At 36.0% G+C, this 60,948-nt stretch overlaps 4 protein-coding genes and 1 non-coding gene across 7 annotated transcripts in view; 3 read left to right on the top strand and 2 right to left on the bottom strand.

Annotated features, from left to right (window-relative positions):
- The first annotated feature begins 8,842 nt into the window (after nt 1-8,842).
- LOC148579259 (zinc finger BED domain-containing protein RICESLEEPER 2-like) lies at nt 8,843-9,400 on the top strand. The gene has a single exon (XM_088489227.1). It carries the CDS (start codon nt 8,843-8,845, stop codon nt 9,398-9,400), a length of 558 nt encoding a protein of 185 aa, XP_088345353.1.
- Nucleotides 9,401-9,519: 119 nt separating this feature from the next.
- Nucleotides 9,520-10,402, top strand: LOC148579258 (zinc finger BED domain-containing protein RICESLEEPER 2-like). The gene is made up of 3 exons (XM_088489226.1): nt 9,520-9,807; nt 9,888-10,206; nt 10,299-10,402. Exons 1-3 carry the CDS (start codon nt 9,520-9,522, stop codon nt 10,400-10,402), a joined length of 711 nt encoding a protein of 236 aa, XP_088345352.1.
- Nucleotides 10,403-16,270: 5,868 nt separating this feature from the next.
- Nucleotides 16,271-20,306, top strand: LOC107623008 (TCP-1/cpn60 chaperonin family protein). Its single transcript, XM_016325118.3, has 9 exons — nt 16,271-16,717; nt 17,411-17,729; nt 17,876-18,224; nt 18,444-18,576; nt 18,790-18,842; nt 19,082-19,184; nt 19,403-19,569; nt 19,755-19,868; nt 19,967-20,306. The coding sequence occupies exons 1-9, from the start codon at nt 16,519-16,521 to the stop codon at nt 20,135-20,137; spliced, it is 1,608 nt and encodes a 535-aa protein (XP_016180604.1). The 5' UTR covers nt 16,271-16,518; the 3' UTR covers nt 20,138-20,306.
- Nucleotides 20,307-41,662: 21,356 nt separating this feature from the next.
- On the bottom strand, nt 41,663-41,769 carry LOC148579257 (small nucleolar RNA R71). The gene has a single exon (XR_015896499.1). It is a non-coding gene; the product is annotated as a small nucleolar RNA R71 (small nucleolar RNA).
- Nucleotides 41,770-56,742: 14,973 nt separating this feature from the next.
- Nucleotides 56,743-60,948, bottom strand: part of LOC107622055 (putative pectate lyase 5) — a 9,602-nt gene continuing 5,396 nt past the window's right edge. For all 3 annotated transcript variants that reach the window (XM_016323985.3, XM_088506803.1, XM_088506828.1), the window contains exon 4: nt 56,743-56,964. In XM_016323985.3, the coding sequence (XP_016179471.1) occupies nt 56,743-56,964 (222 nt within the window). The remainder of the gene's footprint in view (nt 56,965-60,948) is intronic.

Below are 60,948 nucleotides of genomic sequence, written 5' to 3'. Positions count from 1 at the left end.
TTAAATTTATTTGATAAGTAAACCCTTGGACGAATCAATGACAGCGCGATTTAATAGAGTTATAAGTGCTAATAGTCTTCATTTTTAATTTGTTTTACAGTGTGATAAAATTCATTGTTCAATCAAGAATTATTTGGCAAAGATGTTTGAGAATGATTTGATCGAGGGGAAGGTTTATGTCTTCTCAAATTTTCTGATTGAGGAATCAAGCGGAATTTATCTTTCAACTACACATGTGTGTAGAATAACTTTTAAGAAGGAGTCACGTATAGTAAATATGATCGATGATCATAATATTCCTGACAATCATTTTAGTTTTCTCGATCATGCTGATATATTGAGACAAACAAATGAAAAGCTAACTTATTTGGTACGTAGTTAATTTGTATTATTATTATTATTATTATTGTGTTGTTCATTTATTTGTCTTTAATTTCATGCTTTTAATTCGTTTTTTTTAATTAGATGTTATTGGACTCTTGACAGGAAAAGAAGAACTTATATCATGGTCAAAAGTAGGAAAAAATGGCCATTACATTGTGGTTGATCTCCATGATTTGCAGTATGTGAAGATTTAAAATTTTACAATTATAATTTATTTTGTAACAATTATCTATTCATATGTAAAATCTTTTTTTATTATATATTATTACTTATTTCTCTTAATTTTCGCTTTTATTTAGAAATGAGGAAAAAATTAGATGCACATTGTGGGATCAATTTGCAACTCAACTACTCAATTATTTACATGATCACCAAGCAACCGAATATATACTAATTATCCAATTTGCAAAATTCAACAAGGGCATTGGTAAGCATATTGATTTAACATTTTATTTGACATATTTATTTATATTATATTTATAATCATGTTATAATTATTTTTAAAAATACCTTTTTAAAAAATATCATTAATATTAACATATGATGTATTAAATAGATATTTTAAAACTAATAGTAGCCTATGAAAAAATAAAAATTAACGTAAATAAATTTTGCAAAAAATATATCTATACAGCTGATTTGTTTTTTTTTCTTATACGGGACACAATCCAACTAAACTCTATTTACCCCAAAAACTCGCTAACCCACCCAAGCCCAATCACAAACAAAGCAAACACTCTCTAACCTAACCATTCAGTGATTCAACTCCCTCACCTACCCTTATAATTCTACCTTCCCCGCCTTCCTTGAAAAGTCACGTTATTAGGTAGCAATTCCCCTCACTTACTATGAGAAACTTAGCGGCTAATCAATTACTTGAAGAAGAAGCCCGTTGCGTGTGCTTGCCATCGCTGTCCCGTTCTAGAACCACTGTCATTGCGTCTTACTGCTCCATCTCCGTGTGCGCCCTTTCGACATTTCGGAACAGCTATTTGTAACGACCCAACTTCCAGAACGTCATGATCGTACCGAAAGTAAGGCGTTACCAACCTACTTTCCTTTATTAACTATTTACTATTGAGCCTCTAGTTCAATATCGCGATCCAGTTTTAGTAAAAATACCAGAAAATTTTGTTTTTATTTATCAAATCATATATCAAGCATCACCAAATAATAATAATAATATAATTATTGGTAAATATTATACAAACAAATTCAAGTGTAACTTAGATACAACTCCTATCCCTCTTTATAAAATAAAATCTTAAGCAACAAAGGCGAGGGAATTCTATGAAAGTAACTCAATTCAAAAACTTAACTCATAAATAAGGTTTAACAATCGCCCGCAGCTTCAAACTGAGTCTTCGAACCTGTATCACTGAAAGGGTGGAAGATTTTGGGGTGAGAACAAACCACACGTTCTCAGTAGGGAATGGGAATGCTGTAAAAGTAATGATTAATATGCAAATAATTAACATACTCAAGGAAACTATATTTTTATCAAACCTTTTTTAAAATACTATTCTTGGTTTTACTTTAACTAATTATTTACCTCTTTCAAAAATCTAAGCTCAAAACAAATTCTAAAATATAAAACTGGTCACATTAAGCATTTCTCAACCACATAGTTAATTTTCAATCACAACGTCAATTCTTAATCATCATCATACATTCACCAACTAATAGCACTAACAAGAGATTCAATTCAGCACACAAACAAGTCACAGCAAGGCAAACAACACAATCATAGGGAAGTACAACGAGCAAACCCAATCAAATGCAAATGCACACACAAGGATGATGCATGTCTAGCCTTAGTGTAGGTAATGAGCTCATTTGTCGGTTACATACCCGCTCCCGACGTTACCCGGAGTCCTTTGACCAGGTAAGGCTTCCCTATTGGCAACACCCATCGCAAGAGTCCTTTGACTTGCATGGCGGCACTAACAACCCACTGCAAGAGTCCTTTGACTTGCAGGGCGGAGCTAGTCTGCCCAACACACTCATTGTAAGAGTCCTTTGACTTACAGGAGCACACTCACATACACTCACTGTAAGAGTCCTTTGACTTACAGGAGCATATGCTAGTCATGTATTTTCTCGATACCTCTGTAAGAGTCCTCTGACTTACAGAATAGCATTATAGCTAAGTATCCCAGGGAAGCGCTCTTAGTGGTCATACCACCATCTATCTGGCTGCCTTCACGCAGCAGATCATTACATAATCATTCTCATTATCATCATTCATTATCATTCTCATTATTCATCATTACTTTCACATTCTTATGCAGTACCACTTTCTTTCTCTATTCAATCATGCTATACAAACTTTACATCTCTCACTTTTACAACATCTTGGCTCAAACCATTTCTCTTTATCATTCGGATTCAAACCTTATAAATTCACCAAACTTCTGAAAAGTAATCCTTTATTTCAAGCTTAAAACATAATTCTTTTCATATTGAATCAATCTCAAGATATAGCTTCTTTCTTAAATAATTTAATTTTGAAACATAGACCTTTCTTTGGTAAATCAAATTTAAAATAGAGTAATTCCTTTCTTAACTAAATAAAACTTAAATAATATCATTTTCCAAATCCAAGTCTTCTAAAATAACTTCTCAAATAAAACCTCAGATTTTATAAAATTTCGGCAGCACCTCCCCTAAAATTCGGACTTAGCCACCCTTACGGGTTCCTTCTTTCTCAACAAATCACCAGCCCTTTTATCAGTAGTTATCATAACAACAAAATCTCAATAATCATTTCATCATAAATCAGTTTAACAATCGACATTCTAACATCAATTAAAATCAGAGTTTTCATAAACCATTCTTTAAAAGTAAATCAATCCAGCTTCGAAAATTCATAACTAATATTCCAAACACCATCCTTTCACATTTCCAATTATTTTTAAAGTTATTTAGTTATTAGCAAAGTTATCAATTTATTCAAAAGATCATACTTTAAGAAAATACTTTAGTAATCAACCTTCAATCCTTTAACCGTTCTCAAAATCAACTCTGGTTAACCTTAAATTAACAATAACAACCAACTCAACATAATCAACTAAAATCTGAATTTCCAACAACTCTGAAATAATCAGAAGGCAGTCACAATTAAATCATTATCACAACAATTCCAAACCGAGTACAAGCTTGAATCAGTTCAATACTCAGTACAATATTATCCAATCAAATTAACATATCCAGTAACCAATAATTTCTCAAACAAGCTTGCAACAATATCCACCATCATCAATTACATTTCAATTTCACAACTAAATCAAGAAATCAGCATAACCAGGAATTCGAATAATTAGTCACTTTCAAACAATTCAATCATGGCTCACAAATCACAATTCACAGCCTCAAATCAAAATCATTTTTAATACCACACAAATCTTACTCCCACAACCTCATTCCAAACTTAATTCCACCAACCACTTTCTCATAAGAAAACCATACATTCACAGCAACAATCCAAACTCAATTCATTAATTATTCATTCGACAGCTTTTCAATAATTAGCTCAGCATATTTCAATTTAATAAATTACACTAAATTAATCATTATTCACAACAGCATCTAATTTCAGACACAGCTCAGAATAATCATAACAACCAACCAATTTCAAATGTATTTCAAGTCATTCACGTCGATTAAGAAATTCTTAACCATTGTTAACCATTTGCACTTATCCAAATAACTTTGTAGGCATTCTAAATTAAAAACGTTAAATCCCCTACCTCATTATCGCAACTTGCGGGAATCAATAAACAGAGCAGCTCCATCAACGGCGTCTTGTACCGCAGCGACCCAAGCAGCGGCATTAACTGAACAGCAGCTCCGATGGTGGTTCCAGTAGCCACAAAATGGTTCTCAGCGACAACAATAACTACTTGCAGCAGCAGTTTCTTCTGTCAATAGCTCCTTCCCTGGCAAGCTTCAATGGTGACAGTGGCAGCGTCCTCCTCCAAACTTGATGGTGGCAGAACAGAGCAAGAATAGCAACAACGATCTTGAACCCAACAAACAGTAGTGATAGTGGCGTTTTTCCAAATTCCAAAAACTAGAAGCAGAGGCAGAACTGGCGAGCCCTCCTCCTCCAGCAACAGCTTAGTGAGACGCGGCAGCAGCAGCAGAGTGCAACAACGGTGGCAGAAATGTGACACAACTCTTCTCATTGCGTTCTCTTCTCTTCGAAGACCATGCTCACAACCGCGACATTGACTGTTCCCTCGACGGCGACCAGACGCGACGGGACTAGAAACCGCAAGGCAGTTCGATGGTGATGGAGGCGCGACGAAGGCACAACGGTGTTACCTTTCGCGCACGAGCTCTCTCCTCTTCGTGGTGGTTCTCAGGCGACAGAACGGGCTTCACGGAAGACAGAACGGCGACTGGGCAGTGACGAACGACGTGGCCTCGACGACGACGCTCCTCGCTGCTCCACAAACAGCGACAAGGACGGCGGTGGCGGCGACGGCATCTCCCTCATCTCCGTCTCGGGCTTCCCTCAACAACGCGTGGATGACGGCGGCAGCTCCATGGAACGGTGGTGACGGCGCAGCAAGGCGCGACGGTGACTGCGACGGCGGCGAGCCCTAGCCGTAGCGCCGTCCCTTCCTCTCTGATTCTCTTTTCTCTTCTCTGATTCCCATCTTCCCCTGTTTCCATTTCCCCCTTTTCTTGCTATGAGGTTTCCGTGGGTGAGGGATGGGGTCTCTAGGGTTAGGGTTTCCAATTTGGAAAATTAGGGTTTCTGATTCAATTTGGGAATTTAGGTTTAGGAATTAGGGATTTTATAAAAGAATATGGATAAACATGAATAGATATTTTGATAAAATTGGAGGGTAGAGAAATTTTAAAATCAAATGTACTCTATTAAAAATATTTAGGAACATTATTTATCATCATATTGCTAAGTTCAATCAATTATTTCTAATTTAATATATAAAATAAATATATTAATCACATTTTTATAAAATATGGTTTAGCTCAATATTAGTTATTCAAATTAAATGATATAACTTTTCATTATTTTTCTATTACCAAAAATTTAATTTTAATTTATAAGATAACTAATTATAATAAAAATTGTACATACATATTAATTAACTTAAACTTAAGGTATTTATAAATATCAATCTAATCATTTCTAATAAAATAATTTCTAGGAGTTCAAATTAATAACATAATTCATTCAAAATAGAATTTATTTAAATTAAATTATACAATTCTTCTTATTTTTCAATTATCAAAATTATAATTTCAATTATATCAAATATCTAATAAAGATTATATAAAAATTCTAATTAATTTAAACTTCAATTATCATGAAACTACATTTAATTACCTTTAGTAAAATAATTTTTCTTAAAATAAAATTATCAACAAATAAGATAAATCACAAACAACTAATTATTTTAATTTTCAAAAACTAGGGTTGTTACATTCTACCCACCTTAGAAAAATTTTCGCCCTCGAAAATTGATATAATAAAATAAGTTCAAACTGAAATCAATGAAAACAAAATATGTGAACCGAAGTATAGGCATTGTCAAGGATGAATATTCAGAAAGACTCAAGTAAGCAATCAGATTCAAAGGCAGGCAAAAGTATACAAAAATGACAAGGTATGGTTGGGAAACAATCAAATCACATCCTAAGGAGAAAATTCAAACTAGAGAATTCCAATGAAAGCAACTAAGAAAGACATGGCACGAGTTCATGTGGCACGAATAAAGATTATACGTCAAATCGAAGCTAATTTTATAACCTCTTAACGCTCCCAAATCCCGTGAATCGCATTACCTATTACTTCTATTTCGTCTATGATAACCTGTTAGTGTTGCCATGTACATAAATTATAAGTATTAAGTTGGCCAGACCTAATACCATGAGGCATGCAACGGTAGACTAACAGCGTTAATCATCAGACAGTCATGCATATAGAACTCAAACTCTTGTTATCAGAACAAGTCACAAAGCATGACAGACACTCAGAGTATGCAATGAAGCATAATCAGTCCATTCCCAAGGCTCTAACAGGAACGAACTGCTCTGATACCATTTGTAACGATCCAACTTCCAGAACGTCATGATCGTACCGAAAGTAAGGCGTTACCAACCTACTTTCCTTTATTATTTACTATTGAGCCTCTAGTTCGATATCGCGATCCAGTTTTAGTAAAAATACCAGAAAATTTTGTTTTTATTTATCAAATCATATATCAAGCATCACCAAATAATAATAATAATAATAATATAATTATTGGTAAATATTATACAAACAAATTCAAGTGTAACTTAGATACAACTCCTATCCCTCTTTATAAAATAAAATCTTAAGCAACAAAGGCGAGGGAATTCTATGAAAGCAACTCAATTCAAAAACTTAACTCATAAATAAGGTTTAACAATCGCCCGCAGCTTCAAACTAAATTTTTTAATTTCTCATGTCATTTCCTCTCTCAAAATTGAAAGAAAAGATTCGAAGAACCCTAGTGGCGTAGCCCCAACCCCCGCAGCTCCCACAGCCCCGCAGAACCCACAACTAGGGGTGGCAAACGGGCCTAAACCCGCCGGGTCGGTCCGCGTAACCCGCCAAAAAAGGCGGGCCGGGCTGGAAATTTGGGACTGCCGAAAGACAAAAGCCCGCCTAACCCACACCGCTCAAACCGTGGGCTTTGGCGGGGCCTGGGCGGGCTTCCCCGGCGGGCTGAGGCATTTTTTTTGGTTAAAAGGCTGATTTTTCAGCCCAGATTCAGAACCCATGAACCCACTCACCCACCGACCCGACTCGACCCGAATCTCCAACGAAACCCTAATGAATCCCTAATTCCAATTTTGAGATTTGCAGCTTCCTCGTCTCCTCGACCACAATCCTCAGTTCCTCACTGTCACTCTCAGTCTCTCACTCGGTCACTCCCTCGGTCCTCAACAGTCAACACAGAGGACAGAGCTTCAGCCTTCAGCCTTCAGCTTCTCCAGTCTCCAGCGTTCAGCCTTCAGCTTCATCCCCAAGGTCTTCAATCCTCACCGTCGCTCTCAGTCTCTCACACGGTCACACCTCACACCCGCCGTCTCGCACTTCCATCGACCTCAGTCGTCAAGCTCGCACTTCAGAGTTCCGTCCTCACTGAGTCACCGTCGATCTTCGGTCCTCGTGGCCTCGTGGGTTCTAGCCACCGCTGCTGCTCCGTCTAGCCGTCGTCGCTACTAGTCTCGGTCCTAGGCTCCTGGGTTTTGTCCTCTCGCTGCTGGTCTCGCTCTCTGGGACTCTGGGTCTCCTTGTTTATCTTCATCGCTGCGAGTCTGCGACACGGCTGCTCCTCGCCTCCTCTGTCCTGGTCATCGCCTCCTCTGGTTAGTTTTCTGGCTTAGGGTTTGAGATTCATCAATTTAGGTTTGTTTGTTGTATTTTGTGCTGTTTGATATAGGTAAATTAGGGTTTATGGTTGATAATGGTTGATATTTGGTTGAGTTTTGATTATGGTTGATATTTGGTTAAATCTGATTATGGTTGAGTTTTGATTATGGTTGATAATGGTTGATATTTTGTTAAATCTGATGCAGATTCAGAAATTGTTTCCTATTTTTTATGTTGTTTGATAATGGTTGAGTTTTGATTATGGTTGATAATGGTTGATATTTGGTTGAATACTTGAATCTGATGCGGATTCAGAAAATATGAATTCTGAAACTGTGAGTAATGGTTGATATTTGGTTTATATTTGGTTCATATAAACAATCTTTTTATTCATATAAACAATTTACATTTGCTTTTATTTCAGAAAATATGAATTCTGAAACTGTGAGTAACCTTGTTACTACTGGAGTTGGTTCTGAGGCTGCTCCGGTCGAGGTTGATGAACCTAGTTCGAAAAGGCTGAGACCAGCAACATCCGATGTTTGGATTTTTTTCAAAAAGCTCGGTCCAGATAAGGATGTAGTAGAACGTGCTGAGTGTAAAGGATGCAAGAAGGTGTTTAAAGCTGGAGTTAAGCGATATGGCACTTCTACTATAAAACGATATCTTAATAGTTGTACTCAAATTAAGCATGAAGATATTGGTCAAACTATAGCAGAATTGCAACTTAAAATGGGTTCACTTAAGATTGATTCAGGAGTGGCTAGAGATATGTTTGCTTCTTATGTAATTGCTGGGGATAAGCCTTTTAATATGGTTGATGATAGGAGATTTAGAAATTGGGTGAAATATATTAGTCCAACTTTGAAACTTCCTTCTAGGAATACGGTTAAGGCTGACATAGTGATAGTTCACAAGAGAGAAGTTGCGAAACTTAAAAAAATTTTAGTTTCCATTCCAAATAGAATTTGCTTAACATCTGATCTTTGGACTTCCAATACCAATGAGGGGTTTATATGTTTGACTGCACATTTTGTTGATGAGAACTGAAAATTACAGAGTAAAATTCTCAATTTTTGTCATATGCCTCCTCCTCACACAAGATTTGAGTTGTCTTCTAAAATCTTTACGCTTTTGACTGAGTGGAAAATTGATAAAAAGATTTTTTCCGTTACTTTGGATAATGCTTCTTCTAATGATACTTGTGTTGAACACTTGAAAAGTACTTTGGATGTGCATGGTTCATTGTTGTGTGGTGGTGAATTCTTTCATGTTCGTTGCTCTGCTCATATTTTAAATCTTATTGTCCAAGATGGAATGAAAATATGTGGTGATGCAGTGCATAAGATTAGAGATTCTATTAAGTATCTGAGAAAATCTGAAAGTCGAATGGTTAAATTTAAAGAATATTTTGAAGATATTGAGGGACTTGAGTATACGACTGCATTATGTTTAGATGTTCCTACTAGGTGGAATTCACTTTATGTAATGCTTGCAAGTGCTATTCCTTATAAGAAAGCTTTTGAAATGTATAAAGTAAAAGATGCTGGATTTAGGGAGTATTGTCTTCATCAGATGAGTGGAGAAGAACTGAAAAGATATGTGATTTCTTGTTACCATTTTACGAAACTACCAAGTTGATGTCTGGAACTTCTTACCCAACATCCAACTTGTATTTTTTACAAGTTTGGCAAATCCAGCTTATTTTAATGAATAGTTTGAAGAATGATGAAGTTCTTATAAGGAACATGGGAGAAAAAATGACGATTAAGTTCAAGAAATATTGGGAGGAATACAGTGTTGTTCTTGCATTTGGGGCAGTTCTTGATCCTAGATTTAAACTCAACACTTTGGTTCATTGCTATAATGAGATTGATCCTATTAGTGCTATAGACAAAGTGGAGCATGTGAAGAGTAAGTTATACAAGCTCTTTGAGGTTTATAACCACAATTCCTCTACAACTGTAGAGAGTTCTTCCCAACTTTCAAGTAATTTTTCTCAAGCAACATCTTCTGCAATTGGAACTCAACTTATTAAAATTGTTGGTGTAAGTATTTTTATCTACTTGGTTATATGTATTTTTTATTTTTCATGCTTTTTGATTCATATATTGTTTGCAATGCAAAGGATTTGATGTCCCGTAATCAAGAAGCTGAAGTGAAAAGTGGAAAGAACCAACTTGATATTTATTTGAGTGAGGCAATATTATTTTGCAATGATGCAATCATTGATGTTTTGCAATGGTGGAAAGACAACCATCATCGTTTTCCAACACTATCACTAATGGCACGAGATTTGTTGAGCATTCCTATTACTACCGTGGCTTCAGAATCTGCATTTAGCATGGGTTCTCATGTTTTGAATAAGTATAGAAGTCGTTTGTTGCCAGATAATGTTGAAGCGATGATTTGCACCAGAAATTGGATACGTGGATATGATGATTTTGGTATAATTATATTTATGAGATACAACATACTTGAGTGATTTTGAACATTATTATGTACTATTTTTCTAATATATTTATTTACTTTTTTCTAGAGGAAGATAAAGATGAGGAAGATATTGCAAAAGGAGAAGGCTATTCTTCAGGAGTTGGTTCCAATGATGTTATTGACTTACATGAAGATGAAGATGAAAATTAAGTGTTTCGAATTATGTTTAATTTGCTTTGAAGACTATTTATAATTATGTTTTTGGATTTTGGATTATATTTATTTTGTCTATGGGACTATTTATAACTATGTTTTTGTATTTTGGATTATATTTATTTATTTTGGAGACTATTTATATTTAATATTTGTATTTATATTGATTTAAATATAAGATATGTCCTTATAAATATTTAAAAAAAAAAAAGAAATTTAGGCGGGCTTAGCCCGCCAGCCCGCCATTAGGTGGGGCGGGCTAGGATTTTGGGACTGCTTGAATAGGCGGGGAGGGGCGGGCCAGCCCGGGCAGGACGGGCCGGACTTCCCCGCCTGCCACCCCTACCCACAGCCACCGCATCTCCTCTGCTCTGTTCGAGCGCTCTCTCTCTCTCTCTCTGTTTTTGCCGTGTTGTGCTGTCTCCTTTGTCATCGCCGTCATTCTCCTTCCTCTTCGCCGCCGGTAAGTACTGTGATAAATTGATAATAGCTAATTAGTTATGCTGTGTAGTTTTGTTAATAATTTTTGCTGTGTCCCCTTTCTCCTCTGTGGCCCTGTGTCCCTTTACTCCAACTAATAATTGTGTTGCTGGTTTTACTGTGGAGTTTTGTTACTTATAATTGAGCTCCCTCTGAATTATTTTTTTATTTGCTATTTTAGTACTTCATATGTTAGATTCATCGGCTTCTGTCATCTTCGTCGTCTGGCCTTCTATGCTCTCCTGCGGTTTTTGAGTTATTGGATTTTGTTTTTTTCAATTAATTTTTTATTCAGTGAGAAATTTAGGGCAGATTTGAGTTCATAACTTCAGATGCAGAGTTCTTATTTTGAGTTCTTCTGCTTTTCAATTTTTTTTATTTTGTTAATGATATGGATTAATCATTTTGTAATTCTGAATTTTACCGAATATAAGTTTGATAAAAGTTCAATTTTGGGACTCTGGTTTTTGAATTTTGCTATATAAGTTCAATTGTGCTCTATTGAATTCTGCTATATTGAATTTTGGTGAATTAACTGTATGAAATGCTGAATTTAATTATATTGAATGTTGTATGAATTGTATGAATTGATATAATCGTCTGGATTCTGAATTGTTGTCATTCTGAATTTTGCTATAGTTTAATCACTTCATTGTTGTATCATCTGAATTTATCAAGTTTGAATTTTATCTAATTTTGGTGTATTTTATGTGCTTGATTTTTGTTATATTGTGTTGGTGGTGAAAGTATCTGAAAGTGATGCTTCTGAACCCCAGGAGGATGTCCCTCATGCATCTCTACTTGAAGATTATAGAGAGAATGGTAAATGTGAAGACGGGAATGGAATGGCTCTTGATGAACCGTGCAACACAGCAGAGGAGCATGTCAAGAGCAATGAAGAATGCAATAGGGCAGGGGAGTCAATGAGTAATGCAGATGAAAAAGTTCAAAGGGAACTGAAGCCACCAAGAGCTCTAGAGGTTGTAGATTGTTTTTTAAGTTTGTGTTCCATTTACATAATTCATTTTGGTATAGGCATCATCATTGTACATTTAATAGCTATGGGATAATTTCCTCTTCAATGCATTATGGAACTCGTATTGTGTTTAATGTGTTTATATATTAAATTTTTAATAATTTTATTTAATATTTAATTAAACCGGTTGAACTCCGGTTGAACTCTGGTTGAACCAGTAAACTAGTGAATCAGTCACTTCACTGGTTTATTAACCGGTCCGGTTCTCACAACCTTGGTCAACTATATCATGCTCAATTAGGTCTAAAGGAGGTATAGTTTTAAATATTGCTTCAAGTGGGATTGCTGCACTTCTGTTGCCTAACGGAAGAACTGCACATTCAAGGTTTAAAATTTCTTTGACCATAATTGAAGATTCTTTGTGTAGCATTAAACAGGGAAGTCCTCTTGCAAGGTTAATATCCAAGGCCAAATTAATCATATGGGATGAAGCTCCAATGATAAGTAAGTATTGTTACGAAACTTTAGACAAATGCCTCAGAGACATCTTAAGGTGCTCAGATCCGTATAATGCTCATTTGCCATTTGGAGGTAAAGTTGTTGTTCTCGGAGGAGATTTTAGACAAATTTTATCTATGATTCCTAGAGGCTCAAGGCAAGATATAATCCAGTCTTCTATTAATTCTTCATATTTGTGGCATAACTGTATGGTTTTGAAGCTTACAAAAAAATATGAGATTGTCACTAGGTGAAAACAACAACATACAAGAACTCAGAAATTTTGCAGAATGGCTACTCAAAATTGGTGATGGTTTGGCTGGTGATACAACAGATGGTGAATCGATCGTTCATATACCATTTGACATTTTGGTTAAGAACTCTGAGACAACTTTGGATGACCTCATTGATTTTGTGTATCCAGATATATTATCCAATTTATCCGTTGAAAATTATTTCAAGGATAAAGCAATTCTTGCACCAACTCTAGATTGTGTCACTGATGTTAACTACAAGATGACTGCAGGATTACCTGGACAAGAAAGAGTCTACTTAAGTTCAGACTCTGTGTGTGCTGAGGAGGGAAATATGGAATTTGAGTTAGATGCTTTCTCGCCGGAGATTCTAAATGGAATAAATTGTTCAGGTCTACTACCACACAAGTTGGTTGTGAAGGTTGGCGCTCCTGTTATGTTGCTGTGGAATATAGACCAAACTAATAGTTTGTGCAATGGAACGAGAATGCAAGATAGAAGAATGGGAAATCATGTGATAGAATGCAAGACTTTAATCGGTAACAAAGCTGGAAGTATTGTTCTTATCCCAAGACTGAATCTAATTCCAAATAAGGAAACATTACCGGTCAGGTTTTAAAGAAGACAATTTCCAATTATCATGTCATTTGCAATGACAATAAATAAGTCCCAAGGACAAACTCTATCGAAAGTTGGAATTTACCTTCCAAGGCCAGTTTTCACCCATGGTCAATTGTATGTTGCGTTATCAAGGGTAACGAGTAAAGATGGTCTGCGAGTGCTGTTGCAAGATCATGGGCACTTGGAAGATAACTGCACGATAAATGTGGTATATAGAGAAGTTTTTGAGGGTCTATAATGAAAAGGTAATAACAAAATGTCTTACTTAAATTTATTTATTTATTAAAATTTATTACTATCAATTAAAAAAATTTAGCAATTCTAGGAGCTAATGGATAATGCATTCTTATTGTACATCAATAGCTTGAGAATATTAAAATTATCATAAAAATTTGTATTATTTTATTCTCCTGATAAACAATTTTATAATTACGTTAATCATATAATTTTATATACTAACATTGATATAGCGTTGTTTCAGGTATATATTTTGCAGGTATCAAAGGATAACGTTGAATTGTTATTCAGTAGGTTTAAATTATTTATTGTTTATTGCCGAACTTTTTTCATTAGGATTCTCTATTAGTTTATTCTTCATTTTGAGCTGATTTTGATATGTTCTTACTTCACAGTAAACCAACATATAAAATTTTGTTGGTGGATTTAAGTATTACTAGATTATTTATGGTCACATTGAGTATATATGTCTGATTTATTGAAAAAAGTATATTAAATAACTATTTTATAGTTAATACAATTAACACTATATTAAGAAAAAGTTAATTTTTTATTAATTAAATTATTATAATTGAAATTAATGTTAACATAATAGCTTAAAATTATAATTTCAATTTGATCACATATATGGCACAGATTATTATACTTATTTTATAAAAAAATCTGCTTATTTAATGTGAATAAATTTAGTCTCTGTTTTTAAAAACAAAAGTAGAGAGAAAACATAAACTTGACTCTGCTTAAAATTTTTTTTTGTAAAATGTGTGAACTAAAAAAAGGAGATTTGATTTTTAAAATTCTTTCTATAGAAGAACAAGTCATTAAAATTGTTTTAATTACTACTAGAGAGGAGTTTTTTTTTTTTAATTTTAGGTGCATTTTTGTTCTATTTTTATAGAAAAATGTTATTTTATATTTTTACCAAATTATTTATCATTCTGTGTTTAGTATATATTTAGACTAAGGTTGAGAAGTTTTAAGATAATAAAATATTTATTATTAATGACTATCTTATTATTATTATTATTATTATTATTTTGTGAAAAAACGAAAATATCAAACATAAACCTATATAATTTTAGTTGAATTGTTTATCATCATAAATTTATAAAAATTTTAGATTAATAAATTATAAATAAAATGATATAAACGTTAAAACTGGTTAATCTAGTATATGGGAGAGAGGACAGAGTTGTGTGAAAATTTGATAAACAGGGTGTATTTTCTACTAACTCCTTTGTGCAGGTTATGCAGGTGGAAATGTTTCCAGAGAATATAGTGAGCTACAGCTTTACTAGGACAGTTTGGAAAGGTTTAGTCCCACCTAGAGTCGAATTGTTCATATGATTTGTCTTGACTGGAAGGGTTAATACGAAGGATAGGCTGAGTCGGTTGGAAGTGGTTAACCAGGAGGATGTTATCTGTGTGTTGTGTAATGAAAGTGTTGAATCTGGATACCACTTGTTTCTTAGTTGTGGATTTTCTTGACAGGTGTGGTGTGCATGGCTGTTTTTTGTTGGAAGGCCATGGTCGTGCCCGGAACGCTGAAGGAGCATTTTCAAAGTTGGACTGAGTTATCAACTAGTAAACAGGAGCGCAAGCGGTGGATGGTATGTTTCTGTACCATTATCTGGAATATTTGGCTGGAAAGGAATAGGCGAATTTTTCAGAATAAAGGGAAAGGGGTTGAAGATATCATCTACCAGTCCTCCATGAACTATAAGGAGTGGATAGGTGTGGATCCCTTCTGTTGTTGATGACAATGCCGAAGATGACAGCGGGCATCATTTAGTATTCTTATAATGTACTCTTTTATAATTGTAGTTTTGTTTGTTATTTCTATGCTCCACTTGTTGTGTTGAGCTCTTCCTTTCAAAAAAAAAAAAGTTGTGTGAAATAATACAATATAAAATAAAATTCACAAAAACAAAGAACAACATGAATGATTTTGCCTCTAAATATCAACAATATCAGGATGCAATTGTCCATGAAAGAGAGTATGAAGATGAAGAAGAGGATCTTGATAATCAAATGTGATATGAAGTGTTTATATGAAGTACTAAGCTGATATCTCTCTACTTATTGCATTATGCTATATGGTACATAAGTGTGTTCTCCTACATTGAAGACTGTAATTAGTAATATCTTTTGAGGAAAGCTGATGATAAAAATATTTATTAACCTTATTTTCTTGCTTTGGTCTTGGGATATAGAGGTTAAGTGGTAGTGGGAGTTTGGATACATGTTTTGTAGTAGTGATGCATCACTTATCTTTCTATTCTATATTAAAGTTTGTTTCTTCTTTATATCTGGCAAATTAGATTGTGTTTCTGTAATATTTTGTTATTCATATACATGATCTTTTCTCTAAAAAAAATATGATAATTTTATCAGAAGAAAAATTTATCTTTTTTAAGGAGAATTTTCTGATACCATGTTAAACAAATATAAGAGAGAACACTAAAGAAATAGTTTGTAGGTATAAAATAATATAATATAAAAAATATTTATAAATGTTAAGAGAATCGAAATAATAAAAATATAATATCTTATAATAAATATTCAGATATGTTAAATAATGTTAATCGACCTTAATTATACTCTAACATGCAACGCTAGTATAATATATATAAATCTTATGATTTTTTGATCGGCTAGTATATTAAAACATAATCACATGGATAAATACCGGTCGTAAGCCCATTGGGCTTTTACGTCTCTCTATTCATGGGGCTCACACGTCCCTCATTTGCTGTATCCATTCCACACCAAAAACATAAGTAAAAAAATGAAAAACATACAACGTAGAGAAATAATTGAAAATTTAGAAATGGGAAGCATACATATAACATCTGCAGCAGCAACGAGTCAAGAGAGGGTTAGGGCTTTTTTTCCTCCAAAAACGGAGAGAGAAACACAAGAACCACCAAAAGCAACTTCACACACACACACACAGAGTAACCTTCTGCACTGTTTGCGTCTCTTCACTCTCTCCGCCAAATCTCGAAGATTCAAAGAAGATCGTGAGAGAGAGAGATAGTTGAGAAATGGCGCTGGCTTTCGACGAGTTCGGGAGGCCGTTCATTATACTGAAGGAGCAAGAACAGAAGAGCAGACTGAGAGGACTCGATGCACAGAAGGCCAACATCTCCGCCGGCAAAGCCGTCGCCCGCATCCTTCGCACCTCCCTTGGCCCTAAAGGCATGGACAAGATGCTCCAGAGCCCCGACGGCGACGTCATCATCAGTCAGTTCTAACAACCATAACCACCTTTTTTCTTTTCTGTTTATTTCTTTCAGATTTTTTACCTTTTTTTTTTCAAAAATAATTAATCGTGCCGCCTTTTCTTTTTCCTGCTCTGATTTGTTTTTTTTTCGAGTTTCTGTTTTAGACACTTTTGCTTTCCATTTTTGCTCTCTGTTTTTTTTTTCTTGTTTTGATAGTGATCCATGAGCTCTAGGAACTAGGAAGCGAAAATTTAACCATTTTGTACTTTAGGTTAGGCATGAAGTGTTAAATATATGGAAAGTTATTTTTGGTTTTACTTTGAACTGTGCAGTGTTTTTGATTGAGCGAAATGCAATTAATTCTTGTAGATTTGGGTGCAGTTTGTGTTGGATGACTTTAAATTTTGAAGTAAAAGGCATGTTGTGTGTACTGTGTAGTAACTTCCCGGAGCCGGTGAAGTTTTGAGTAGAAAATTTTGGATTTTGTAAATGTGGTTGCTTTTTAAGGTTTTACGAACTAAGTGTAGGTGTGATTGAAGTGCCTTGAGACCTGAAATCGACACTTGTTTTGTTAATTTGAAACTCAGATTGGGAAATAGACACTTTTTTGCAATTTTATCTTTAGAAGCTTTGTGATGTTTTGTTGAGATATGGTTATTGGTAGAATTTTTATTTGTTGCTTCCACTAACTAGTGACATTTCTTGTTTGCAGCGAATGATGGAGCAACAATCTTGGAGCAGATGGACGTTGACAACCAGATTGCTAAACTGATGGTTGAGCTGTCCCGGAGTCAGGATTATGAAATTGGGGATGGAACTACTGGAGTTGTTGTTATGGCTGGAGCTCTTCTGGAGCAAGCTGAGCGGCTCTTGGAACGTGGAATTCATCCAATTAGGGTTGCCGAGGGCTATGAAATGGCATCCAGGATTGCTGTTGATCACCTGGAGAATATTGCTAAAAAGTTTGAATTTGGGCCTACGGATTTGGAGCCTTTGATTCAAACTTGTATGACTACTTTGTCCTCTAAAATGTGAGTGTAATATAATCCAGGTTCTAATAATTTGTCTTGTTATGATGGATGTCACACCTTGGGATTTTGAATTGTGTTCAATTCAGAATTTCAAAATTTAAGATAATTCTTGGCATTATAATGTCCTTTTTTGTTTAATTTTCCAGTGTGAATCGGTGCAAGCGCAGCTTGGCTGAGATTGCTGTCAAAGCAGTTCTTGCTGTTGCTGATCTAGAAAGGAAAGATGTTAACTTAGATCTAATTAAAGTAGAAGGGAAAGTTGGTGGTAAATTGGAGGATACTGAGTTAATATATGGAATTGTTGTTGACAAGGATATGAGCCATCCACAAATGCCAAAGCGAATTGAAGATGCTAAAATTGCAATCTTGACTTGCCCCTTTGAGCCTCCAAAGCCAAAGACTAAGCATAAGGTGGACATTGATACCGTTGAGAAGTTCCAGACATTAAGGAAACAAGAGCAACAGTATTTTGATGACATGGTTCAAAAATGCAAGGTATGATTTTATTTGAGCATAATCAAATTTCTATTACTAATGTCCAGCCTACCGTTGGTCTTTTCCTATAAGGGAACTAGAATGCTTGGCCATCTTATATTTTGGCAGATGATATTATTGGGATTTAAATTTTAAAATGGGCTAGTTATATAACCCTTGTGTTCTTGCCAAAGTGAATTTTGGATTTAATTGAAAGGAAATTTTTATTTTGATTTGCAGGATGTTGGTGCAACCCTGGTTATCTGCCAGTGGGGCTTTGACGATGAAGCAAATCATCTCTTAATGCACAGGAACTTGCCTGCTGTCAGATGGGTTGGTGGTGTAGAGTTGGAATTGATCGCAATTGCAACAGGTATGTCTTTAGTAATACATTCTCTTTTTTTGTCTAAAAAATCTCTTCCTTTCCTATGAAGAGTAAAATGATAGGCTTCAAATTGATCAACTCTAATAACCAGGCTTTAGTAATATATATGAATATATGAATTACAACTTCTCGCTTTTGTCACTACTCTCCAACATGCTTTTTATTCTTATTAACAGTGTAAATATCTACTTGTAAATACAGGTGGAAGAATTGTGCCTAGGTTCCAAGAGTTGAGTCCTGAAAAGCTGGGAAAGGTATGATGCTACTCTTTTTAGTGGTTTTCAAAACCTTCTTATTTTTATTATTACAATTGAGTTTGATTTAGGACACTTGGCTACTCTTTATTATTGCAATCGTGTTTGATTTAAGGCATTTGGATGTGGTTCCATGCTTGTTGTATTCGTTGATAGGGTGGCATTCCATATGCTATGGACTCATGTGCTCTCTTTATTGTACATTTGGAATTAGTGACGTAATTATATTTTTTATTAAGGCTGGTTTGGTTCGAGAAAAATCCTTTGGTACAACAAAAGACCGGATGCTGTACATTGAGCATTGTGCAAACTCGAGGGCTGTGACAATATTCACTCGTGGAGGTGAGATCATGTACTCTTTGACCCTCTTTTGATTGGTTTGCATCGCATTTTCTCGAATTAGTTATCTTTTTATGAAGATTATCTCCTAAGCTGGTCTTGATTGAATCTGGATCTGAATAATAAACTATTTTAATTATTGCCTGTATCAATGATTTTACATGTGTTAACCCGTGGATATAGTATAGGGCTTAATTAAATGGTGTTGTCTCTTTTGTTAGGTAACAAAATGATCATAGAGGAGACAAAGCGCAGTCTTCATGATGCCTTGTGTGTGGCTAGGAATCTCATCCGCAACAATTCTATAGTATATGGTGGTGGTTCTGCTGAAATTTCCTGCTCTATTGCTGTGGAAGCTGCTGCTGATAGATACCCTGGAGTAGAGCAGGTATGAATATTATTCGAATCATGTAGGTATTGTATTTTTTTATGCATGGCCAATGTACAGATATTCTCAGTGTATGGTAATGATGCCAGAGCACTTTAGAAACTGTATTAAACAGTCACTTTCAGTACTTATAGTGGATCAAATGTAATAATTTTATTGATGGCTGGTTTTTCTTTACCATGCAGTATGCTATCAGAGCATTTGGAGATGCGTTGGAGGCCATTCCGATGGCCCTTGCTGAAAATAGCGGCCTTCAACCTATTGAAACGTTATCTGCTGTGAAGTCCCAGCAAATAAAGGTAGATTGAACTAAACTGGCTGCTGTTTTATATCTGTACTTAATTTCAAAAAATTATACTCCCAAATATAATGGCAATAACCTTAAATTTGCTTTCAGGACAATAATCCTAACTTTGGCATCGACTGCAATGATGTTGGCACCAATGACATGCGTGAGCAAAACGTATTTGAAACTTTGATTGGAAAGCAGCAACAGATCTTGCTTGCTACTCAAGTTGTCAAGATGATTTTGAAAATTGATGATGTTATTTCCCCATCAGAGTTCTGAAACTAAAGTTTTCAACTGATGTTTTCCACATCAAGATCATGGATTGCTGATAGTTTTGTTTTTTATTTGGTATTAGTCAGAGTTGGTATGTTCACAGTTTACCGTTAAGAATTTAAGAATTTGACATGATTTTATATTCTGAGTTGAGTGACTTATTTTGTTTGATGCATTTATGTCATATTAACTAGCGGTTCAACAGGATTACCGAGTCTGTTCAGTTCAGCTGCTTTTCATGTTTTTACAAAATTAATTTCAAATTTTTATTTTTATAATTGTTAATTTAATATAAATAATTTAAAAAAATTAAAAATAATTATTTAAAATACAAATTTCATTAGATGTTTAATATGTAGAAGGTATAAAATAAAAGTTGATAGCTCCACAATAAATCCAATTATGGATAAGGCTGTAATTGAGAAAATTGGACCAAGTGAATTAGGCACACAGCAGAGTTTAAACCAATGAGAACCAGAGAAGTAAGATTTTGTTAGCAAGTGAGAAATAGGGTGCAAAACAGAGGATTATTTCTCAAGGTCGAGCTAGGATTATTTCTCAAGGTCCGAGTTGGAGAATTAGTTAGAGGGGTTTTATAGAAAAGAAGAATTAATGTTGTTAGAGAGGAATGTATTGTGATATGGACTCTCGAGGTATTTTAGGAGTTCATCCTTGACTCTGAAAAGGAAATTATTTTTGACACTTTCTCTTTCATCTATTTCCATTTTCATTCAGTACTAATAATAATCTATACATTTTTCTTCTACAGTTTAATCGTTACATTTTCATATTATTCTGCATTTTCTTTTATCATTTGGTGCTCTTGTTGAGAGGAAGTATGGCTTCCATGAACTTTGGTCGTCGCTTTGCAACGGAATCACGTGGAGGTTGCAAGTCACGGACTGACGGCATTGCGTATGGAAGGACTGGAGGACTCAGTGAGAGAAATCCGAAGCATGCTGTCTGAAGCACTAAAATTGAAGCAAGTAACACCGATCGGTGATGGCTCTTCACATCCTCGACATCAGCAACAATTCTACCAATCTAGAGGTAAAAAAGTTGATTTTACCCGTTTTTGATGGTGATAGTAATATGGATGAATGGGTTTCTAAAGTGAAAGAGTATTTTGAATGGTTTGTGGTACCTGAGGAGATGAGACTAAGAATGATTTCCTTCCATTTGTCTGGAACTGCTTATGCCTGGTATCGTTGGGGGTCTATAATAACATTGCATATACTTGAGAGTCTTTTTTGGATACCTTACTTATCAGGTTTGGATAGAACTAGTACTATGACCCTAAGGCCGCCCTCAAAGAGTTGAAGCAAACTAGTATCGTAGCAGAATATCAAGAACAGTTTGAAGATCTTACCAATCATGTTACTGGACTTTGTGAGGACTGGGTGGTGTCATTATTCATGGCTGGCCTTCAAGAGTACCTGAAATGCGAATTATTGTTAGGTAAACCGACATCGTATATTCATGCCGTTTTATTAGCAAAGATATATGAGCAGAAGTATGCAACCAATTCAAATATGAAATCTATCAATCACATTGCACCAAACCTCACCAAACCTATCCAAACTAGCCCCAATAATCCCTCCCTAATTGATACTCGACAAACAAACCATCCAACCTTAGTCCCATTTCTTTCTCCCACACACAGCCAAACACTAATACTAGAAACTCCACATCAAACCCCCTTTTTAAGAAATTGTTGGTAGCTGAAATTAAGATGAAGAGAGACAAGGGGGTCTGTTACTATTACGAGAAAAGTGGTCACCATGACATAAATGTAAAACTTCTTGTTACTTGTTGATTGGAGAGGAAGAAATGCACGAGATCCTGAAGGAACCCGAGCCTGAATTGATTCAACCTCTGGGTGCTTAGGCGCCGATTGTAGTGGATGTTGTACAACTAGAAATTAGTTTGAATGCCATGGTAGGTCAATACCAGCCCACCACCTTTCGCGTGAAGGGCACGTATAATGGGCAGCCGGTTATGGTGTTGATTGACAGGGAAGTTTCCATAATTTTGTGAAGGCAAGTGTGGCGGAGAAACTCCACTTTCCGATTCAGCAGACCACACACTTCAGGTACTCCTAGGCAATGGAGATGTGATTGGTTGCAAGGCGTACTGCGAGAATATTCCCTTGGTAACACAGGGGTACCAATTCTCCATTAACATTTTTGTGTTGGATCTTCAAGGGGCTGATGTAGTTCTCGGAGTTCAGTGGCTGATGTGCCTCGGCTATGTTACCACATGGGCAGCCGGTTATGGTGTTGATTGACGGGGAAGTTTCCATAATTTTGTGAAGGCAAGTGTGGCGGAGAGACTCCACTTTCCGATTCAGCAGACCACGCACTTTCAGGTACTCCTAGGCAATGGAGATGTGATTGGTTGCAAGGCGTACTGCGAGAATATTCCCTTGGTAACATAGGGGTACCAATTCTCCATTAACACTTTTATGTTGGATCTTCAAGGGGCTGATGTAGTTCTCGGAGTTCAGTGGCTGATGTGCCTCGGCTATGTTACCACACATTATGGATTCCTTACTATGAATTTGTGGTGAATGATGTTGCGGTAAAGCTACAGGGTGAACGGTTGCTTCAAGCTGACGTTATGAGTAACAAAATATTTCAAAAGATGCTCTCATCGGAGGTTGTCACCACTCTCTACCATCTTAAGGTGCTAACAGAGGACGAGAAGGGAGACACTTTGGTGCAGCCAGAATTATGAGTTTTAGAAGAATTTGGAGATGTTTTCAACGAACCAACTCAGCTGCCACCCAACCGAGACATAGACCATGCTATCACCATACTACCAGGTTCACAACTAGTGTGTGTTCGACCATATCGGTACCCTCATTTTCAGAAGGAGGAAATTGAACGTTTGGTAGCAGAGATGCTCGAGACAGGAGTAATCCAGGAGAGTCAAAGTGCATTTTCAGCCCTGTTTTACTAGTCAAGAAGAAGGACGGGAGCTGGAGATTCTGTGTCGATTATAGAGAATTAAACGCTATTACTATTTGGGATAAGTTTTTCATTCCGACCATTGATGAGATACTTGATGAACTCTTTGGTGCGGAATACTTCTCTAAGATTGATTTGAAATCGGGTTACACCAAACTCGAATGAATGAGGATTCGGTTCACATGACGGCTTTTTGCACCCACCAAGGGCATTATGAGTTTGTAGTCATGCCTTTCGGTCTCACTAATGCCCCTTCAACTTTTCATGCTACTATAAATAAGGTTTTTCAGCCTTATTTGAGAAGGTTTGTTGCTGTTTTCTTCGATGATATTCTTCTCTATAGCAAGATTTGGGAGGATCACTTGCACCACCTCAGGCTTACCCTCACTGTCCTATCCTAGCACCAGCTGTTCGCTAAGAGATCAAAGTGCCTCTTTGGTCAAAGGCCAGTGGAGTATTTGGGCCAATATTGTTGGGGCAGATGGAGTGAAAGTTGACCCGTCTAAAATAGAAGCAATTCAAGTATGGCCAAAGCCAAGTTCTCTCAAACAACTTAGGGGCTTTCTTGGGTTAACAGGGTATTATCGCAAGTTTGTCGCTAAGTATGCCCAAATTGCTCATCCCTTGATTGAGTTACTCAAGAAAAATATTTTTCATTCGGGTGAAGAAGCAAATAGAGCCTTCGAGCAGTTGAAGGTTGCAATGATTCATACCCCAGTCTTAGCGTTACCAGATTTTTTTATGCCTTTTACGGTAGAGACAAATGCATCCCATAAGGGTATTGGTGCAGTATTAATGCAGAACGGACATCCCCTAGCCTTTTTTAGTAAGAAACTGACACAGAAAATGAGTCTTGCTTTAGCTTATATCAGGGAGCTTTATGCAATTACACAATCTATGGCTAATTGGCACCACTATTTATTGGGAAAGAAGTTTATTATTAAAACTGACCACCAGGGGTTAAAGGAACTCATGTTGCAGGTGGTTTTAACACAAGAGCAACAATACTATTTGGCAAAGTTGTTGGGCTATGAGTTCGATATTGAATACAGAGCTGGCAGAATGAATCAGGTTGCCGATGCCCTCTCTCGTCACCCTAATTCAGACTCTGAATTTGTATTCCGCAGCCTCACTACGGTTCAAACAGATCTATGGGATTCTCTCAGGAGGGCTAATGCTCACTGCCCCATCATGGTACAATTACATCAGCAACTTAAAGAGGGCAAGCTTAGCGCGGATTATGGAGAACGGGATGGACTGCTCCTATATCGGGAAAAGCTTTGGGTTCCTGATTATAATGGGTTACAAGAATTACTCTTACATGAGCTTCACAAGTCAGTACGTGGGAGTCATGGCGGACTACTAAAAATGTATAAATCCATGGCAGAATTATTCTTTCGGCTTAGAATGTGGACTGCTGTCCATAAATTTGTTGAACAATGCTGGGATTATCAAGTTACCAAGTATGTTCTGCACGTCCTCAGGGACTATTGCAACCACTCCCAGTGCCAGAACAACCGTGGGTGGAGATCTCTCTCGATTTCATTGTGCAATTACCGAAATTTGCTGGGTATACTGCGATATTAGTGGTGGTGGACAGATTTACTAAAGTGGGATATTTTACTGCTCTTAAACCAGGATATACAGTGAAGGATGCAGCCAAGGCATTCATCAATTCTGTGGTCAAGTTACATAGATTTTCGATCACTGTGGTTTCGGATAGAGACCCTATTTTCCTAAGCAAGTTTTGGAAAACTTTGTTCTAATTTAGTGGTACCAAGCTCAGCTATAACACTGCCTATCATCCACAGAGTGACGGTCAAACCGAGGTAGTGAATCGAACATTGGAGCAATATCTTAAAGTCTTCACGCACTCTTACCCGAATCAGTGGTCCTTTTTTCTCGTGTGGGCTGAACTCTGTTACAATAGCTCTCACCACTCCTCTCTTAATATGTCACCACATGAGGCACTCTATGAATTTCCGATGAGAACCCTACCCGGATACCACCCGGGGCCACCACGGTCCTTACCGTGGATGAATTTTTGAGAGTACATGAAGCATTGCATCGGGAACTGCGTTATTCTCTTCAACGTGCACAAGAAAAAATGAAGAAACAAGTAGATCAACACTGCCGGGAGAAAAGCTTCGAGATTGGCGATTGGGTTTTGTTGAAAGTTCGTCCTTATCGTCAGAAATCCTTAACCCACAATACCCACAACAAATCACAGAAGCGTTTCTATGGTCTATTCCATGTTAGTCAGAAGATTGGGAAAGTCGCATACCGTTTGGCCTTGCTAGCTGGCTGTGCCTTGCACCCAGTGTTCCATGTTGCGGTGTTGAAGCAGTTCCACGGGGAGCCTCCAGTTGAGCCAGTGACGGTGTCGGATCTCCCATCCTCGCTGCAATCGCGTCTGGTCGCCATACTCAGTAGTCGTTCCATAGCTTCTGATGAGGGTGTGCGAACTCAAGCCTTGGTGGATTGGGAAGGGGCTTCCAGGGACGAGACCACGTGAGAAGACTTGGAGGAGTTGACGAGGTTGTTTCCTGAGATCAACCTTGAGGACAAGGTTGTGTTGGAGGGTGGGTTAGTTGATAGCTCCACAATAAGCCTAATTATTGATGAGGCTGTAATTGAAAAAATTGGGCCAACTCATGAAAGTGAACTAGTGCACACAGCAGAGTCCAAACTAATAAGAACCAGAAAAGCCCTAACTTGGATGAAAAATTTTGTTAGTAAGTGAGAAATAGGGTGCAAAACAGAGGATTATATCTCAAGGCTGAGCTGGAGAATTAGTTAGAGGGATTTTATAGAGAAGAAGAATCAATTCTGTTAAAGAGAAAAGTATTGTGATATGTACTCTCGAGATACTTCAGGAGTTCATCACTAACTCGAAAAGGGAATTATCTTTGACACTCTCTCTTCCATCTATTTCCATTTTCATTCAGTAATAATAATAATCTATACACTTCTCTTCTACAACTTAATCGTTACATTTTCATATTATTCTACATTTTCTTCTATCAAAAGAGTAAGCCTTTTTCGGTCGTTAATTATTTATTCAATAGACAGTGTTTATTCTAACAATTATAAAAACACAAAATCGGTTTCTATCTAATTTTTATATTTGTTCAATTTAGTCCCTGAAACAGATTGACAACAAGTAATATATTTATGTGGCTTTGTTTCTTTCATAATGGTGATAAATTGCCCCTTGAGCCTCTCAACCATCTCCCTTCTCTGCTTCTGCCGCTCCCTCTCTACCGCCGCCTCCTCTCTCTCTTTCTGAAACTCTCTCTCCCTCCTCTTCTCCCTCTTCTCTATTGCCTCCCTTAACTCCAAAATCCTAATCCCAACACCCCCAATCCGTCTCACCTCCTTCTCGGAATCATTAAAATTATCACCACCACAACTATCATCAAAATCACCGCACTCACTCCTCCTCATTTTTATCACAATCATCATCGCCATCAATAATGTTATCATTAGAATTCAAAAATTTAAAAACTAAAAATATAATCACACCACATGGGTTATTTGGGGGAAAATCTATTTATTTTTTTAAAAAAATTACCTGAAAAATAAAGACTAAAAAAGAAAAAAAAAAGTTTGAATGTTAAAATAAATAAAACTCATGATGTTGTGGTGGTGGTAGTAGTGATGAGAAGTAAAGAGAAATGAGAAAGTGAAAAAAGTGAAAAAAATGCAGAGGGAAGAGAGGAAGGAAAGGAGAGAGAAAGAGTTTAGAAAAATATAAAATTTTCATTAATCATCATGCATAAGCGGTGGTGATGATATTATTAATGATGGTGCTGATTGTGAGTACGGTGGCGGTAGCAAAGAGGAAGGATCGGAGGGAAAGGAATGAGTGTGAGTGTGGTGGCGGTAGGAAAGGAGAGGAGGAAGAAAGAGTTTCGAAGGAGGGAGATGGTTGAAGGGCTCAAGGGGCGATTTGTTCTATTACGAAGGGGACGTTATCTGACACATATAGGTAAGAATTTGACTGTGTTCCTTCTGTTCTTTTATTATTTGTTCCATAGCTTCCCGTATCTTGGTAACAGACGTCTCAAGATACTCCCAGTATTCAGATTGAGGGATTTCTGGGAGAAATTCCTGTCTTTTATTATCTGACACGTCAGTGTTGACCTGCTGTCAATCAATTCCAAAGACTGGATTAAACAAATACAAAAGTAGATGAAGACCAATTGTACTTTTATAGTTGTTAGGGGGCACAATGTCTATTGGATAAATGGTTAAGGATCGAAAAAGACTTTTTTCTAAAATAAATAAATACATTTATGTTATATTAATTAACGGCTCAACAGAAATTACTAAATTTGTTCAGTTCAATTGCTTTTCTTGTTTTTACAAAATTAATTTTAAGTTTATATTTCTATAATTGTTAATTTGATATAAATAATTTAAAAAATTAAAAATAATAAATTATCTAAAATACAAATTTCATCAGATGTTTAATACGTAGAAGGTATAAAATAAAAAATTTTGTAGTAAATAACATGTTTAAATATCATTAAGTTAGTATGTGTAATAATTAATATAAAGATTTATAAACATTATTTACAATCTTTGTTATTAAATTTTGTATACTCTAGATGGAATGTAAAATATATTTTATTGATAGAACAGTTCACAGGATCATATTTTTGGATATTAAGTAATTGTTGGTGTAATGCTTTGTTATTGGATGTTGTGGTATTTTGCAAGGTTTTGGAGACTAACAATTCACAGGAGACGAATTTATTTTCGGTAGATTTTTTTTAATACAAAAACACAATACAAAAAAAATGTATTACCACGTATCGACCACACAAACATTTTATGGAGAGCGAATTGTCAAAAATAATACAAAAGAGACAAATTCTTATTCTAACGAAACAGTACTTCTAGTCTCTTGTTAAACATTGTTTATAAAAATTTTTAAGTAAAATTTTATCTTCTCACCAATAATAAAATAAAAAATTTCAGTTCACAAGCATGAAACATGCTAGATAAGAAAGTATATACTATATAGAAACAATCAAGAATATAAGATATTCACAATTTTTTTATAACATTAAATATATTAAAAAAAGGTTTACATGTAAATTTATTATTTGAAGACTCATTACATTATTTCTTTGGATTTTATTTTTATTTTTATTTTTTTATATCTGGATAAATTATGCTTTCAAGTTATTTTTTTTATTTTATAATTAATCACAATCATTTGTGTAACTTTTTACTTATGCATTTTTATTATTTTTTCCACTGTCTATTTGTCTATCATTTTTTATTTAAGATGTCTAAATATTCTAATATATAACGTAATTTATTTTATTATTTTCTTTTTCAACAAATTTTTTTAAACGAACAATCTATTATATTTATATTTATATTATATCTCTAATTTTACAATCAAAATGTGCCACATATCATTTTCTCATTGCAATCGGAATCAAATTTTTCCCTCCAAAATTAAGAAATTCTCTTTTCTTCCTTACTAATTTTACAACCAAAATGTACCACATGTCACTCTCTCATTGTACCACATGTCACTTTCTCATTATAATTGAAATTAAATCTTTTCCTCCAAAATTAAAGAATTATTCCCTTTTTTTTACTAATTTTTTACAACCAAAATATGCCACATGTTACTCTCTCATTGTAATTGAAATCAAATTTTTTTCTCTAAAATTAAATAGTTCTCCCCTCCTCCCTCTTCCTTTCTCTATTTCTCTCATTACTTAAACCACTCTATCTATTTTATATATCATTAATATCAATGACTAATTACTAATTTGACAATCAAAATGTGCAATATGACATTCTTTAATTGTATTAAAATTAAAATTGAAATATTAAAATTAAAATTAAAATATACATATATTATGTATCATATATTACTATCTAATTTAATAATCAAATGTGTCACATGACACTCTCTTATTAAAATTGGGAGAAAATATTTTTTTTTTCAAAATTAATAAACTCCCTTCCTAAATTCTCTCATCTACCTCTCTCCAATTTTCTATTTCTCTCTACTATTTTTACTCTATATATAATTTATATTTTATATTAGTAATTTGACAAATCAAAATATGTCATCCGATATTTTTTTACAATTAAAATAAATTTTTTCTTCTAAAATTAACAAACTCCCCCTCTCACTCTCACTCTCACTCTCACTCTCATTGTTCGTCTTTATCTTTCTCTCTCTTTTCTCTTATTCTCTATTTTTTCCATCTTTCTCTTCTACAGAAAATAAAATTAACAAAATAATATGAATTAAATAAAAATATTATTATTATTATTATATACATAATTTTTTAGTTTTTTATTTAGTTTTAAATTTTCACCACTTATATTTCTAATTTATATTTTCATTTCTCTTCTTTCAAATATTTATTACATATAATTTGGAGAGAATGCTAATGTCATAAATAAAATTTAGAATCAAGATTCAATTATTTTAAAAAAAATAATTTTGATTTAATTTTATAACTATCAATATAATTTTTTTATGCTAATATCCAATTATATTTTTATATACATTGAGAGAAAAAATATATTATTTTTAAATAGTAAATATAAAAATTATTTATTTTTATTTTTGTAATAGACTTAACAGTTAACACCTAATTAAATGTAAAGGTATACACGTTAAATTATTTTAAATTTTAAATAACGAATGTTAAAATTAATTATTAATAAAAAATTAGACTTTTTCATATAAAAATAATAACTAAAAATCTTATTATTTGATTTTTTTTTATTTACAGATACCTTGATCTTCTTAGCCAGAGACTTTTGTCAATCTACGAATTTTTTGTAAAAATAGTTTGATTTTATAAATCTTTTGTATCATGCATAATTTATGCTGTCAAAACAAAGTTAACTGTAATTTTAAAAAATTTATATTTCTATAATATTATTACGGGTAAAATTACTAATAATAAAATAAAACTAAAAATGAGAACATAAACTAAATGTACTTTAATATTCACTTCATAACATCTCTGCATCTCTACTATTATATTCAGTCTTTGAGAGTGTACCAAGTTTCTTTCCTCTATTTTGTCATCAAATTTATCAAAAACGGTCATTATCAAATTATTTTTCACTACTTAAAAAGATTATTAAAATCCTTAAACGTTATTGTTTAATATTATGAAATGTTTATTTATCCGGATTGTTGTCAAAGATATGCAATAGAAGTTTGGAATGTATTAGTGTATTACATATAAACTTAAATCCAATTTTTTTGTTTTGTTTTAATTCTCGTTAAAAAAGTGAAATAAAAAGAAATATGAGAAGGTAAAATAAGATAGAGAAGATAAAAAAAAAATGATAAAGAAGAAGAAGAGAAAAAGAGAAAGTTTTAAATTGTGCAAAATTTATTAAATTTTTTAATCATAACACAAAATTTGTAAATTTTGACAGAGAAATTTGTTAATTGTGACATAGGCTTTTGTTAAACGGGTGAAACAAAAAAAAAAGATAATAATAAAAAAAAAAAAGAAAAAAAAGGAGAAATAAGAGAAAAAAGAGTATTAAATTATACAAAATTTATAAAAAAAAATTAGCAGCTAAAGGTTTTAATCGTGTGTTACTTGCATATACGTAAATAAGAGGCATACATTCAGTAAAGTAGAGTTTGGGTTAGTTAGCTTCTATGATGTACGGACATGGGATACGACATGATACGGGACACGTCGATACGCGAATTTTAAAATCTTATAAGATACGAAGACATGCATACATATAAAATATATAGTATTTTTTAGATAAATCGTAATGATATTTTGATATTTTATTGATACTAAAATATAAATTAAATTTTTAATTATTTTTAATATCTTATTTTAATTATATCAGGTATTTAAAATATTTTTTATTTTAATAAATAATAATATATACTATATCTAAATTTATTTCAAGAATATATATTTAGAATAAGACTAGACATGCTAACACGTGATGGTATTTAGGTGTGTCTAAGCATGTTTGAAAAATTTTTTTATTTTTTATTAAAACACGGTTGGACACAATAGACACGCGTGTCGATGAGTGTCGTGTCCAAAATGTGTTCGACATGTGGACATGACAGCTCAATAAAGTATCCATGCTTCATAGGTTAGCTTTAGTTGCAGTATATATAACTAACTTTCCGCTATTTTAGAGTTTTGTAAGAGTCAGAACTATTGTGCAAGGTTCTACTCATTTTTGGAGTTCTCTTTCTCTGATTCATGCACAATGCATGCAGAGGTTTTATTCAAACTCTTTCTCAAAGCTTTCATGGTTTCTGATCCAAGTTTCATTATGGTGCGGTGATCGATTGCTACTTGCAATCCATTTGAACACCATCTCTTAGTCCAATTTTCAGTTTAGCAACTTCAATTTCTCTTTCTTCTTTTAATAAATTTGTCAATTTTTCATCTCATCTTCTTCAATTTGTTCTTGAATCTGCTCATCTTCTTAATCTCCTTTCTTTCTTCTCTTTCTTTGGACTCAAACAATAGAGATTGATGAAATTTGTTTTGTTTCACACTTTCTTCAATTAAAATACAATATTTTCGAGCAACTAAATCAAGAAAAGAAGGTTTGGATCTACATTCTTCAAGATCCATTAATTTTCATTCTGCAGTTGTCAAAGATTTTCCAAGATCATGGAACCTACACCAATCAATACACAAATAGCAATGAACAACATTGACCTCAACACTCTTGCTTATTTGGTTGCTCAGATCAATATGTTTCAAGCTGTATCTCCGCGCCCTCCCACAAACCCTATAATGGGCCCTTCAAGTCTGTTCTTCCTTCACCCTGGAGAAAGTCCAAGCAATCCTCTAATATCTGAAGTTCTCAACCATAAGAACTATAATTCTTAGTCTCAGCTTATGCAATTGGCTTTGGTATCAAAAAATAAACTTGCATGCATTGATGGTTCTCTTCCAAAACCAATGGAGAATGATCCCATGTATAGTGCATGGGTAAGGTGCAACACAATGGTTGTTTCCTGGATCAACTCGTCCCTTAGCCCAGAAATTCGAAATAGTATGCTATGGAATGGTATAGCTCAAAACTTGTGGAAAGATTTAAAGAAACGATTTTATCAGGGAGATGTTTTTAGAATTGCTGAATTAGAAGAAGACTTATTCTCAATCAAACAAGGTGATTTTGCAACACCTTACTTCACAAAACTTAAAGGAATTTTGGGAGGAACTTGAGGACTATAAACCACTGCTAGTGTGTATTTGTGCCTCAGATTGTGCGTGCACATCAATGGTTCGAAGCTACAGGAAAGATACATTTGTTGTGAGATTCTTGCGTGGCCTAAATGAACAATATTCTGCAGTTAGATCAAACATAATGTTGATGAAACCTCTTCCTTCAATTGACACCACGTTTTCATTACTCATGCAACAAGAGAGGCAATTAACCAGGCCAGAGGCGGCTGATCTAAACATGCTGATCACTGCAGTCAATCATCAAACTACATTCACATCTTTTAGAGGTAGAGGTCGTGAAAGAGACAACCGAAGTAGCAGAGGCAGAGGCTATGGCGGTATAACTCCTCATAGACAATGTTCCTTTTGTGGCAAAGAAGGACATTTGGTGGACAATTGCTATAGAAAACACGGGCTGCCTCCACACCTCAAAGCCATCAACTCACAACATCAACAACATCATGATTGAAATTCAAGATGACAAATTCAATACACCTATTGACCTTTACAAAGAGGCTAATGGTGACTCTCAAGTCTTATTTACACGAGAAAAAGCAGGCTTTGTTATCACTACTTCAACATCATGGAGTTATTACTTCCCATAATGCACATGTGTAAAATCCGGTTAATTAACGGCTAATTAACTCATAAATGAAAATTTATTCTAGAAAGCCAAAAATGTGATTTTTATGGCTAAATATGATAGAAGAGATTGAGACGAGAATGTCGATACCAATTTTGTAGAAATCGGACCAAGATTGGACCGAACGGGCCAAACCGGGCCAACCGGACCCATAGTGGGCCCTTGGCCCAACTAAACTAAACCTAATACACTCATTTCAGCACTCTCTCTCCCCTCTCTAAGACACTAAACACGCTGAAATGGAGGCACAAGAGGAAAGAACACTCTCTCAAGTTCTTTCTCTCATTTGATCTTCAAACCCCCATAACTTTTGATCTAGAGCTCCGATTACCGCACCGTTTATGGCCACACGTTCACCGCGGAGAGCTCTACAAAACCCACTATTTTATTCTTGAGGTAAGCCACGAAATAATTTCAGTTCTTCATCTCTAATTTTCGAATTTTATGGGTGAAAATGTTGAGATTTTGGGCTCTTTGATGTTATAGGACCCAACTCTCTTGAAGGAGAAGATTAGTCTTGTCTCTTTGGACCTTGAGTGTGGTACGATTCTCAATCCTAGTGTAATTTATTGTTCTATGATGTTTGGATATTGAAATGTTGTGTATGGGTATGATGATTGTGGCTTAGGTTGTGTATATGTGAATATTGAAGCTCAATTTGGGATTTTGGAAAGCTTAAAAATGGATTTGATGACAAAAATCTGTTCTTGAAGGTGTAGAGACCTTGAGAGCTTGTGAAAAAGTAGTTTGGAAGTGCTCCGGTTGAGTGGGAGAAATCGGCCAAGGTATGGTCTCAGTTTCCTGTATCTAAAATGTAATGTGGTGTGAAAACTTAGGCTAGAGGCCCTAAGATAGGCATTGAATTGTTGATGTTATTGAATGGTTGAGATATATGATGTGGTCATATACGTGATTATGAATATTGATGCCTTGATGGTGTGATATATGATGAAAATGCATGTTGTGATATATGCTTGATGAATGTTTGAGGTTGAATTATGGATGGAACCATGTGAGAGTGAGCATGGTAGTGATTAAGTGTAATGTTGGTTAATTGGTAATGATGTGATTGAAAATTGTGATGAGGAAGGGTATATGCCATGTTAATGTATTTAATATTTGGCTAATTGATTGAGATGGAATGAAATGGTGAGATGTTGGCTTGTAATATGTTAAAAATGCTAATGTATAAGTTGAAGAGGCTTGAGTTGATTTTGGTGCACTTTCCCTGATTTTGAAAAGGGTTGGAATTGAGATATTTTGAAAATGGCACCTTGTGGTTTTGAATGAAAATGTAGTTTTTGGGCATACTTTGACGGGACATAACTTGAACTCTGGATCCCCATTTTATGCCAAATCTGTTTAAAACTAAAATTGGATCTGGGGTGGTTATACCGTTCGAAGAACGGGTGAAAAATGATTTAAAATAGAGGAGTTATGTCCCTTGGAAGATTGGGGGTTTAATCTGTGAATTCTGCAGCTTTTAACTTAGAAAAATTTTTGGCAGAATGACCCCCACGCGTAGGCGTGCTTGACGCGTATGCGTCAATTTTCAGAAAAACGCCATCCACGCGTGCGCGTGGCTCACGCGTACACGTCGGTGTGCTAAAATGGTTGCCCAGCCAAAATTTCCGAGAGTTGTGCGAGCACTGTGCTAGTTCTGTGCGTGGGGACACAAACGCACCCACGCATGCGCGTGGCTGACGCGTAGGCGTCCCTTGACTGTTTTCCCATCCACGTGTGCGCGTGGGCGACGCATACGCGTCGATGAACTTTTTGGCCATCCACGCATGCGCGTGGAGGACGCGTACGCGTGGCTCTGTTTTTATCCCAAAATTGATATTTGAGTTTTTTAAAGTCAAATCTCATACTTTTAAGCCTCCGATCTCACCCCTTATGTCTTAAATCATTATGATATGCCTAGCCATGAGGAAGAAGCTAGGGGATCTGGTAACTTGTGAATGAAGTATGGGGAAAGTTTATGATCAATGATGATCAAAGATGATTATATGAGATGCGGAGGATGGCGATCGAAGTGCTTTATCTGCCATGAGTCGAAAGGCTGTAATTATTGATAAATTGGCTGGTTCTGGATTGAACCGTGAGCCGGATGGCTGAGTTATAGCTGGATTTCAGTGGAGCCATTATTGATTATGGCCGAGTATAAATGCATATATGCTATTGAATGAAAATGTGAATGTTGCACTTCCACTATCTGAGATACGAGTTTCCCTGGGTGAAAGCAGTGGCTAGCCACCACGTGCTCCATGTGGAGACTCGATACTCTACTGACCCTATGTCGTAAGTGTGGCCGGACACTGTGAAAGTTCCGGATGAGCTCACCCCATGAATATACACCAGTGAGGGTGTTGAATATGGATCATGATTATGATCATGATTATGTTGAGTATAACTCGAGTTGGGGATGTGCGACAGAGGGACAGTCCAATGGTTAGCTACCAGGACTTGTCGGGTTGGCTATATAACCGACAGATGATATCATCAGCTATTAGGGACAGGCATTCAAAATATTGCATACTACGTGATTTGTTTAAGATTGCCTAATTAACTGCATATTACTTGCTAATTGTCTAAATTTCTTATCTGTTCCTATTTGTATATCTCTTGTCTGATATAACTGTGTTTACCATATTATACTCCTGCTGGTGGTTGCGAGGTTTGAAGGATTTGGAAAGGGAATATGTAGCTAGACTGAAGAATCTTTAGTCAGTTGCCATTTATGGTTTAGCCTGTTTATAATCTTTGATTTTATCTGGTGGAAGTTCTAGGATTGCCTTTGGCTTTTCCAGGACATTACATGTTAGATATATGGGTACTATTACCATACTGAGAACCCCCGATTCTCACCCATGTGGATTTTGTGGTTTTCAGATGCAGGACGTGAGGCTTCTCGCTGAAGCATGCTGGAGACTTCTGGATTAGCGAAGATCCTTGTTCTCGGATTCTATTTTGGTTTATATGTTTTACTTAGATACTTTTATCTCCATTAAATAATACAAACTGTGATGACTCCTCTTTGAGGAGATTTTGGAGAATAGGTTTTCTTGTATTTATGTCCCTTTGGGTTTCCTTTGGGGTTTCCTATTTTATTTACTTGTATATATTGCTATGCTCGGACCAGTTATCTTCGCAACCGGATTATGAGTTTTGATATTCATGTTTTTGACACTCCTTTGTATATATATAATCTCGCGTTGGTTTATCCTTTGTTTGTCACGTTTTCGATTGGAGTCTTGCGCTTTCGAGTTGCGATTTTATTTTACCCCTTTTTCTTCAAAGGCTCCTAGTTATAATCTTTATTCACACTACTATATGTACTAAATTTTAATTTTTAGAGGTCGTAATACCTTGCCATCTCTGAATTATGATTTAAGCATAAGACTCTGTATGATAGGGTGTTACAACATGATCCTTCCATTACCATAGACAGCAAGTCTTCTAATGAAGGTAATTCTGTGATCATGTCAATTTCTTTATCACAGGACTGTAACTCATGGGTCATTGACACCGGAGCCACCATTCATGTCACTCATAACTTTGCTGCATTTCATTCACACCAAACCATTAATCTAGTTAGAGTTAAGCTGCCAAACAAGTGCATAGTTACTGCTTCAGTGTCAGGTATTGTCAAAATTTCTAACACTTTGTATCTCACCAATGTGCTTCACATTTCATCATTTGCATTAAATCTAATTTTAGTATCAAAATTAATAGAGTCTATTGATTGTCAATTTGTGTTTAGTAAATTTGGGTGTGAGATATATGATTACTATACAATGAAGACGATTGGAGCAGCTGAACTCAATAATGGTTTGTATGCAATCAGCACTAGAAATGGAAAATGCACCACATACAAGCCTATGCACACTACTGCATCAGCCTCACTACACACTCAACATACTACACAAGAGCTATGGCACAATAGATTAGGTCACATACCACTCAAAAAATTGTATTTCATGGAACAATCATATCCATCTATTTTGAATTTCAATATGAATACAAGTGCAGTGGCTCTTCCTTATGACTCTTGTCATTTTTCTAGACATAAAATGAAGAACTTTTCAATTAGTCTATCTAAAACCGAGTCTTTCTTTGATCTCATTCATGTTAATATTTGGGTACATATTAACAGCCCATCTATCAAAGGATATAAGTATTTTCTAATAATAGTTGATTATCACAGTAGATACTGATAGGACCAGCAATAGCAGAATGATCAAGCTTTATTGATACACAGAAATGGCCAATTAGCTCTCCCTAAAAAGTTCTACATAGTTGGAACTACCAACTCAGAGAGAGAGATTCTCTCCAACTTCTAATAGAATTCAAAAACAGAAAAATATCCATCATTAACTAACTATAACCTAGCTATTTATAGGCAGTGAGTAATAGGGTCTAACAACCTATCAGCCAGCTGGGCATGCCAACGGCTCCTAAAATAACTCCTACTTGACCTTTACTTACCTCTCCTTTTGTAACACAACCCAAACCTGTTAGTAGTAGGCGCCTCTCTATCAATACTCCCCCCTCGGACAACCACCTTATCCTTATGGTGGAACTTCAGAAGGATGACCCGTAATGTCGCCGCTCGTTCCCAGCTGTCCTCACAAGGAGATAGGCCCACCCAGCACACCAAATACTCCAAAGCCGCATCCTCTGTGGTTCGTGATGCCACGATCTGAGATGGAAGCATCACCAGCTCACTATTCTCAGCCAGCCCTGGTGGAAACATCTGTACTTGCTGCTACGGCGGAATGGCCTTTTTCAACTTGCTAATGTGAAAGACCGGGTGGAGCCTCCCTTGGGGCATGGCTAACCTGTATGCCACTGCCCCTATCCTCTCAACCACCTCAAATGGTCCATAGTAACGAGGGCTTAGCTTCTCATTAACCCTCCGCGCTAGTGTCCGCATCTGATAAGGTTGAATTTTCAAATAAACCCACTCACCTTACTTGAACTCGACATCCCTTCGATGCCTATTTGCTGCTTGTTTCATCCGCTGTTGCGCCTGTACTAAGTGCATCTTCAGCTCTGCCAACACCGCATCCCTGGCTGCGGTCAATACTGCCACCTCCTCAACATGCGATGGAAATATCTTTCCACGGAAAAGAACAGGTGCTGGAATGCCATAAAGTGCTTGAAATGGAGTAGTTTGGACTGAGGCATTGTAGGAAGTGTTAAATCAAAACTCCGCCCATGGTAGCCACTCCAACCATTTCTTCGGGTAGCCCTCCACAAGGCATCGTAAATAAGTCTCCAAACAGCTATTCACCACTTTGGTTTGGCCATCGATTTGCAGATGAAATGCCGTGTTGTACTTCAATTTTGTCTCTGCGGCTTGGAATAGTTTGGACCAAAACTTACTCATGAACACCCTATCCCTATCTGATATGATTGACTTGGAAAACCCGTGTAGTTTAACCACCTCCTCAATAAAGGCTAGTGCCACCTCCTTGGCTGAAAATGGATGAGCTAGGGGGATGAAGTGAGCATATTTGGTTAACCGATCAAACACCACCAGGATAGTATCCATGCCTTTGGATTTTGGCAATACTGCCATAAAATCCATCGTAACGTGCTCCCAAACTCTCTCCGAGACTGGTAGGGGTTGCAACAGCCCCACCGGTTTCATCGTTGCATGCTTGTTTTGCTGGCAAGTGTGGCAGCCCGCAACATAATTCCTGACTCATTGCCTCATTTCGTGCCAATGGACCGCTACTGCTAGCCTCTTATAGGTTCGAAAGAAGCCTGAATGTCCACCCGCCCCACTATCATGGGATTCATCCAACAAAAGTGGGATCTGAGAAGAATTTGCGGGTAACACTGCTCTCCCTTGATAAAACAGCCGACCCTTGTGTAGGGAATACCCCGGATAGTCATCCAGCCCCTGCTGCAGGGAGACCATAGGTCGTGAGCGACCTCTTCTTCCACTATTTCCCAGAAGTTCATGTGCACCACTGAGATTGCCCTTGCCATCATTTGTCGTGACAACGCATCTGCTGCCTTATTCTCAAGGCCTGGCCAGTTCCGGATCTCAAAATCTAAGCCTACTAATTTAGTGGTCTACTTCAAGTAAGCTGCGTCCATGAGTCGCTAGTCCATGAGGAACTTCAGACTTCGCTGATTTGTGAGAACAATAAAATGGCAACCCAACAAGTAATGCCGCCACTTTTGGACAGCAAAGTGATGCGTGAGCATCTTTCCTATCTTTTTCTAGTGAATTTGTATTTAATTTGTTGAGTTTAATCAGGAATTTATTATCTTTTAGCCACTATGGATGCTACTTTGAGTCGTGTGAAATTCTGTTTATTTTAGGTAGCATTCGAATGGATTTAATGGAGTTTCTGTAGAAAAAGAGAAGAAAGCGATTGATGCTGTCAACCCTGACCTCTCTACACTCAAACCTAAATAACTCAAGCTCAAGAGTCCAATGGACGTGATTTCAGTGGCATTGAAAAGCTAACTTCTAGAACTTTCCAACGATGTATAATAGTCCATACTTCTTCTCCACCAAGTTTGTAAGGGTGGTGCCTAACTTGAGGATTCTCAAGTTAGGCGCCAAGATCACTTAACTTCACTCATCCAATGCAGCCAAGGTGGCGCCTAACTTGAGAAATCTCAAGTTAGGTGTAAGGCACAACAACATGCAACATTAGCCTTGACTCTTCAACTAAGGCGCAACATATCTTCAAGCAAGGCATAGCGCTCAAGCCCAGCACGCCATTTCTCACTGTACCATTCAAGTTAGGCGCAGCCCATTCTCAAGTTAGGCGTGGATTATTATGAAATCAAGTGGTCCCCAACACTCCAAGAAGCCAGCACACAATCTCCTATTTATTCTGATTAAGCTTTAATTTTTATTTTAAAATAGGAAAAGATATTATTTAGTTTTAGAAATTATAATTTACATTAATTAGGATTAGATATAAAAGGAAAAAAGAACCAGTCCTTTGGGCTCTTCTCTTCTACCTCATTTCACAATTTACAGTTTGACAGAATCCTAGTTTTCTCTCTGAACCATGATCAACTAAACCTCCACTATTAAGGTTAGGAGTTCTGTCTATTGTATGGATTGATACTATTATTTTTCTATTTTAATTCATGTACTGATTTCTATTTCAAGAATTGTTTTCGTTCTTTATCTTATGAATCTGGGTGGAACGGAAGTATGACCCTTGTTCTAATTGAGTTCTTGTATAACTTGGAAAAGCTCTTTACCTGAACAACAGCTTGAAAACAATTTCTCCTAAACTTCTAATTATCTGGACTTAACGGGATACATGACATATAATCCTCTTATATTTAGGTAATTAGGGTTTCTGTGGCATACAACTAGAATTGAATTTCACCCTCTAATTGGAATTAAGTGACCAAGGAATTGGCGGTTGATGAAGGTTAGAGGAGACTAAAAAGGTCTAAAGAATTAGGGTTTAGTCACATTGAGTTTGCCATGAATAGAATCTTGTATGATTAAAGTAGTTAATAATAAAAGTCAATCCGAAAGATAGATATCTTTGAAGCCTTAACTGTTTCTCCATATATATTTCACAACTTGTTTACTGTTTGCTTTCTGATTCTCTGATTTACTGATAATGCAATTGAGACCCAAACACTACTTTCTGTTTGTCTGACTAAGCAAATCACTTGACCATTGTTGCTTGATCCATCAATCTTCGTGGGATCGACCCTCACTCACCTGAGGTATTACTTGGAATGATTCGGTACACTTGCCGGTTAGTTTGTGGGTTATAAATTCCGCACCAAGTTTTTGGCGCCGTTATCGGGGATTGACTGTGATTGACAATTATTAGTTGTTTGATTGCTTAGATTAGGTGTTTTAGCTTTAAATTTATTTAATTTTACACCTTAATTTTTCAAATTTTTCTAGCTTTATTTTTTCTTAATTTCTGAAATTAAGTTTGGTGTTACCTAGTTAATTTTATTTTAATTTTTCTGTTTAATTTTCCTTAAAAATTTTGAAATTCTTGTCCTAATTTTTCTAGTAATTTTTGAATTTTACTGTTTATTTTATTTAGTATTTTTTTTACTTTGTTACACAGGTTACCTTACTGGGAATTCTCTACACTCTGACGTAGAGAGTCCCATCTTTTATTGTCTTCTGTCTGTTTATGAGTAGGAACATGGACAAGGAACCTCTGTTAGACTTTGATCCTGAACCTGAAAGGACTTTAAGGCGGCGTTTGCAACACGTAAGACTTTACAAGGCTGCAGAGTCCACTATGGATCATAATCATGCTGCTAATGCCAATGTGGAAAATCCAATTGAGAATGAGCAACCTAGAAGAGTGCTTGGCTCATACACTGCTCTAATACAGATCTTTATGGAAAAAGCATCGTGGTGCCTCCTATAGCTGCAAACAACTTTGAACTGAAGTCACAGCTAGTTACTCTTGTACAACAAAATTGTCAGTTTTATGGACTTCCTCAGGAAAATCCCAATCAATTTATTTCTGATTTCCTGTAGATTTGTAATAATGTGAAGACCAATGGAGTGAATCCTGAGATATATAAACTCATGCTCTTCCCATTTGCTGTGAGGGATAGAGCAAAGCTGTGGTTAGACTCTCAACCCAAGGAGAGTCTGGATACTTGAGAAAAGGTTGTCACTGGATTTTTGACTAAATTTTTCCCACCTCAAAAGCTGACTAAGCTAAGGGTGGAGGTTTAGACTTTCAAACAGAAATATGGTGAGACTCTCTATGAAGCTTAGGAGAGATTCAAGCTACTGACTAGGCAATGCCCTCCAGACATGTTCTCTAGATAGACTCAGCTGGATATCTTTTATGAGGGCTTATGTAAAATATCCAAGATGCGCTTAGATAATTCTGCAGGTGGTTCTTGGCACATGAGGAAGACACCAGAGGAGACCGCTGAACTTATTGAGTTGGTTGCTAATAACCAATACTTATATTCCTCCAACAGGAATCCTGTGGCCTCTGTAACCCCTCATAAGAAAGGTGTTTTAGAAGTGGAAGCTATTGATGCTCTTCTTGCTCAGAACAAACTTTTGTCTCAACAAATAAGTCTAATTACTCAACAGTTGAGTGGAATACAAGTTTCAGCTGTCAACAACCAGAATACACCTCAAGAGGTCCCTTATGACATGACGGGTAATTTTATGCAAAATGAGAATTATGATTATGCTCAATCTTCTTTTGAACAGGTCAATTACATGGGAAATGCTCCTAGACACCCCAATAATGATCCATACTCAATGACTTACAATCAGGAGTGGAGAAATCACCCAAATTTTGGATGGAGAGACCAACCTCAGAAATCTCAGAATTTTAACAATAATTCTCAGGGCGGTTTTCAGCAGAATAATCAAAATAACTGCTAGTTTCAGTCTCATCAACAACAACCACCTCAGCAAGCATGCTCTCAACCCCCACAGAACATTAACTGGGAGACAATGATGAACAATTTTATGCAGGAAACCAGAGCTTCCATTAGAAACTTAGAGGTGTAAATGGGCCAATTGAGCAAGCACATACCTAAGAAGTCTTCAAGTACATTTCCTGGTGATACAGTGGTAAACCCAAGAGAAGATTGTAAGGTTATTCAATTGAGAAGTGGTAAAGTAGCTGGTTCTGAGATGAGGAGCTAGTTGAAAAAGAAGCTCCAGAGGAGAAGAAGGAAGAAGTGGAGCACGTCCCTCCAAAGCGTGCAGACAACTCATTCCCATATTTTCTTGACACTTATCCTACATTGCACAAGGCTCCTGAGTATAAGACAAAAATGCCTTACCCTCAAAGGCTTCAGAAGGCTTCCAAGGACAAGCAATTTTCTAGGTTTTTAGAAGTCTTCAAGAAGCTGCAGATCAACATTCCTTGTTCAGAGGCTCTTGAGCAAATACATCTCTATGCTAAATTCATGAAAGAATTGTTGACTAACAAGAGGAGTTGGAAGGAACAAGAGACAGTGGTGCTTACTAAGGAATGCAGTGCTATTATTCAACACAACCTTCCTGAGAAGATGTGAGATTCAGAAAGCTTTGTCATTCCTTTTACCATTGGAGATGTAACTATTCAGAGAGCTTTATGTGATCTTGGAGCTAGCATCAATCTCATGCCACTTTCATTGATGAAAAAGCTCCAAATTGAGGAGGTAAAACCCACTCGTATTTCTCTTCAACTTGCTGATCTTTCTATTAAATTTCCTGTGGGTGTTGTTGAGGATTTACTTGTGAAAGTAGGACCATTTATTTTTTCTGATGATTTTGTTATATTGAATATGGAAGAGGATACAAAGTCTTCTATTATTCTTGGTAGACCCTTTTTAGCTACAGGTAGAGCTTTAATTGATGTGCAAAAGGGTGATTTAACCCTTAGGGTCAATGAAGAACAGATGGTCCTTAATGTATTTCAAGCTCTCAAACACCCTGATGATTCTGAAGGGTGTATGAGAGTTGGTGTCGTTGAACCACTTGTTCAAGAGGTACTAAAAGCTGAGATACTTGATGATGTTCTGGATCCTATTTCTGAGAATAAATTTGTTGAAGTTGATGATTCACCACCCCAGAAAGAAGTGATGAGGACGCCTAAAAGGGAGGAGGAAGTTCCCAAGCTTGAGCTCAAACCCTTGCATCCTTCTCTGAAATATGTGTTCTTGGGTGAAAATGATTCATATCCAGTGATCATTAGTTCTTCCTTGAAGCCTGGAGAGGAAGAGGCGCTTATTACAGTGCTCAGGAGCCATAAAACCGCTCTTGGGTGGACCATTGATGATATAAAGGGGATTAGTCCAATCCAGTGTATGCATAAGATTCTTCTTGAAGATGATGCTAAACCGGTTGTGCAACCACAGAGGAGACTCAATCCAAGAGGTGGTCCAAAAAGAGGTAATGAAACTATGGGAAGCCGATATTATATACCCTATTTCTGATAGCCCTTGGGTGAGTCCTGTGCAGGTAGTTCCCAAGAAAGGAGGGATGACAGTGATCAAGAATAAAAAGAATGAGCTAATTTCTACAAGGACAGTCACAAGATGGAGAATGTGCATAGACTACAGGAGGCTCAACACTGCTACAAGAAATGATCACTTTCTCTTGCCTTTCATTGATCAGATGCTTGAGATGTTAGCTGGTCATGCTTTTTATTATTTTCTAGATGGATATTCTGGATATAATCAAATTACAGTGGACCCTCAAGATCAAGAGAAGACAACATTCACATGTCCTTTTGGAGTATTTGCTTACAGGAGAATGCCATTTGGACTCTGTAATGCTCCAGCAACTTTTCAGAGGTGCATGCTTTCAATTTTTTCTGATATGGTTAAAAAGTTCATTGAGGTATTTATGGATGATTTCTCTGTTTTTGGTAATTCTTTTGAATCCTGCCTTAAGCATTTATCTCTGGTCTTGAAACAGTGTCAAGAATCAAACCTTGTTTTGAATTAGAAAAAATGTCATTTTATGGTTACAGAAGGTATTATTCTTGGACACCGGATTTCAAGTAAAGGGATTGAGGTTGATAGATCCAAGGTGGAGGTAATTGACAAATTACCACCACCAACTAATTTTAAGGTAGTCAGGAGTTTCTCGGGCCATGTAGGATTTTGTAGAAGATTTATAAAGGATTTTTCAAAAATTGCTAAACCATTAAGCAACCTATTAGTTGCTGATGTTCCTTATGTATTTGATGCTGAATGCCTGCATGCTTTTGAAACCCTGAAAGCAAGCCTTACCTCTGCTCCCATTATAGCTCCCCCTGACTGGGATTTGCCATTTGAATTGATGTGTGATGCTAGTGATTTTACTATAGGAGCTGTTTTAGGACAGAGGCATGCCAAGCTTGTATATGTTATTTACTATGCTATCCGTGTGTTAAATGATGCTCAAAAGAATTACACAACTACAGAGAAAGAATTATTAGCTATTGTGTATGTTGTTGATAAGTTTAGGTCCTATTTAATTGGTTCTAAGGTTATTGTTTATACTGATCATGCTGCTTTGAAGTACCTTCTAACCAAACAGGATTCTAAAGCAAGATTAATCAGATGGGTGTTACTCCTTCAGGAGTTTGATATTGAGATAAAAGACAGGAAAGGGTCAGAAAATCAAGTAGCTGACCCACCTGTCCAGAATTAAGCCTGAAGAAGGAGTACAACCACCCATAGCTGTGACTGAGACATTCTCGGATGAGCAATTATTCCTCATTCAGTAGGCTCCATGGTTTGCAGACATTGCAAATTACAAAGCCATGAATTTCATTCCAAAGGAGTATAGTAAACAACAGGTGAAGAAGTTGCTGACTGATGCAAAGTACTACTTTTGGGAGGAACCATACCTTTTTAGAAGATGCTCAGATGGTATAATCTAGAGATGTGTTCCAGATGAGGAGACACAGCAGATTCTTTGGCACTGTCATGGCTCTGATTATGGAGGCCACTTTGGTGTGAAAGGACAGCTACAAAGGTCCTTCAGAGCGAGTTTTACTGGTCGACTCTCTTTAGGGATTCAAGAGCATTTGTGAAGAATTGTGACAGATGTGAAAGAGCTAAAAATCTCCCTGCCAACCATGAGATGCCACAGCAGGGGATCCTTGAGATTGAGTTGTTTGATGTGTGGGGTATTGACTTCATGGGACTTTTTCCACCCTCATATTCCAACAACTATATTCTGGTGACAGTTGATTACGTGTCCAAGTGGGTAGAAGCTGTGGCTCTACCCACCAATGATGCCAAAGTGGTGATGAGTTTTCTTCAGAGATATATTTTCAGCCAGTTTGTTGTTCCAAGGACACTCATTAGTGATGGTGGAAGCCACTTTTGTAACAGATAGTTGGACTCACTCTTGTAGAGATATGGAGTCCGTAATAAAGTGGCAACCCCTTATCACCCTCAGACAAGTGGACAGGTTGAGGTTTCTAACAGGGAACTCAAGAGGATTCTAGAGAAGACCGTTAGTGTCTCAAGGAAGGACTGGTCTAGGAAGCTTGATGATATTCTCTGGGCATACCGGACAGCTTACAAGACTCCTATTGGCATGTCCCCTTATCAGTTGGTCTATGGTAAAGCCTGTCACTTGCCAGTGGAGCTGGAGCATAAAGCTTACTGGGCAATCAAGTATCTGAACTTTGATGCTCAGGCTACAGAAATTAAGAGAATGCTTGAGTTGAATGAGCTTGATGAATTTAGATATTCAGCCTATGAGAATTCCAAGCTCTATAAGGACAGAACCAAGATATGGCATGACAAGAAGATTACCATCAGAGTCTTTGAGCCAGGTCAGAGGGTGCTTCTGTTGAATTCAAGGCTCAAACTCTTTCCCGGGAAGCTGAAATCCTGGTGGTCAGGACCGTTTGTGGTTACCAGAGCTTTACCATATGGTCATGTGGAAATTCAGAAAGAGAATTCTGACAGGAAGTTTACAGTGAATGGCCATGGATTGAAGCACTATTTTGGAGGTAATATTGATCGCCAAAGTTCCACCCATATGCTAAACTAGCAGAACTAACCGTCAAGCTAGTGACGTTAAAGAAGCGCTTGTCGGGAGGCAACCTGATATTTTCGTATCCTTTAGTTTGATTTCTGTTGGTTTAATTTTGTTATTTATTTAGTCTTAGTTGAGTTTTTACTATTTTTCCTTTGTTTTACGTGTGTTTAGATCATGCAGAGTTATTGAAACAGAAACAGGTTCCTGAATACAGCGTTTTGGACACCCGAGAGTATATTGATTCGGATGAGGTGATGCCTAACTTGAAAATCTCAAGTTAGGCACCAAATGCGACGTGCAAAGAGGCATTCTTCTCGGGAGGGTTGGCGTCTAACTTGAAGTTTCTCAAGTTAGGCGCCACAATGATGCACACCAAGGAAAATTTTTACTGCCTAGTCCACGCCTAACTTGAGAATTCTCAAGTTAGGCGCAAGGTTTGAAGGCCAAGGGAACAAGTTAGGCGCAAGGAATTTCAAGTTAGGCGCCTGGGTCGTTGATTCACTCGGGAGGCTCCAAGTTAGGCGCGGTCCCCCTCAAGTTAAGCGCAGGGCTTAGCAATCCACTCCAAGTTAGGCTCCCCGTGCATCAAGTTAGATGCAGCCTAACTCCCAAGGTCCCCACCCCACCTTATTGCCCCCTGCAATTCGAAACCATATCCCCCCAAATCCTGCCTGATTCGTCCCCACCCGTCCAATCAATCAATGACACCCCCTTTTTTTCCTAGCCTTAGCCCTACTAACTTCACCCGTGACCTTGTCCCCTCCCTTTTTTTAGCCCTCACCCGTGCCAACCTCCACCCCCTCCCAAGCAGGTCCTGTTACTCTCCCTTTTTCCCAAGACCAAACCAACCCCCCGTGACCACACCTCTCTCCCTATATATAGCCACAACCTTCCCCCTTCAGGTCACACACAACAGCCCACTACTATCCTTCATACCACAACTTCACTTCCTTCCAACACTCCTTCTTCCTCACACAATACCCTACATCCCTTCCCAACCCAACATGCTTCTTCCCTCTTTGAAGTACGCACAGCCCCTTCCTCTTTCACCACAACCCCTCCTTCTATAAACACATTCCCCCCACTTCCACCAAGACCCCAACTCCAAATACCCCTCTTCTGTCCAGCCCTTCCCCTTCCTTAACCCCCTGTATTTTCTTTCGTTCTGATAAAAAAAAGAGCAGAAAATAAAACCTTTAGCATCAATTTTTTTATTATCTTTTGTTTTTTTTCTGTTTCAATTTCTACTTTTCCTTTTTCTTTTCCTTTGTATTTCTTTAATTTGCTCGGGGACGAGCAAAAATTTTAAGTTTGATGTTGTCACTTTGCTGTCTGTTTTTTCTGTATTCTCTATTTTCTGTAATGGCACCCAAGACTAGCACACCTTCAAAGAAAAGGAAAGAAAAAGAATCGGCCACCAATTCTCATGATACACATAGATTCAGATCCAAGCTCCATGAAGAACATTTTTTTAGCATACTTTAAAAAGGGGAGTGATTCCAGAAGTGATATTTGCACTGAAACCGCACACGGGGGGGGGGGGGGGGGATGGAGTTTTCTGTGCAACCCGCACACAGAGGTTGGACAATTAATGGTCCAAGAGTTTTATGGGAACCTCTAGGTCACATACAAGGACGTCGAGGGAATCAATGAGAAGAGCTACCAGAGCTATGTAAGAGGCAAGGTCATTGACTTCAGCCCAAGAAGCGTCAGACAAGCCCTCCACCTGCTGTATCCACCTCAGCCAACTCCCAGTTACAGTAGGCGAATGGATAATGACCAGGAACTGGATCTAGTTATTGAAGAATTATGCATTCCAGATTCTCAGTGGAAGCTAGGTGCTGAAGAAAAGTCGAACCACTTAAAGAGCACTGAGCTAGAGGATGGTTGGACTTCATCCAAAGGTCCATGATGTCTACTAATAACCGGTCCGAATGCACTGTGGACCAGGCTGTCATGATTTACAGCATCATTAAGGGAGAAGTGGTGGAGGTGGAGAATATTATTCCAGAGTAGATATACAGCATTGCCTCCAGCCCCTATAAGAATGCTAGGCTCGGATTCCCATATCTGATTTACCGCCTGTGTGAAGCAGCATGGGTAAAGGTGGAGAATGATTTTCCCATTCCTGTTGAGAGACCAATCACAAAGAAGAGAATGGAGACTCATAGGAAACAGCACAGGGTCCACAGAGAAGAATAGTCACCACTGCCTCAGGGACAGCATTTCCCGCCTCAGGAATACTGGCAGCAACTCACCTCCCCCATTGAGCAGATGAGGATCATGCAGGACAGCCGCTGGCAGCAGTACACTGCATCTGTAGAGGAGATGAGGGCCACACAGAACAGCCGTTGGGAGCATCTCTGTACCACCCTTGATGAAATGCGAGCTGCTCAGGAATTTCAGCGGCAGGAGATTTCTCAGCTAAGACAAGATTACAGCCGCCTGAGAGGACCATACGGAGCACAGCTTGAGGAGAGAGATCCCTAGCATGGAGATTGAGGTGCTCTAGTTTCTTTCACTTTCTATAGTAGTTTGCCATTGCTTTGATATGTTCCTGTTTTCTGCTATTTTGTTTTAGTTATTGCATGATCCTTTGTCATTCAAATTCCTAGGTTCTAGTTTAATTCTGTTATTTTGAAATTTCAGTTATTTATCTTTTAATTGAATAGATGTCTCATGTACTGCTCGCTGAGCTTGAATCTAAAAAGAAAAACACAAAGAAGTGATATATTGCATGAGAAATCGAGTTATAACTAAGAGTAGTCTTATTTACTTAAATGTGGTGGTATTTTCTGTGATTCTGAATGTATGACATGAACAATGCATATCTAAATTTGAATCAAAGGATATTGATGTATAAGGAACAGGAATTTAGAGAACTATTTTGAATTCTCTGAAGTTAGTGAAAGCTTAGTCCTTGAAGCAAAAGAAACAACAAAAGAAAAATAAAAGTAAGGTCCAAGGCTCTGAGCATCAATGACTAGGGAGGTCAGGCATGATTAAAAGCTCAAAGAGTTGTTTTCCTAGTCATATGCTTGTGGTGTGAATGTGTCAAGTAATCCTTGAGACAGAGCACTAAGAGTCGAGATCAAATGCATTTAACAGAGTATGCCAAAGGCTTTGAGCACCACTGTCTGGGAGTAACTAAAAGAAAAATTAGAACTTAAAGAGAGTTTCCCAGTTAAGTACTTGTGGTGTTTTTGTATCAAGTGAAGCTTGAGACAAAACATTTAAAGTCATGGCTAGGCTCAAGGTGCAAAGCACCAAAAAAAAGAGAATTAAAGGGTATTTGCTGTATTCAAGGATTAAATTGAAGTATAAAAGATTAGAGAATTCATAATATTATCCAGATTCTAATTCCGAATGACAGTGACATCCTTCTGATTCAAAGTAGGGTGAGATGCCAAAACTATTCAGGATTGCAGTTGTAAGTCCCACTTCAAGAAGAGACATGAGCTAATTGAACCCTCACTCTCATGCAAATTCACATCCTAAGCCTATGCTAGTTTTGGTTGCTTGAGGACAAGCAACAATTCAAGTTTGGTGTTGTGATGCGTGAGCATCTTTCCTATCTTTTCCTAGTGAATTTGCATTTAATTTCTTGAGTTTAATAAGGAATTTATTATCTTTTAGCCACTATGGATGCTACTTTGAGTCGTGTGAAATTTTATTTATTTTAGGTAGCATTCAAATGGATTTAATGGAGTTTCTGTAGAAAAAGAGAAGAAAGCAATTGATGCTGTCAACCCTGACCTATCTGCACTCAAACCTGAATAACTCAAGCTACAGAGGTCCAATAGACATGATTCCAGTGGCGTTGAAAAGCTAACTTCTAGAGCTTTCCAATGATGGTAATAGTTCATACTTCTTCTCCACCAAGTTTGCAAGGGTGGCTCCTAACTTGAGGATTCTCAAGTTAGGCGCCAAGATCACTTAACTTCACTCATCCAATGCAGCCAAGGTGGCGCCTAACTTGAGAAATCTCAAGTTAGGCACAGCCTTGGCAGAGTCTTAGACGCCTCTCTTTCTCATCCTGGCGCGTGCCTAACTTGAGATTTCTCAATTTAGGCGCAAGGCACAACAACAACACGCAACATTAGCCTTGACTCTTCAAGTAAGGCGCAACATATCTTCAAGTAAGGCGCAGTGCTCAGGCCCCACATGCCATTCCACACTGCACCATTTAAGTTAGGCGCAGCCCATTCTCAAGTTAGGCATGGATTATTAAGGAATCAAGTGGTCCCCAACACTCCAAGAAGCCAGCACACAATCTCCTATTTATTCTGATTAAGCTTTAATTTTTATTTTAAAATAGGAAAAAATATTATTTAGTTTTAGAAATTATAATTTACATTAATTAGTATTTGATATAAAAGGGAAAAAGAATCAACACTTCGGGCTCTTCTCTTCTACCTCATTTCGCAATTTACAGTTTGACAGAATCCTAGTTTTCTCTCTGAACCATGATCAACTAAACCTCCACTGTTAAGGTTATGAGCTCTGTCTATTGTATGGATTGATACTATTATTTTTCTATTTTAATTCATGTACTGATTTCTATTTTAAGAATTGTTTTCGTTCTTTATCTTATGAATCTGGGTGGAACGGAAGTATGACCCTTGTTCTAATTGAGTTCTTGTATAACTTGGAAAATCTCTTTACCTGAACAACAGGTTGAAAACAATTTTTCCTAAACTTCTAATTATTTGGACTTAACGGATACGTGACATATAATCCTCTTATATTTGGGTAATTAGGGTTTCTGTGGCATATAACTAAAATTGAACTTCACCCTCTAATTGGAATTAAGTGACCAAGGAATTAGCAGTTGATGAAGATTAGAGGAGACTAAAAAAGTCTAAAGAATTAGGGTTTAGTCACATATAGTTTGCCATGAATATAATCTTGTATGATTAAAGTAGTTAATAATAAAAGTCAATCCGGAAGATAGATATCTCTGAAGTCTTAAACTGTTTCTCCATATATATTTCACAACTTGTTTACTATTTGCTTTCTGATTCTCTGATTTACTATTAATGCAATTGAGACCCAAACACTACTTTCTGTTTGCCTGACTAAGCAAATCACTTGACCATTGTTACTTGATCCATCAATCCTCGTGGGATTGACCCTCACTCACCTGAGGTATTACCTGGAACGACCTAGATACTTGCCGGTTAGTTTTTGGGTTATAAATTCTGCACCATGAAGACGATGGCCATCAACTCCTTCTCATATGCATATTTTTGCTGGGCCCTTGGGGACAGTGCTTGGCTTAGGAATGCTATTGGTCTGCCTTGCTGGGATAGAACCGCACCCAACCCCTCACTCAATGCATCAGTTTCCAACACAAAGTCTTGATTGAAATCCGGAACTGCTAGAGTCGGTAGGTCTGCCATCAGCCTCTTCAATCTCTCAAAAGCCTCTTGGGCCTTGTCATTCCATTCAAATGTATTTCGCTTTGTCAACTCCGTCAACGGCTTGGCGATCACCCCATAGCCTTGCACAAAATGCCTATAATAGCCGGTAAGGCCCAAGAATCCCCGTAAAGCCCGTTGGTCTGTAGGCACCGGCCACTCTGGCATCGCTGTGTTAGGATCCACCGAGACCCCTTGAGCCAAGACAACATGACCCAAGTATTCCACCGAGCTCACAGCAAATGTACATTTCTTCTCATTGAACATCAGCTGGTTCTCCATTAAAATTTGGAAAACATGTTGGAGGTGAAGGGCATGGCTCGCCATATCCTGACTATAGATGAGGATATCATAAAAAAAAACCAAGATGAATTTCTGCAATAGAGGCTTAAGAATGTCATTCATCAAGACTTGGAAGGAGCTAGGGGCGTTCGTCAAGCTGAAGGGCATGACTAAAATATCATAATGGCCCTCATGAGTGCGGAAGGCGGTCTTGTGGATGTCTTGATCCCTCATCCGAATTTGGTGGTACCCCGATTATAAATCCAACTTAGAAAAAATTGCAGCTCCCGCCAATTCATCGAGTAGCTCATCAATGACAGGGATAGGAAATTTATCCGGCACCGTAATACCATTTAACGCCTTATAATCGATACAAAATCTCCAGCTGCCGTCCTTTTTCTTCACCAACAATATCGGGCTAGCGTAGGGGTTGGAGCTTGGCCGAATTATCCCTGAGGCCAGCATTTCTCGCACCATTTGTTCAATCACTGATTTTTGATGGTGCAGGTAACGATACGGTCTTATATTTGGGACTGAAGCTTCTTCACTCAATGAAATGGCATGATCATGGCGACGAGGCGATGGCAGCCCTGGTAGTGTCTAAAACACCTTAGCATGAGAAGCTAACACTGATTCGATCACTGGTGGCACCTGCGATAGAGTAGTTGTTTACAAAGACATGGGCCACATCTGGACCATAAATCCCTCTCCCCCTTCTTGAATGGACAAAACTGCAGACTGAAGGTGCATGCTTCCATAGCACAACTCCTGATCCCCCTGCAAAGTAACCATGTTGTCCCCATTCCGAAATCGAAGGCATGACTTTTTGAAGTTTACGATGATGTCTCCCACCACTTGAACCACGTGAACGCCCTTCCTTCCATTGCTCCGGCACGCCACGGCTTCCGACCGACGAGCCTGTGTCCAGGTGCGATCTCGGTGAACCACACTCGTTCCGATTAGGCACACGATTTTCGAACGATTTCATTCTGGAATCAAAGCGCTGCAGCGTCTCCTGCATCGATAGGAACATCTCCATACGTGACTCGATTGTGTCAAATCGTGTCTCCATTTTTCTCGATCTCGATTGCACCATTCACCAACGGGATCCTCAAGCTCAGATACCAGTTCCCTCGGATACACATGGACTTTTCCTATGACACAAAAATTTGAAATGGCTGATTTGTTGCAGTAATTCACAAAATTTGTTTTGACCTAATTTAAAAAACAAATCAAATGCATAAGATCCGATAATAACAAAGAATTTCAACTCCAAAATTTTTTTAAAACCCAAGGCATCCTACACCAAACTTTATGTGTAGACTCTTCAACAAAAGAGAATTGTGCAAAGAAAGCATCAACATCTTCTCCAAGTCACAAGGGCTATCTTAATTATTTCAATCTTATGTCCCTCATTGTTATTGGGATTTAGCAGTAGCTCATGCTACTCATATCATTAACAAAATTCCTAGCAATTTGATAAATAACAAAAGTCCATTTGAAGTTATATATCACAAGGTTTCAGATTTTGAAAATTTCAAAGTTTTTGGTTGCTTAACATTCACTTCCACTTTGATAACACATAGGTCAAAGCTTGATGCAAGAGCTAGAAAATGTGTCTTTCTTGGATTCAAAGAAGGCGCAAAAGGGTATCTTTTACTTGACATTCTTACCAACAAAATAATTGTCTCAAGAGATACATTTTATGAAAATATATTTTCCTTTAAAGAAATTACATTTGCAGTTTCACATTCATCCCCATCTACACACATCACTCAACATTGTAATGCACCATACATATTTAATAACATTTTCACACACTACAATACCCTATCACAGAATCACACTCATAATGTACCTAACTTTCAACCCTCACATACTTTCCTAGATCCTCACTCTAACACTAAAATTACACCCTCACACACCACTACACCACACAATATCAACACCTCAGAAGATCAGAAAGGATCAAGAGAAAACCAGCTTACTTAGACAATTTCTATTGCATGCAAACCTCTAATGAGACAACAACATCACCCAATTGTAGGTATCCTATTTCAAAACATTTGTCATATCATAGTCTGTCAACTGCACATAAAGCATTATCTGTGAGTATTGCATCATCAATTGAGCCACATCATTATGAAGAAGCAGTGACCGAATCTTGTTGGAGATATGCTATCTCAACTAAGCTCGAAGCCTTAAATGCAAATAAGAGCTGGATAGTCACTGACTTACCTCTTGGAAAGAAACCAATAGGCTGTAAATGGATTTTCAAATTGAAGCTCAAGCTTGATGGTAGTGTTGAAAGACATAAGGCAAGGTTGGTAGCAAAGGGATACAACCAGAGACAAAGGATTTGACTTCTTCGACACATACAGCACAGTGGCAAAAATGGCCACACTTCGAATCCTTCTTGCCTTGGCAGCATCGAAAGGATGGTTCCTTAAACAACTTGATGCAAACACTATATTTCTTCATGGTGATTTGGATTTGGACGAGGAAGTGTACATGACTTTACCTAAGGGCCTTAGCTTCTCAAACGAGCGAGCAACCAATGGAATGTCAAACTTACCTCTATATTTTTGAATTTGGGATCGTGTCAATCAAGGCACGACTATTCTTTGTTCACCAAATCTAATCATGGAAAGTTCCCAGCTATTCTTGTGTATGTCGATGATCTTATTCTCACTAGAGATTATGTATCCAAAATCAATTCCACCAAACAACAACTACATGATGCATTCAAAATAAAAGATATTGGGGACTTGAAATAGCCAGAGCTAGTCATGGCATCTCAGCTCATCAGCGCAAATATGTCTTAGATTTGCTCACTGAGTTCAAGATGTTAGAGTGTAAACCAGCCACGACCCCAATGGACTATGCAGCAAAGTTGGCTAAGGATTCAGCACCAGCTTTCGCAGATATTTCAACCTACAGAAGACTCATTGGGAGATTAGTATACTTAAAGGGATTTCTTTTCTTTCTTTGTAAATAATAGAAAGTTGTTAATTAGAATAATATAAATTCATGTGTCAGTATCGTTTGTAAGATGAATGCATGCTTAGGGATTGGAAGTCTCCAGGTTGATCAATGTAAGTTGCTAATTTTATTCCGAACTAACAACTTAAAGGGGGAATGTTACTTGTATATATGTAAATAGGAGGCATACATTCAATAAAACAGAGTTTGGGTTAGTTAGCTTTAGTTGCAGTATATATAACTAACTTTTCACTATTTTGGAGTTTTGTAAGAGTCAGAACTATTGTGCAAGATTTTGCTCATTCTTGTAGCTCTCTTCTTCTGATTCATGCACAATGCATACAGAAGTATTATTCAAGCTCTTTCTCAAGGCTTTCATAGTTTCTGATCCAAGTTTCATCATCGTGACACATGAACCTTCTTAATTTTGACACATGAACTTCTTAAACATGACACAAGGAATTTCTTAACTAATTAGAAGTTATCAAAAATAAAAATAGCATCAAAATTTCTTGAATGTGACACAAAAAAAATTTAACTATGACATATTAAATTTTTTAACTAATTAAAAGTTATCAGAATATTTCTTAACTTGTGGTCTTTTAATTTGACGACTTTTGTATCATTCACCAAAAATTCATGTTTCATTTCCTACTAAATGATGTGTTTTTTCTTATCATTAAATTAATTGAATGATATCGAAGTCACATATAAGAGGTAGTCTAGTATTCTTGTGTCATTTGTAATAAATTGATTTATTTTTCTGTTCCAAAAGACGTTTGAATGTATTTTGTTCGTTGAGTGAGTTAAGATTTTAGACTTGTGGTTCTTTAGAGACTTCTTATGTTATTTATAAAAAATTCTTGTGTCATTCCTAACAAAATGATATGTTTTTGTTATCATTGAATTGATGGCATGATATTGAACTATATATGAGAGATCTAGCTATTCTTGTATCATTTGTAATAATTTGATGTGTCTTTTGAATCTAAAATATATTTCAATGTATTTTGTTGGTTGAGTGAGTCAAGATTCTAGATTTGTAGTACTTCGAAGATTTTTTCTGTCATTCAAACAAAATTCATGTATCATTTATAATTAAATGATGTACTTTTGTTATCGTTAAACTAATTGTGTGATATTCAATTAAGAAAAGGAAGAAAAAGAAGATGATGGTGATGTTGATAATGAAGAATGAGGAGAAAGAAAAAGAAAAAAGAAAAAAAATCAAATGAAAAAAAAAAGAAGGAGGAAGAGAAGAAAATAAAAGAAGGGAATGATAATGACGACGATAATAATGATGATAAAGAAAGTAGAAGAAGAGGGAGAACATACCAAGGGACATAAATTTGATTTAATTGAACTTAATTAAAAAAATTAATTGTATAGCATTTTTGTTAAATTTTTTTAATGGGATCAGATAAGTTTTTTTTTTTTTTTAAACCGAATCAAACCGCACTACACTGCGAATACTCTAATAGGAAGTAGTTGAATTACCTAAGTGCCCAAAATTAACTATTTTAGATGTTCCTTAGTATTCATTTTACAGTTACTGTTCTTAATTTCACAACAGTTCCTAAGTGCCCAAAAAAGCAACAACATAGCAATCTAGCAGAGTTGTCCATTTTTGCAAGCAAGTGCTCCAGCTCCTGCTGTCATTAAAGTCACTAACATGGCTGGTCTTCCTTCCATGCTTGATGCCTTCTCATAAAAGAAAGGTGCTCCATCTCCAGATTCTGTGAAGAAGGCACCATTCAACATTAAATCCCCTTCAGATCTCCAATTCCATCTCTTCCACTCATCTTTTGATGAACCAAAGTGTTTCGTAACCTGAAATCATTCATATATGCACATTCAGTTCTTTTATCAATGCGTTAATTGCACTCTAGTCCCCAAATTTTACCATGTGAACAAAATCCTTTTAAAAAATGTTTCAATCTATCATTTGAATATTCATGATGGTGATTTTTTTTTTCAAAACTAGCACAATTTATCATTAAACTTCGGCTTATATGCAAACGAGTAATGTTATTATATACACCACTTTTGTAGACACATCATATCTTGTACCTTTAGTATTAAAAGTGATAATAAGAATGGAGAAAAGATAAAAAAAAAATTATCTTTTATACCATAAAAAAATTTTATTAAAGAAACGCATAAAAAATATTCAAAAAGATAATTTCTTTAATACAATTTTTGGGAAGACACATGACTTGGTGGTTCTAGACAAGTTGAACACTATGAAGAGATTTGTCAGTATAAATATTTTGGCTGGAAATCAAATAACCTTACGTTGTGTGGCTTAGAGGAGGAGGACGGGAATCATTTGTTTTTACATTGTGATTATGTTTCTATCTTGTGGTTTAAAACTTTTTAAGTGGGTGAATCCGAGGGGAGTGAGAGTTCTTTGAATTTTGGTGTGACCATGAAAATGTCAAATGTGGTAAAAGAAAATGGCAATCATTTGAATATATAACTTAAAAAGTTAGAAATCAAAAGATTATTATTCAAAATTAGATAACCTTAGTGGATGAGGCTTGGAAGGAGATTTTATTTCCCTGAAAAGAATGGGAGTGCCTCAACAACAAAGGATTTTGTATGACAGTTGGGATATATTTTAAATTCTGAAAATATTCTATTGGCGCTGCATGTGAATTTCATGATACATGTTAAAGAGTTAAAGGCTCTTGTCAATGAACCGGAGATGCTTATACAAATTGTGCTTGAAGAATCTTTGACATCTTTAGACCAACTGGTGATTAAAACTAAATTGGTATAAGAAGTGTGGGGACAACTTATGGAGATTGAACTTCCAGAGAAATAAATTGACAAATTTGCTTCAGCAAGTGGGTCCTATAAGACTTCAACTAGTGACACAAAGAGAGTTTTGCTACCTTTACAGATGGAGACTTTTTGCTGCTGACTCAAATTGTATTAGTTTCCCTTTCCCTTTGTGTTTCTGAGGTTTTACTTGCGATTGGTCTGGTTTTAAGCTTAGCTTTTTGTTTTTATGTTGTTAATACTTTTGGATTTTATACTTGTCTTGAGTTTTTGTTTTGTATTAGTTGAAAGGCTGTAAACTCTTTTCTCTCGCCTTTTTTAAGTGGTCAAGAGTCTTACAAACAATAAAAAAGAAAAAAATTATGCTACGTGTATACTAAAATCAGCCACTAAAATCAGCTATCAGCATAAAATACATGTTAGAATACAAATACACATTGAAAATAAATTAAACTACACATATATTTATACGCAAATATATATTGGTGACTGATTTTAGTGGTTAATTTTAGTGTACAAATAGTATTTTTGTAAAAAAAAAAATCATTTTTCTAAAAAAATTACCTGCTAATAAAATTGTCTCCACAAGTTCTTTAAATATGAACTGTAATATCTTAAATTTTGTGAAGCAGGTGTGGTTTTTCATCACAATTGATGAAATGTTACGAGTATGATCGATCTTTATATTTGAGAAAGATAAAGTAATCAATTTACACGCTTTAAAAATTAAAAAAAAATATTATGTGTATATAAAAAATATAAGATATATTTTTATTTATTTTTAATGTGTATTTAATATTTTAATGTATATTTTATATGACTAATAATTTTATTGAAAAATTAATTAATAGCTAAAATATAATAATGACAAATGCAATTAATTGTTATTAATCAGATAAAGATACTATATCAAGTAAATAGTCATTTTTTATTATAAAAAATTTAAATATTAACAAAATTGACTAAAATACTTTAAATAAATATTATATACATGAATAATTATATCCATTTAACCATTCTAACCAAACCTTAATATGTGAGATATGCTGTTAGCTTTTAATCCTACGTGACAGTAAACTCTCATATGTGACCATAACACTCACAGATAAGAGTGTATCCAATATTCCTACGGAGACAAAGTATAATATGCACGGGCGGAGCTAGAGTAATTTTTAGGAGGGAGCCAACATAAAAGTATAATTTTAAAAGAAGAAAAAATTAAAATTAAAAGGAGATTAATATAAAAATTAATAATCTTTATACATTAAAATTTTTAATTTGAGGAGCCATTGCCCCCTTGCCCAACACTTACTTTCGCCCCTGATAATATGAGTAGTTGCCATCTACACATAAATAACAATTTTTAGTTTTTAATTGGTACAATCTCATCTAATCCTAATAAGCCTAACTGTGACAACACAAACCCCCCATATAGTCTCAACGCAGCAATGACAAAATTGTTAGCTTTTAATCTCTCAAACAGTGACAACACAAATAGAAAAATAAAATAGTTTCAATGCAAAAAACGTTGACAAAGCGAAAAAAAAAAAAGAACATAGTGACAACACAAGAAAAAATAGAAATGCTAGTTGTACAATATTAATCAGCCTTTAATCAGTCTTTAATCAGATTTAAATAATATTTAATTATTTTTTAGTGTAATATATTCCTATTTTGTAGATACATATCTATAATTAGATTTTAATTTAAATTTAAATTTTAAAACCCACCCACTTCATTGGTAGTTACGGTGACTTTACTTTACTTTCGTAACTTCACGTAACAGATACAGTTTTTTAAATTCCTTATTCTACGGGATATTCACACGCATTAGTGAATCCCAAACCAAAAAGGACGCTGCCAGCTGAATTCTCCATCTCGTCTTCATTGGTGAAGACCATCACCACCTTCTAGCTGAAGCACTCTTTCATTTTGCATTGGTGAAAGGTATCATTATTTTCCACACATGTGTTTATGTAATTTGTTAAGAAATATCATGTTCAATATTTTTAATTATATTTTAATTTAAATATAAAAACACTCTGCTGATTTAATTGGAACAAGGTTGATCTTATTTAATTTTATTAATAAAGTTGTGCAAATAAAGTATATAATCAACAATTAATTTAAAATTGTGTTGTTATTTTTCGATTATAATACATCTGATAGTATGATATTTTATACAAAATATTTTTAAAACACATCTAAAATCAGTCAACTTTAATAATACAATATAAATGTTAATAATACAATTATGAATGGTCGAATATAATTATATACATAAACTAAAATATTTTCAATTGTAGTTTCTTTTTCAATTGTAACACATCTAAAATATTAAGTTATACAAAAAATATTTTTAAAACACATCCAAAATCATAAATCTAAAATTTAAATTTAAACATTAAAAAATAATTATAACACATCTAAAATTATGAAGTTATACAGAAAATATAAAATCATAAATCTAAAATCTAAATTTAAACATTAAAAAATAATTGTAACACATCTAAAATTATGAAGTTATACAGAAAATATTTTTGAAACACATCCAAAATCATAAATCTAAAATCTAAATTTAAACATTAAAAAATAATTGTAACACATCTACTTCTCTACTTCTTTGAGTGTTTTGTACGAGTTTAATTAATAATTTGATAGTTTAAGGTTTATTTTATATTTTTAAAATCAAAATTTTGAATTTTGAATAATTTGATTTTTAGATATGTATTTAAATTATAATATATTAATAATTAAATATATTAAATCTGAAACAAAAATTTAAAATTTAAATTTTAAATTTTAGTTTTTTTAGATTGTATTTTGAATGTGTATTTAATTTTAAAAAGACAATAAATCTATTCATAATTTTTAGTTGTGTTTGTTTTAATTTTTTTAATTATTGTAATAAAAGGCTGAATATTGTACGATTTTTAAAGGATACCTAGTTGAACCGAAAAAGGGAAAAGAAAAAAAAAAATAGTTTAAAAACTATCAAAAGAATTGTAAAAAGTGACAACACAAACCTTA

Source organism: Arachis ipaensis, chromosome B10 (genome assembly GCF_059453495.1).
Source record: "Arachis ipaensis isolate K30076 ecotype BB chromosome B10, ASM5945349v1, whole genome shotgun sequence".
Classification (NCBI taxonomy): Eukaryota; Viridiplantae; Streptophyta; class Magnoliopsida; order Fabales; family Fabaceae; genus Arachis; species Arachis ipaensis.
This window is presented reverse-complemented; position numbering and strand designations above follow the sequence as displayed.

Bases quoted from the DNA above. Each gene is read 5' to 3' on its own strand.
- LOC107623008 (XM_016325118.3), top strand. From the start codon at position 16,519: ATGGCGCTGGCTTTCGACGAGTTCGGGAGGCCGTTCATTATACTGAAG. The intron at 18,225-18,443 runs GTATGATTTTAT...TTTGATTTGCAG, and splicing joins ACATGGTTCAAAAATGCAAG to GATGTTGGTGCAACCCTGGT. The intron at 18,843-19,081 runs GTATGATGCTAC...TTTTTTATTAAG, and splicing joins GTCCTGAAAAGCTGGGAAAG to GCTGGTTTGGTTCGAGAAAA.
- LOC148579258 (XM_088489226.1), top strand. From the start codon at position 9,520: ATGACGATTAAGTTCAAGAAATATTGGGAGGAATACAGTGTTGTTCTT. The intron at 9,808-9,887 runs GTAAGTATTTTT...TGCAATGCAAAG, and splicing joins AACTTATTAAAATTGTTGGT to GATTTGATGTCCCGTAATCA. The intron at 10,207-10,298 runs GTATAATTATAT...ACTTTTTTCTAG, and splicing joins ACGTGGATATGATGATTTTG to AGGAAGATAAAGATGAGGAA.
- LOC148579259 (XM_088489227.1), top strand. From the start codon at position 8,843: ATGCCTCCTCCTCACACAAGATTTGAGTTGTCTTCTAAAATCTTTACG.